The sequence below is a fragment of the Lepidochelys kempii genome, chromosome 1, assembly GCF_965140265.1.
Source record: "Lepidochelys kempii isolate rLepKem1 chromosome 1, rLepKem1.hap2, whole genome shotgun sequence".
NCBI lineage: Eukaryota > Metazoa > Chordata > Testudines > Cheloniidae > Lepidochelys > Lepidochelys kempii.
The window spans coordinates 262,671,361-262,726,502 of NC_133256.1; the positions used below are offsets into that span (position 1 = coordinate 262,671,361).

A 55,142-nucleotide genomic window follows, 5' to 3' on the forward strand; every position below is an offset into this window, starting at 1 on the left:
GTTTCCAGCCTAAAATCTCCCGCTTTGGCTGCAGTAGCCTCTGGGAGATAGAGCCCAATTCCAGGAGATTCCTGGAGAAACCGGGAGGGTTTGCAACCCTAGCACGGAATTAGCTCACAGCTAGGAGAACCTCCTGAGCTGGGTTGGCAAGGCCTCCTCCCAGGCATGCCTTGGGGGTGAGACACCGCTCTTCAGGGAGTGAGGAAAGCCCCTGTACATCTGGTCACAGTGCAAGTATTCCTTCCAGTTGGTTCCCATATCCCATTGTGATGTTTCAGCCAGTTTATACTTGTGGCGTAGAAGTCCCACACTATTATAGCTGATTTCTCTAAGGTCCCATCTGTGAATATGTACCACTCTAACTGTGTGGCTTATTTGGTTGGCAACACTTTCTACCAAGATGGCTACCCATGGGCCTGATCATGCAAGCTAGGGAGCAAAGGATGCTTAGCACCTCAGAAAATCACATCCCAGGTTTGCTGAGGCCAGGAAATGCCATTGGCACTTGAGTTCTGATCTCACGTTCTAGACCTGTCCAGGCATTAAATCATAGAAGCTGAAGGTGGAAAAACGGTTCCAGTCAGTCATCTTGTGCATCTCCCAAATAAAGATGTACACAGTAAATCTTTACGATGCTGATGTTGGAACTGGGTCCTACTCATGCCCAGAGTGAGACTGAGGCACAGACACTATGGGCTCCTGCCTTGGGCCTGAGCTTCTGGAGCCATGGGACTGTATCAGAATCTCAGCTTTGGTACATCTAAGTTTCTAGTTCTCATAGCTGTGAAGAAAGCTTGAAAATGGGAACCAACCATAGCCAATTGCAATGACGTTTGCCCGAGTTGCAGAAAACCTGAAACAATAGCCTGGCTCACACCCAAAGGGAAACCCTATCATCTGCACCAGCAGCCATGTAGCAGTATGGCAGCATCATAGCAGAGTGAACTTTGGTTTGGCGGGAAGAGCAACACCTTCATTCACAGTCTCAAATACTTTTTTTAAAAAAGGCAAAAATGTGTAAAATAAAGGGAATTAAATTGTATTTTGTATCCTTAAAGCTAGAAACATTTGTATCAAAATATTTACAATGACTGTATAGAAATAAACACTCACTCTGTCAAAGAAACAGCAAAGTACAGTACTAGAATATGTCTACCGAATTAACAAAGTCTATATGGAAAGAGACTGTAACAGAGAAAGTATGAGAGAAAATACTGTTCATGCTACCCCTGCACCCATGAATTTTTTGTTGCCACCTAACTTTAGTTTGTGGGCCTAACCACAGTGAGTCCTGACCTCTTACCACCAACAATCTCCACTTGCTATTTAAGCTTTTCAAAGGGACAGAAATGTTTGGATTGGATACTCTGATGCAGACAGTAACTCTATTCCTGCAATTATGACACGACAATGCTATTTTTTTCCATACAGCCTTTCATGTGGGGATTTCATTGTATAGGCATTAACTAACAAAGCCTCTCAGCACCCCTGGGAGGTAGGTATAATGAACATCATTTTACAAATGGAAGAATATAGGCACAAATAGGTTAAGTGACAGAGTTGGGAACAGAATGCTGGATTCCTAACTCTCAGATTTTTTCCACTCTAACTACTAGGCCTTATTTCTTCTGCCATCAAATGTCTTTTTAGTTTGAGGTGACTGACAATGTCACTGTGGGGTCAGTGATTAATGCCCCATCTTGTGCTGTTTTTCCAAGGAGGGGGGAAAATCTATTAAGTACAGGCAGTTATAAAAACCTAATTCAGTGTTTCAACAGTGAGCTCCCACAAGCCTAAGCAGGCTGCCTCAGTGATCAGATTGCAAAGTCCCTTTAGTCCCATGGCTTATAGAGCACATGCATCACAAATCTGCCTGTTTATGGCTTCATAGGGACTTCCTGAGATCTTCATTATGCTGCTGTGTTAGAGAGCTACACAGCCAACTATAGTGGAGAAACACCCCCAGATGACACTCTGGGGTATGTACCACTGAGTTATAACTGCATCCTCTGTTACTAGGATCATTGCCTGCCTCCTTCCTTCCCTGGCTCCTCCCCTCCATTCTTATATGCTTCCTTCTCTCCCTCCACCTCACTCCCCGATTTATTCATGGGAATTAGTCTCTTTCTAAAGTAGGAAACAGGATGGCAATGAATTTGTAGTTATGATATTTTTAAAAACTTGAATTTAGTCTAGTTGGCTGTTTCCAGATCTAATGTCTTTAACGCTTCTAAAAATGTAACAAAAAGCCTGTCCCATTGTTCTCCGGGGCAAAAAAGTCTTATCCCTCACTACCCCGCACACAATGCAGGCTAAAGAGACATAGGGAGGAGAGAGGGGAGGAAGTAGGACGCAGCACTCATTTCCTTGAGGTGCCGCCGAGTCGGTGATGTCGAGTCTGGGGGTTCCTGAAGGCACAGCCTGACTTTGCGAGGAAGGAGAGCAGAGTCCAGTGACGAGGCGGTTCGTCTGTAACTTTAGGGCCCAAGGATCAAGGAGGTGCTGGCTGGATTGGAGGAGCTGTTTCTCACTCTTTGGTGGATTCATTTGTGGTGGGTGTTTTTTTGTGTTATTGGCCAAACGGTTCTTCCAGCTGAATGACTCCTCATCCTCCCCATCCCCAATTTCTAACCCTCCCCCTGACCCTTTTACTCCTTATTTCTTTCTAAGGACAAGGTAGAGGACGCCAATGATGAAGCTGAAGCAAAAGCAGATCCAGGCCAATATGAAGGAGTAGCCATGATGGTCTTGAGGCTCTGTGAAGTAGTGTGGAAATCGGGCTGTGTAGATGGAGACTGCAATCAAAATGAACAGCCCTGTAGGGGGAGGAGAGGGAAGAAAGAATTGGAAGATGTTGGAAAACTTTAATCTTTTCAGGACATCTCAGGTACTGCAGTGATATTGTGGCATGTGCTCTATGAAGCTGATGTCCCATTTATTGCTGTAGGGCTGCTCATGAGCACTGAGCACTTTATGCTAATTTTTTATCAGAGGGTTTCTTGTGAGCAGCGGGTCAGTATGTCCTGGTTTGTTACTGGAAGGAGATAGGCCACGGTTGCATACCGGAGCTACTCGGATTCCAGAGTTGTCGGGAATGGTGCACAAATTTAGATTCTGGTGTGTTAGTGTCGGCTCCCTTACAAGTACTGAAGCTGTACACGCTAGTGTGCATTTGGGCAGATCACTCACGAGTGGGGCTGCACACACTTGTTTGTTGTTTGCTCGTACATTAACACTGGGGTTTGCTGTTGTAGGGTTTTTCATGAGCACTGAGGCTACTGGCACAGGCTTTTCATATATATATATATATATATATATATAATTACAAAACCACATAAACATATTGCATGCACTGAAAACAGATTGAAGTGGGGGGAAGTGGATGGCATTTTTGGGCTTGCCAACCTTGACAGTGATCCTTTATCGACTGACTGTTCTAATCACTCTCAGGTGTAAAACCAATAACAAGTCAAACAACCTGCTTCCTCTAAACACATTTCCTTTCCCCCTTCCTCCCTTCCAGTAAGGACTTCCAATTGAAGACTGTGATCTGTATCGACCCTTGGACCCCAAGAGCAGCGCTTATATTGGGAATCTATTTGTAACCAGTGGGGAGCTCTGGAGAATTAAACACTATTATATTTGACTTGTACTCTCCCCCTTTCATATAGTCAGAGTCTGATCCAAAGGCAATGAAGTCAATGAAGAATCTCTCATTACTTTAATGGGTTTGGGTGAGATCACCTTCTGTTTACGATTCACAAACGGTAGGTGGGCGCTGGTATGGATAACTGCCTGGAGCAAGAAACCAAACTGTAATCTGAAGTGGAGAATTATATTGCCTCATACATCTAACCTTTAGGTAAATGTGTGATGCCCTCCTTCTCAAAAAGGCAATAGTAATTAGGATGGGCAGAGCAGGACAAGAGGACTTGGCTCTAGACTGTTCTCAATGGTAGCAGATGACAGAACGAGGAGTAATGGTCTCAAGTTGCAGTGGGGGAGGTTTAGATTGGATATTAGGAAAAACTTTTTCAGTAAGAGGGTGGTGAAACACTGGAATGCGTTACCTAGGGAGGTGGTAGAATCTCCTTCCTTAGAGGTTTTTAAGGTCAGGCTTGACAAAGCCCTGGCTGGGATGATTTAACTGGGAATTGGTCCTGCTTTGAGCAGGGGGTTGGACTAGATGACCTTCTGGGGTCCCTTCCAACCCTGATATTCTATGATTCTATGACTTCTCCTCTCACTGCCTGATGGTGTTGACAGTTTGAAAACATTATCTGCCATCCCTGTTCTTTCTTTCTTGGAAAGACCCTGTTGTGTTCAAGACCATGCGTTGTGAATAACCAAAGCAGTGACTGCTTTCCTGAAACAGCCATTTTGAATTTTACATCAGAGCCACTGTGGGGTGGAGCAAGATGCTCTGGGACTGTTTGGTTTATGCTGTGGAGAACAACCCGTCCCACGGTGGAGTCAATGATAAAACCTTCAGACACTTTGATAGGGCCCATTGAATCCAGAGGGAGGGATACCAAAGCAGTTTACAGACAATGGACAAAACCATGCCAGCAAGTGTATGCTTGCATCTTCCATTCATTCCAATGGAATTCCACTGGTGCAGCAGTGGGGATGGTTGAACTAATAGATTTGTGAGTGTGTATAAGAGCTAGTTTGAAAATGGTAAGTATTTCCAAAAGACATTTAATCATTTTGATTTTTTTTTCAAAAATATTAATGGAAATTTTCTGTTTATTATTTTTTTTAATGAAAAACAGAAAATGTTTCGGTTCCTTCCCTCATCCCTCAGCCCCCCAAATCAGGTTTTTTTAAATTGAATTTTTTTTTACTAAAAACGTTTTGATTTCCAGTTCTTCGGAATAACACTGGAAAGCTTCAAATGAAAACATTCAACAAAAAATTCCTTTTAGGAAACAGCCATTTTTTGTTGAAAAAATTTTGATGGACACTTTTCAACCAGCTCTATAAGCATGGGCCAACTTTGGGGAAGGTGTGGGGGGGCATTCCCTTTCCCCCCCCCCTCAAAAAAGCTGTATATGTTGATAGTAGGGAGGTGCAATTTAAGGTTCAGATGACCTCAAACAGCTTGAGCCATGGCCTCCCCCTTATCCTCAGTCTCCCCTCCCGAAAAGCAGCGCCCCCTCCCTGCAGGGCCCAGCTATGGCTCCTGCCTCTCCCCGTGGGGTGCAGCGCCCAGCTCGCCTGGCCTCCAAGGTCACTTGACTGGTGGCTCCACTTGCTGCTGCACAGGGGAGGGGGAGGGAAAGGGGTGTGTGTTACACACGCGCGCACACACATGCATGTTTAACCCTTTTAGCACCCTGCTGCAGAGAGACTAGACTTACAGCAAAGCAGCATGCTGGCTCCAGTGATATAGAAGCGTTTCCCTTTCTCCATGGTGAAGAGCTGCACCACAAACATGACCAGTGAGACGAAGGAGAAGATGATAGCCAGGATCATGAAGGCTTGCACTGCTTTGAGGGAAGCTGGCAATACAGAGGCGGTGGGGGGGGGAGGGGAAAAAGTATGTTAAGACACTATCAATATCACAATGTACTGTAATCCTTCAAACTATACAGGTCGTATCAAGACCTAAAAAAAATGTCTCTTACGCATATCCCCTTCAGCAAATGTAATCTGACTGCATTTCCCAGCAATGCAGTTTAGCCAGAGTCCTGTTGAGTTTGCTCCCCTGGGAGAGGTACCTGCCATCCAGACCTGAAATGGAACAAAACAGTCGTGGCAATGTTGTTGCTCTTGACCATTCTGACAATGATTGCTCCAGCCTCTCAGCTGATCTGGGCCTAAGAGGGACAATGATTGCTGGAAGCTTGTGTAGAGATAAAACCTTTACCATGTGCATGGAACTCACAAAGATCTAAAGTTGTCTGGGATAAGAGATTTGAAAGACTTGAGATATTTAGTCTAGATAGAAGAGTTGGTGGTGGTGGGGAACTCAATTACAAAACTATAGTGAAAATTGCTCTTAGGTTCCTTTTTGTCCTGCCCTGTAAAGTGACAATAAGGGGCCACTCAATTACATTAAAGGGCAGTACACTTAGAACAAATAGAAAATTGAAATACTAAACTGGTGAAACTCTCCGTCACACGAGGTCACTGGAGGAATATTGGATGAATTTTGAAAAGGACTGGATAATTTCATAGACACTGGTAAGTATTTTTAGCTAAGGCAGCTAAGATAATAAGAATAAAACACATATGCTTTGGGGGTACAAAAAGATTGTCGGCAGAGGACAAAGAAGGACTCTTTTTACCCCTTTTGTGCACAGCCTTTTCCAGTTGGTCATCTGCACTGTGGGTGCTTAGACATGCTGCTGCTGTGTTGGCTTTGAAAGCATTTGAAAGCAGTTTCAATGTCCTGCAAATGGGGTGTGCAGGACACCACACTCACAAATGGAGGTGTCCTATGTGAATCAGAATGTGTGGACACTCCGTGACTGAAGGTGGCAATTAGCTGGAAGCCATGATGTGGCAGGAGTGTCACAGTAAAGCTGAAGCTTTGAGTTTGTCATTGTTATGGTGACCTCCTTTGGGGGGCTCTACACTCTGAATATGTTTGCACAATTTTTAAAATGTGTGCAATAGCCTCTCATTAGAGCTCCTAGCCCCTCTTTTGGCTGTAGTTCTTTGTCTCGAAAATCTACTAGGCGGGGCAGTCTATTCCCATCTAGGTCTGCTGTGCCAGACTTCTCTAGACCATCAGAGTGCAGGATAAACTGAGAGTTCACTGGGGTTTCTTGAGCATTTTAGTTCTAATTCTTGCCTCCTGTTGTCGGGTTTCAAGGCAGCCCCTTAAATGTGATTTGGAGGCTGTGGAATAATTTTCAGACAGAGGCTGCCACAAGGGGGCAGCATAAACTAAGGCACAGGAACTGCTCCAAATGTTTGCATTGCTGCTTGTGCAGGTGAAGTCTCTGAAAGACAGGAGAGTTCTTCATGTGTATTTCTATGAAGTTTAAAATGGAGCTGGGCTGGCCACTAGAAAGATGTTGGCCTGCCCCTTTGCCTCCCTTCTGCTGTAAAGAGGACTGGGGAGGAGGGATTCATTTTGGAGTATAGTATACAAACAAGACCATTTGTCTAACTAAAAATAGCATCTGTCTTTATAAGCTTTTGGGGCCGGGGGCTGTCATTTTACTATATGTCTGTACAGGGCCTAGCGCAGCAAGGCCCCAACCTTGCTGAGGCCTCTAGGTGTTAACGCTATATAAATAACAATCTGCAGTGGCACTGGAAAGGATACAATTACTAAGAGAGGGGGGCATACGCTTCCTTCAGCATCTAAGCTCTTTAGCTGGCGGTATCAGGAAGAAATTTCTGCTTGTGGCACAAGATTGCACACTGAGTTCCAATATGGAGTTTGTGCTTTCTTTTGAACAATGAAGGAACAATTATTGGAGACAGTATACCCAACAAGATGGAGCAGTAGGCTTTCCCAGTAGGCTGCTTGGCTAGATGAAGAATTGGTTTCTGCTGTTAGGGAAGGATATGGAACATAATGTACCACTGGTTTGCACGGATGTGACAGCATTTGTTCCTTAACAAGCCTTTTATCTTCACGCCGATAAGAATTGTTGGTTTTCCTTTTTGACTTGGTGAGCAAGAGCATGTTGTTGGGAATAAATACCTAGACAGCAGCATCTTGACACCGAGTGGGATTTTTACCAGCTCTTTCCATCTCAAGAAACTCTCCCCTGCAAATCTTTTGGTATTCACACTGCTGTGAGTTACTTGGCCATTGGCCCAACAATTTACAGTCAGGAGTCCCCAGCAACACTTGGCCTTTTTGTGTTGTATGTATGTGCTGTTGGATCACATGCTCTGTGGAATCTGGGGAATTTTCAGTGTATGAACCTTCTGCAGCCAATTCCTTCTAGCCTGGCAGAAGATGAATTGCATGTATTATATAACAAATCTTTTCTCCCAGGTTTTGTGATACTCTCTTAATTTTGACTTATGATTTTAATGTCACAGAAGATCAATGATCTGTGAGCATGTGAGAAAATATGCCCCCTGTGGTATTCACACAGCCCCGCTGACTTCAGTGACATTGCATGAAGGTATCTGAGGGCAGAATTTGACCAACTTACTATACCTATTCCTTGGACTTGGGTGGCACTAATGTGTCCGGAAGAATCTAAAACTGATTCAGCCAATCAGATAACATATTATCCAAACGCTCTTTGATTTTTCTTTTAAATGAGATGCCATTTAATGAGACTGTCTGGCAGATGGGATGATAAATTTCAGCTCAAAACTATCCTCCATTAATCTTACTTGCTCAACTAGTTCTTGAATGGGGCGTGTACCGGTGGTTCCTACTACAAAGTTATGGGAGTGGAAACATCACTGTGAGGCTGCCTGTGTTTGTTTGAGTTCAGGACGAGGAACTTTTCTGTTTTTAGGGTGGCATTTAAATTAAAGAGGCTTGATTTTTTTTTCAGAGATCCATTTATTTCAAGGGAGTTACCTCAGCTTAAAATTGGAGTCACAGAGCAGTGCATCAGGCTCGTTATGTTTTCTGAACAGCGCCTTTGCACATTATTGTTCACTGAAAGAGGGTGCCCTACTCCCAAACTCTATAGGCTGGCATTCCTACAGCGGAACCTTTCAAAGGTATGTGGGGTTATAACTGTGGAAGGGTTGAGCGTTCAGTGTCTGCTGCCTGTCTTGTTTAGAGAGACAAAATGGGTGAGGTAATATCTTCAGCGTCCATTAGTGAGAGAGACAAGCTTTCACGCTTACACAGAGATCGACATGGCTACAACAACACAGTCTTGTTCAGAAGCAGAATTACTTACGTTGGCAATGGTGGATACAAACAGCATGACCACGGTGGCAATGTGGACCACAAAAATACCAGCCAATAGCACCAACATCTTGGCTTCTTAGTCTGTGTGTGTGCGGTGCGGGGGAAGGTCTCAAATGCAGATGATTCTGAGGGAAAAAAGTAGTGGAGAAGAAAATAAAGGTGGGTACTGGAACCAAGAACTTTGTTACAATAAACCAGTATTTACATGCAAGAAAGTAACCAGGTTTGTTCAAAACCCACCCCAGAAACATTGGCCTAGTGCTGAAAAATTACATCTAAAAATACCGGCAACACCCCCCACATCCCAGCAAATCACTCAGAGTAATTAGAGAGAAGCTGTAGCCACTGTAGCCAGTCTTACAGGAAATGCAATGCAGGGTTTTGAAGATACTGTGGGTAGTTTTTAAAAATAGGCTGAATATATGTCTGACCATGAATAAGGTTAGGTGCTGTGAAGGGTAAAGTGATATACTCCAGTCCCACATGCCAGGAAATTGAACTACTTGCCCACTGGGGCCGTGGACGTCAGGAAGGATTTCCTTTTCCTCATCCCCCACACCTGACAATACAGTGTTATCCAGTTGGTCTGGTGTATCATGAGTCGGCTGGGGTGGAGATTTGTCTTCCTCTGACATGTCAGGTATTGGGCACTGGTGGAGTGGACTACAGGACGAAGCAGGCCGGTGGTGTGATCCATTATGTTAATTGAAAATACCAGCATAGATGAATCACTGGGCTGTTCTAGAGGGGGAGAAAATAGACTACTGTACTTAGTGGCTCAATGGTTGGATCGGGTATGGTGGAAGATGGGATAACTGGAGTCATTGCGGGGCATGGATCAGCATTCATGTTGCGGTCGCTGTGAGTACCTGGCCCAGGCTGGGGAAGCTAATGATCCAACCAGTGGACCAAATTCAATGATGAATCCTGGTCATGTGCCACCTGAGGCACATTGCACATACACTAAGAAGAAGAACTGGAGTCAATGCTTTGCTCAGATCCTTTATTCCTAAAATGGAAATTGTTGCAGTTTCCATAAAAAAAATCCCAAGCATTGGTTTGTAGTGAGGACTACTCTTGATTTCCTTGTAAATTGAAGGAAATCTGCTCAGCATATTACTGCATTAAGACACCCTTCACGAGTAACGCATCTGATTCCTTTGCATTATTCCCCTACGTGCAGCAGGACTTGAATTCATGTGGTGTTCCTTGTCACTGATGAATATTTAATTTAAAGAGAAGTGAGATTTTAGGAACTAGCCTTGGTGGGTTCTGATGGTGCCATTTAACCAAGGGTACTGTTTTCTTTTCTGCGATTATGAAATCTCAGGAGCCAGAGGCCTGATATTGACAACAGATTCACGCCCCCTGCACAGAACTGGCAAGTGGAAAGCATTAGGTTTTCAAATCTCACCTATTGGCAGGATGCTTATCAGTATTTTGTAATTAGAGTCACAGAAATTAGAAAAAAGGAGTACTTGTGGCACCTTAGAGACTAACCAATTTATTTGAGCATAAGCTTTCGTGAGCTACAGCTCACTTCATCGGATGCATCCAATGAAGTGAGCTGTAGCTCACGAAAGCTTATGCTCAAATAAATTGATTAGTCTCTAAGGTGCCACAAGTACTCCTTTTCTTTTTGCGAATACAGACTAACATGGCTGCTACTCTGAAACAGAAATTAGAGACAGCAAAGGCCTGTTGGGTCCTTTAGTCTATCTTCTCTGTCCAGGAGAAGACTGCACCTGAAAATGTAGGGGGTTAAACAAAGGGGCTAAATTAATTTCCTGCCCTCCCTCTCATTGCTAGGTGACAGCAGTGTCAAACACCTGCTTTATATTTGCAGCTGTTCTGGGCCAGGTGAGTCAGGCAAGGAATCCAGCTGTAGCTTTCTGGATGTGGAGCAGTGACAATGCAATATAATACTGCAGTTATCATTTGTACTAACGTCTGTCATACAGAAAGGCTTTGTAGAGTCACCCAAATGGCATATGTTACTCATTGACTCCACCTTTCCCCTCCTTCCCTTTTGCCTAATTGAAGCCTTGTGTGTGTCAGAGCTGATTTTAGAGATTACTGGGTTGTATCATCACAGTTCAAATACTATTTTCCCACACCTTGTGGGGCTGCCAAGCTTTCCCACTTGCTTACCATTTGTCCAAAACCAGCACTAATTAATAACCAACAGGAATTCCCAGAATTACAGAAAGTGGAGAAAGAAGTGACTTCTGTGCCATGCAGGATTGTTCTTCACTGTAAATATCTGTGTTTTGTCCTGTCCAGTTTGCAAGGTCTCAACCAATGAGGCTTCCACCTCTTCTCTTGGGAAGTTCTTCCACGGCCTAACAGATCTGACTAGTAGAAAATGGTTCCTGATATTCTGCGTCTCTTTGTCCTGGCTTGCTTTTATCCCTTGGATTACCCTAGAAAACTCCTTATACTTCAGGATTTTCAGAGGTGAGGAACACTCACACCTCTCACTGAATGCTGTGGCTGCTGTTGGGTGTTCAGCACTTCTGTTGCTGAAACCAGGCTCCAACTGGATTCCTCCAGCACCTTTAATAATCTGTCATCTGAATCCCCTGTGCTTTGGTTCTGAAACTGAGTTGACTAAAGAGAACATGGACTCACCCGTGCATATAGGCTGTGAGAAATCATAGCTTCCCTGCTCCCTGAGGAGAGGTATCTGTGTACGGTCAGCCAAACCACACTGGCTTTCTTAACCACCATATCACATAGGAAGCTCATAACTCGAGGTCTTCACATTTTTTTCAAACAGAAAACATTTTGCATTGGAAAATGCCATGTTAAAAAATTAAAATATTTGGGGGAAAATGTTTTTTAAATTTATAATTGTTAATGGACATTTTTTAAAAAAAAACAGAAATGATTTTTAAAAATCCTCGCCTGACCAAGCTGACCAGAACATTCATTTTTAAATGTTTCTTTATTTATGAAAATGGAAAATAACTGAAATGTACCTTTCTGCTATAAAAATGGTCCACCCAAAATTTTTAAAAAAACAACCAACCAAACCAAACCAAACCAACCCCCAAAAACCACCACCAACAAAACAACCAAACATAAATTGATTTTGGAATTTTTGTTTTTTGTTTGCTGTGCATTTTCTTTTTCTGACCAGTTCTACTCACATCTAGCATGCTGCTCAAGATCAGCCCTAGATAGGTCACTTTTGGCATTACTAATTCCCATGGCCACTTTCACTATGCATGCTACCTAACGTGAGCTCCTCAGGGGATATCCATTCGTAGCTTTGAGTCTTTCTGAGGAAAAGCATGACCACCCTCTCCGTTCATTGACGCTTTTGCCCATTGAATACACAGTAGATAATAATCCCATGTAAACTCAGGGATAGGAGAGAGCAAGATAATTGGCCTTTTCTATTTCTGACTGGGCTACATGTGCTTTTCTTCTCATTAAGGCACAATAGAAAGTGCCTTGGTGGTTCTGCAGGAGTGAGGCCTGTGTTCTCATTAGCCGGGTGGGGTCACATTGCTGGAGCAGCAGCACATGTCAGGTGCATATCCTTTCTCCTCCTTTCCTCAATCTAATTGTAGCTGGAATTGGAGTCTATCAGGCTTTTATTGGACTGTAGTTCAATCCCAACCATCCTGGAGTTGCCAGTTTTTCCATTGACTCACTCCAAAGAATGCAAACCTGCAGTTACTTAACCCTGCAATTGCTCAGTGTAGCCTGTCCTTTCCAGGTCTGCATCTCGCAAGCCAGGTAGGTGTCATGTCCAGGAACCAGGGCCTGTGGAATGCTCAGTAAGCCCTGTGGCTGCCTCCTGCAGACCTTTATGATGGGAAATCAGTCCCTGGGCCAAGGTGAATGGGTAGAACAGTTACTGAAAGATGCCAGACTTGAGGAGAGGAGAGGACGTGAGCTCATCTGCCTGGTATTCACCTTGGATGGCTTGAAATGGAAGAGAGACTTAGTACTGGTGATGGTAGCTTGAGATTCTCCCCTCTTCCCTGGTCCCCCCCGAGATCATGGTTGGAGAGAATGCTATCAAGGCACAGAAGTGCTAATAATGAAGAACAACAGCTTACATTCCTATAGCACTTGTCATCATGAAGGATCCTACATTGCTTTTACAAACACTGTCCATCCATCTGCTGGAATGCAGCTTCTTCTGGGGAGAGCACAGTGGTTGGTTCATGGCATGCAGCACTGCTACACTACAGTTGAAGGCAGGAAGACCACCATATTTGATTCCCCCCCCCAATATCCCCACCCGCAAAAAGTCATCTACAGAGAGCATATACTTTTCAGGGGGAAAAAATCATTTAGTTCAAACCCAACTTTCTGGCAAAATAGTTCGGATGGAAAATTTTCAACCTGTGCTAGTTGCCACCTTAGAATTAGTGCAGACCAGCAGGACAGATAACAGAGCCAATGGCCCTAATTAGGGCCAGGATCATAGAATCATAGAATACCAGGGTTGGAAGGGACCTCAGGAGGTCATCTAGTCCAACCCCCTGTTCAAAGCAGGGCCAATCCCCAATTTTTGCCCCAGATCCCAAATGGCCCCCTCAAGGATAGAACTCACAACCCTGGGTTTAGCAGGCCAGTGCTCAAACCACTGAGCTTGAAAGTGAAGAGTATGAAGGCTACAACAGAAGAGAAAAATACTGGATGTGCCACCCTACAGCTGGTACAAACTAACAGCTCTGGCACCAGCAAATCACCAGGGCAATAAAGCAAACCTGCAATGGGCAATGCTACTTATGGTATCACCACGACCAAGTGGCTCAGGACAATGCATCACCTATCACAAATTCGTAGAACCGTTCCACAGGCTTGCCTTCCATAGATACATTCTCTGAGCACGCCAGGGGCCATCGCAGTTTTGTCAGGCCCTGTGATGCGAGCCTGCTGTCTCACAATGGATGGACTCAATTGTCATAATACAAAGATGCAAAGATCATCCTGCCATTGTGACTTTATTGTTTTTCCCACAGAACCAATACCAGAGAGTTGGTGGCCCTACAGATTACAAAGGTGAAACATTCCATTTTCCCCTATGGACTGCTTCTCGTTTCAGACCCAAGTGAGGCCAGAGGCCGTGCTGACACAGGGTCTGTGTGTTATTATGCGCAGGCAGCATGGTACAAAGCCTTGGTAGCTTCTGCTCTTGATTCACCAGCCTGACTCAGTTTGAAAAGCAGGTGCCTTTTATAAAGCTGGGGGGAATTTGTCAGATCTCCCTGCACAGAGAGCTCTTGGGAGTCTGTGCGTGTGTACATGTGCTTTTGGAGTCTTTGATTTAAGGGGTGGGATTAAAAGGCCTTACTAGGTGCACAGCTTGGTCTTTACAATAACTAGCGGGGATATGCCAACCACCGCCAAGTATCTGATGGGTGTAAACGTAAAGGAAAGAGAGGAATTGCACAGGGTAGCCCCAGGGGCTATAGCTGAGAGTAATGGGCTGAAATTCAGCAAACAGAATGTTTTGGCTAGGGATTGGAAAACATTTTCTAGTAGTGAGTGAGGACTGTTATGCTGTGGAGTAGTCTCACAAGGGAAGTGGTAGAAGACTCATCGCTTGAGTCACTTGTAACTGGACTGGACAAAGCCCTGGAGAACAACTGTAGGGAACAGTCCTGCACTAGGAAGACTGGAAAAGATGATCTGACAGGGTTTTTCCTCTGTGATGTCTATGATTCATTTAAGAGTGAGTGAACCTCTCAGCACTGAAGGGAAGCACTGAGAAATTGGCATTTTCTCAGGAAGAAAAGCCCTGGAGCGCCAACTCATGTGACAGCCTCAATAGAAACACCGAAGCTCTCTTGGTAGGAGGGAGGGGAAGAGAGAGCTGCCTGAGGTCTAACAAGCTGCCAACAGCCTCCCCTGGAGAAAACTACTGTAGGGAGAAAGGGAGGGGCTGAGTGCCTAAAAAGGGAAGGAGAGAGGCCAGGGAGAGGGTAAGGGGAAACTAGAGTAAACGGGAGCCACAGAAATGTTTCAGTGGCTTAGTGAATAGTAATTATAAGACCCTCCATGCTGGTACTTCGGGGGAGTTCAGGAAGTGAGGGAGGGAGCATACACATCTCGCCATGTTAAGAGTCTCAGGATTTCTATTCCTAAAACTGGTTAATTAAAAATGTACAATGTTTGGGAGGGCCTGGAACGCGCAGTGAATTAATAAAAAGGAACAGGGAGAGAAAAGAGCATGCTTAGACGTGTCTGGTCGATGGGCTGGAGGCTGCAGGTGTGTGGGTGTGATTTGTGTGTGTGTGTATGCATGTTTATTTCTGTGCATGTGTCTCTGTGAGTCTGCTTGTGTTTGCATGTGCGTGTATCTTCTCTGTGGGTATGTCTGTGAGCTTACCTGCTCGCGTTTGTGTTTGTTTTATTTTTGTGTGCACATATTTATCTGTTTGTGTGTATCTGAGTTTGGCTGCATGTGCATGTGTGTGTTAGTGCACATATTGTAAAAACTGGTTTACAATCATGATCCCATTAAACTGTCCTTTAAAGTTATAATACAGTACACTGCTATCAAAAGCCTGAACATGAAACCTGCCTGAACACTATTCTGACTCCATGTGGCCTTTAACTGAAGGGGGATGGTTAGCAAAGCACCCTGCTGCTGTGCCTTTCCCGCCAATTGTTGTTCCGAAAGAAAGAAAGAAAGAAAGAGCTGACATAGGAGGGAATATATTTGTGAAACTTTTCTTTAGAGAAACTGAATTGAGAGAGTGAGCAAGAGAGAATCCTGGTTCATGGTCAGACGACCTCTCCTTTTCCCCTACAGCAGTGGTTTTCAACCAATGATCTGTAAACCCCTGGGGGTCCACAGACTTAGTGGCGGATTAACACATGTGCCCCAGGCAATTTGGGGGCCCCTGCAGGAGCACTGGAACCTGGGTAGAAGTGGACAGCCCCTGCCACCCCCGCTCCATGCCTGCCCATGCTACTATGCCCATGTTAAAAAGTGGGCGGGCATGGCCCTCCGACTTTTAAAAGTGCGGGGGCATGGGCCCCCTGTTCCCTGCAGTTCTGGTGCCCCTGGGCCTCTAGGGCATAGGGGGGCCTAAATGTCCTTTGTGCCAAGAGCCTCAGTAAATCTTAATCTTCTTCTGCACAGAATATGTCTAAGGGGTCTGCGAAAGGTTGTTGGTATCATAGAACCACGGTTTTCAATGTGTGAACGGCTGACCCCGGGCGGGTGCGCAGATTCTGTCTGAGATTTCCAAAGGGGGTCCCGCACCTCCATTTGAAACGTTTGAGGGGTCTGCAGATGAAAAAAGGGTGAAAGCCACTGACCTACTGTGTCAACAATAAACCTGCCCCCTATGTGCCGGCATAGACATGGTGCTCCCAAAGAGCTGTTGAGTCTGAAAACCAGCTAAGAAAAGATTGACCTGGCTAAAGTGCAAACTGTTCAATAGCCCTCTTTCTTGTAATGTCATCCCATAATATGAGATGAAGGGGGACATGGTGAAATGAATGGCTAGTTAGTTTAGAGCAAATTAAAGTGCATTACTTCTTTTTGCAAAGTGCACTTAGCCTGGGCTCTTCACTGCGGCAAGAGGTCATAAATCCTATTGGACTGTAAGAGGGTTGGGAGTTACAAACAATAATAGCGCGCACCGTTATTTATCACAAGGGTAATTAGATCTCCTATTACAGGGTGTAAACTGATTTCCACAAGGCTCGGGAAAGAATTCCTGACATCTGATGAGGCATGGCAACTGCTCTGCTCCTAGGTCTTTGGTGCAAAATCCTAACAGTAAAATGGCTTACTTCAGCAACATGTGTGATTTCCAAAGAGGGCGGCCACACCTTAGCAAACTCTTGGTCTGCTTGTGTTTTTTTTATCCCTCACCCATGAGTGTTCTGCACTTCAGTCCCCTTGTCCTGATTGCTCACTCTCCCTTCCACGAGGCGTAGTCTATCTCTTAAGAGGGACACAGCTCAGACATTACTCAGTGATGACAAGTGCTCGGATGTTGGACTCCAAAGTTAATAACGTCCAAGCAGACTTTGGCCTGAGCGAGCAATTTGGGGAAGGAAAGGCACTTGCCTTGTGCACCCTCTAATCAGAAGGTGTGTCCACACAGCACCAAAATAATCACCAGGATGGCTTCCCAGGAGCTATAACCATGGCTTGAAAGGAAAACAAGGGGTGGCCAGCTGGATGATGGAAACCTCCCGACTGATTTGGCGGCAAAATGAAGCAACGTGTTTCAGCAAGCATGGTCCACTGATTTTTGCATGTAGCCCAGGAATGTCATGGTTCATGCCCTTAGACTGAGTTATTAGACTCTCACTGTGGAACTCTTACCTCCCCTGCTGCAGACACTGTGTTTCCTATTTGGTGGGTAAATCCTATACCCCAAACTTCATCTTGACAAGCAGGATCCCTCCTTCAAGGGGGGATTGGTTCAGGGCAGGTGGGGAGCGGAGGAGATTGAATCCTCTTCGCCTGGCCTTAAGGCCTTCTCTATCATGAAAATGAAACAGAATAGAGCAGGCCACACTTGGCATTAGTGGGAAAGCTGCTCTCAGAATGCCCTCTGCTCCGCTGTGATGCTGCAACCTGTTCAAGAGGGGCAGTGTAGATGAGGCTGCAGCTTTGGGGAGGATTTTTCAAGTGCATCATGGAGGTTAGCATTTTGCATGTTGGCTGCTATAGCAGTTGCGTTTATGTCTTATGTTTCTAAAGCTCATGCTTCAGGGTTTCAGCCGGTCTCCAGCATGGGTCAGGAAGGGATTTTCCTACCACCCCCACCCTCCTGCCCCAGTGTATTCTGGGAGGGTTATGGATTTGGGGTGTTTTTTTTTTTTTTTGCCTCCTTCCTCTCAAGCATCAGGGATAGCCCAGGCTGGAGATGGGACACTGGGCAGGGTGGCCCAGGCCTCTGAGGTGGCACCAAGCATTCTCTCTCTCTCAGGCACTTGGTTGGTTGCTCACATGCTCAGGGTATAACTGATCTCCACATGCAGTGTTGGGAAGGGATTTTTCCCCAAGTCAGATTGGTAGTGACCTGTGGCATTTTTCGCATTCCTCTGTGGCATGTGAGTGTGGGTCACTTGCCAGGAGTAGATCTCACTTAATCATTTCAGGGGCCTTGAGGATTGATGCACCTGGGTCTCTCCTATTCCCTGCCTGTGGCACACAATAGTCTAGTCTCTTGTGGACTGTAATATTTTGGTCTAATTTTGTTTTTAGGTTTAGTGAGCAGGTGATATACAGGGGGGTCAGGCTAAATCCAGTGCTGCCTTCTGGCCTTAAACATCATGACTCTATGAGGCACTTTTCAAAACAACCCTCTAAGATTTATAGAAATCCTGCCAGCAACTGCAGTCCCATCCAGCTGCTCCTTCTGAAGGTTAGGGTGACCAGACAGCAAATGTGAAAAATCGGGATGGGGCTGAGGGGTAATAGGAGCCTATATAAGAAAAAGACCCAAAAATCGGGACTGTCCCTATAAAATTGGGACATCTGGTCATCCTACCGAAGGTAGTCTCGGAGCAGCAAGCATTATGAGAAAAGAGGTGTCTTGGAATGCTCTGTGCTCTGCAGGGAACTTCACATGAGCAGGCAGGGTAGTGATATGTTGGAAGAAGACGCCTCCAAACCCATTCCGTGCCCCCTTGTTTGTCTCTGTGAGCACTTGGCTTGCAGGAAAGATCCTTGAAAAATTAGGACGCCCATCTTCAAATGTTGGGATGGGAAGTGAACCCCCCACTTGGGCTGGAGAAGGCAAAGTATCTCCGCCCTTCATCCCTCCTGCTCTCAGGCCGCTGCTATGCTGGGAAAGTAGGAAGACGAGTTCCTGTGATCCGCCTTACGTTAATTAGCCTTTTTGCCGGAGAAGAGAAGCAAGAAGGGAAGTAGGAATGAAATTCTCTGAGCACGGAGCTGCCCTTTCTTCTGCTGCTGTTCAGGTGGCAGGTGACACTGACATAAAAGCGAATGTGTCTACTGTTGAGAAAGTGTTAGTGCTGCCCAATCTGGCGGGAGGAGGACCACCTACGTGGACGCCCATTCCGGTTCCTCAGCGCATTGCGTGCCAGGTACAGTGCTCGGTGTGATGACAGCTTCTGCCCAGCAGGCAGAGGGAATTCAGGGCAGGATTGGAAATCTGCCATTGTACAGGGGACGTGTGACACATGGCCTCAAGCCGACATGGCATCCTCTGGCAGAGGAGGGGAAGCAGTGTTAGTGCAGAGATCACCTGCCTTCAGTGTGGGGAAATTCAGGCACACATATTGAGGAAGGTTCTGGCTGTCTGCCATGCCGTGCTGCCCGGGGGTCATACAGCAGGCTTATGGACAAAGTAAAGGACACCTTTAGGTCTGAATTCCCCTATGCTGAGTCAGTTTAGCCAAATGTATGTTACACGGCAGCTGGAGGCGGCTTCCCAGCATGGGTAGGCAGACGCACTAGCTGTGTTCAAGCCAGCGCGCTAAAAATAACCGCGTTGCAGAAGCAACACAGGTGGCAGCTCGACCTAGCCCCCTGAGTACAATCCTGCCGGACCCCCGCATGGCTGGCCCAAGCTACTGCTGCGGCCACACTGCTATTTGTACCACGCTAGCTTGAGCAGAGCTCATCTGTCTACCTGTGCAGGGAAGCATCCTCCCAGCTGCTGTCCCGGCATACCCCCAAGTTCCCTGCCTCGGGGGCCTCTCTCGAAATACCAAAGCAGCCAATCCGCTACTTTTCATTTCCTGGAATTGGGTCTGTTTTCAAGCTTTCTAGACAGAGCCCACGCTCCATTGCAAGGCTGCAGATGGCTACCGTACTTTATTGTCATGCCCTTGTATCACTTAAGAATGGAATGAGTTGAAGGCCCCGAAGATGCACCCTGTGGGTGCTACACAAGCAGAGAGGGCCTTTCGTGCACAGCTTTCGCTGCCCAGAGAGGGAGAGAGGAGGTGTCAGCCACCCCTGTGGCACTGTGCCCCACTCCCCCAGAGCCAGAGGATTCTCTGTGGGGCCCACAATCCCTGGCCCACTTCCCTCAGGTTTTTCCATGGGAGGGGCTCAATCCCCCTCCTTATGAGTTTTGAAATTGGATGAACAAAAGGTACAGGCTGTTCCCCAGTCAGACACACCTAATGTGCTGCTGTCATATAGAAACTGCACAAAATGCCTGCAGGACAATCAAGGCCGAGATGTCTCCAACAGGACTGCCTGCACAAGTAAAACAAGCAGGATTTGTTCCTCCCTCACTTTAAATGGTCTCCTATAAGAAGCACTGTTGTTCAAAGGGTGCACAGCCAGGCTGGCACTTAGGAGACCTGGGTTCTAGTCCTAGCTCTGCCTGTGACCATGGGCAATATCCCTTTTGTTTTCCTGCCTCCCTTGGTCTGTTTAGACTGCAAGCTCTTTGGGGCAGGCACTGAGTGTGTCTGGTGCTTAGCACACAGGGACCCCCAATATTGGTTAAGGTTTCCAGGCATTACAGTAGTAGAAGTAATAATAATGACCCAAGACACGACAGCATGAAGTGGCATTACTACACTATTTTTGGGCCATCACTCCAGCGGTGCGTAGTTGTGTATCTTTGAGCGGGGCTGCTCTGCATTGTCATGTTCTAGGGAAATCATTTGTGTTTAAGCACAGGAAAAACCTCTTTGCAGTCTCAGTGCTTACCTGCCCCACTTCCCAGGTATTTGTGCAAAGAGTTTGGGTGGAAGGAGGAGGGTGAGTCTGGCAGATTGGAAACCCTTTTTGGCAAACATCTCAGATTGCTGAGGGTGACGCCTAATGGGCCAGTGGCACTATCCCAAGGATGAACCTGGCCCCATCTCCTCAGGCACATCACGTCCCGTGCCCTTCGCTGTGTGTATTCAGAAAAAGAAACTCTCTCCTCATGACAGAGATGTTGCAACAGGGCACGCCTGGACAAAGCCAGTCTCACAAGTGCCTTAATAGAGAGTACCAGTGCCTTCCAGCAAAAGGCTGCTCAGCCATTGTTTTCTTCCCCCAGCTCTTCTAAATGTATTTTAGTATTAACCGTACCAAAAAAACTGCTTTCACTCCCAAAAGTGCCTTTCACCCAGAAGGCTCTGTAAGAGCTCTAGAGCCTCTCTCTGTCTTGGTCACTTCTCCCACCACTGAAATGCAGTTGCCCCTTGGCTGGAAGGCAACAGCTGCAAGTGTGCACAGCAACAGGCTAAACTCCTACTACCTGCAGACAGGCTGAGAATTAAATGGGAGCAGGGCTGATCTGAAATATATTTAGGGGAAACGAAAGAATTGCTGGGGAAAGGCATTTCGTGTGGGAGGAGGGTTGAGTGAGAAATTTGCCAGTTTCTGCAATGCTCTACTTCCCACCAATAGGCTCCCACCACTCATTTATCCCCTCCACTTTTCTCATGTAGCTCTCCTATTGCTTTCAGCACTTCTCTCGTCTGCCTTCCTTTTATTCTCATCACTCCCAACCCCAGGGATTTGGCTGCCAAGAAGGCGTAACATGCAATCGCATTGTTCATATGTCTTTGGTTAGACCTTCTGGTCAGCTTCAGTCTCACTAGCTTGGATTCTGAGAAGCACCCTCCCAGCTCTGATTTGAGCTGTGCCAACTCTTTTGCCATCAAAGACTTAAGTTTTAATTATTTTGTTAAACCAGTGACTTGCAAACCACTAATAAAATGGGAGAGCTTTGACACACGCACAAAAGCATGAGGGACATCTGAAAAAACCAAAGGCCAGCTTCTGATCTGAGTTGAGCTGGTGTAAATCTGAATTAGCAGGACTGATTTCAAAGAGACCTGCACTGAACTTCGAAGTTTGCAAATGTGTCATTGCAAAAAAAAAGAAAAAAAAAGTGGCATCTCCCTTACTCCACACTGCAGACAGTTCCGCTGTGTGTCTCTCACACCCTCAAGTCAAGAATAGAGTTACCTTAGCAAGCAGTGTGCAGTTGCAGTCAGACCTTGTAGTGCCTTCTGTTGGTGCCTCAGCCCTATCTGTGGCTGGATTTCAAAGCACAATATAAAGGCATAAATGTCTGCCATTAGTGAGTCTCACTCAGAGATATAGAGAACCATGGAAATAAGGGAAAAGGGAAAGACAGCTTTAGACCAAAGGAATGGGAGATACTGAATGGAGAAAGCAGTTGCAGAGGATTTTGTGAAGAGATCTTACCCTGGAGTGGGGCTGGTTCTGGCACCTTTAGAAGAAGGAGCTTGCTTTGCCTTAGTCCTGTCTTCTTGATGTGCAGAGCTGTAGTGGAGGGAGTGCCCTGCCTGCCGGAGTTGTAAGTTTCCTCTGCTGCTGTGTCAGGAGGTGCGATGGGGTGGTGTCTTTTCCCTGTGTTTTAAAGGAGTTTCTATTAATCAGTCTCGCTTTAAAGAAAAAAAATGTATAAACTACGCCCTGCTTGGCAGCAAGTCAAGAGTCACTGGGAGGAAACCAGCAACTCAAAGAAATCTCTTGTGGAGTTCTGACTGACTCAGAGCACAGTACAGAGACCACAGCCTGGAAAAGGAATGACACGAATCCAGATGAGTAATAGGAGGCACCCAAACAACATCTGTTTACAAAAACGGACTTCTGGTTACCATTTTTTTTTTTAAAATCTATAGTTACAAATGTGGTCAAAGATACAATGCACTCAAACAAACAAATAAATGACCCTGCGTAGGGTGTGGTGATGTCTGAGTGAGTCACTGAGCACCACATCTCTCTACCACTTTCAGGAAAAGGGGCCTTTCCGAAGGGAGCAGGGGAAGGGGATATTGATCATTCTTGCAGAATGGGACTGGGTGAGCCCTTTGGAAATACACTATGGAGCCGAGATCCCTGAACGGCAGTCCCTGAAGCAGTGGAGTACCTGTTCGCCTGATGGGTATGGCTTGCCTCCTTGTGTCCAGGTGAGAGCAGGCCGGAAGGAGAGCTGAAATGAGGAGACAGTGTGAGGAACTGTTTTCAGAGGATAATACACTCATCACACTAGAGACATCCAAAAATACAAGAACACTTTCCCCATGGCTGAGGTGCCTTGGGGCCGTTAGATAGTTGTGACTGGGAAGGAGAGGGGTCTGGGTGATGGTGAATGGCAAGGAGATGGCATCCATAGCAAGCTCTCTTGTTAAAAATGTGGCCCTACTAGGAAAGAGTTTGAGATCCTCTGCTTTAGGGAATAAGCCTGCATTTGCAGAGCAGAGCAGTAACAGACAAAATAACTCGGTAAGGCTTTTCCATCTCTAATGACGAGGACACTGGAGTGTTCTCATAAAAAGGAAGCAGATGCTTTTCGAGGTCTGAGCTGGTGAAAAGACATACTGGCTCTTTTTCAGACTACTCCCTCTGTCCGGCACTGCTGCCTTTTCTGTGTCCCCTGTCTAGTTTTAGTACAAAGCGTAAACTGGGCTCTAGTTGGCAGGAGTGAGAACTGCTCACATGCACCGAGTGCAGTCTCAGCTCCATTGAAGTCAATGGGAATACTGCCATTGGTTTCAGTGGAGTCAGGGTTTTGTCCTCCAGCTACAGCATAAGGCTAAATGGGCCCTAGCTCACCGGGCTGTTTTGGTGACATCCTCTAGAATAGTCACGGAAAGCGGAGGTGAAAAGTACATTTTCTTCCCCGCCCCAGAGAGGCTGTTGGCAGAGACACTGCCCCATTACCCCTTTCCTGTTCTCCCAATGCTGTTTACTAGAGTGAGTGATGCTCATCTCAGCATGGGGTTTTCATTTTCTCTTCGGGCACTTGGCGAGATGTTTGTATGATGGCATCTCTGAGACACAATGCTGAGCCAACTTGCCTAGAACACACTGCGACTGCGAAGAAATGGGCGCTGGTGCGAAGTGGTGTGCAGAGAGATCTGTGGTATGTACAGCACTCTTTGTATGGATAAAGGGAATTGTAGTCACACGAATTGCCATACCAGATCAGTCTGTCTGTTCATCCAGTCCAGCACCAGCTGCTTCAGGGGGAAGTTCAAGAATCCCTGAGTAGGCAGGTATGGAATAACCTGCCCACAGGGAGAAGTTTCTTCTTTACTCCCCCATCTGGAAATCTTGACACCTAGTTAGTACAGAAACTTTACCAGCCAGGCCACATAGACAGTGACCTGTGCCCCAAAGGATGGTCATGGGAGGGATCATAGAATCATAGACTTTAAGGTCAGAAGGGACCATTATGATCATCTAGTCTGACCTCCTGCACAATGCAGGCCACAGAATCTCACCCACCCACTCCTGTAACAAACCCCTAACCTATGATTGAGCTACTGAAGTCCTCAAATCATGGTTTAAAGACTTCAAGGTGCAAAGAATCCTCCAGCAAGTGACCCGTGCCCCACGTTGCAAAGGAAGGCGACAAACCCCCAGGGCCTCTGCCAATCTGCCCCGGAGGAAAATTCCTTCCCGACCCCAAATATGGCGATCAGTTAAACCCTGAGCATGTGGGCAAGACTCACCAGCCAGACACCCAGGAAAGAATTCTCTGTAGTAATTCAGATCCCACCCCATCTAACATCCCATCACAGGCCATTGGGCATATTTACCGCTAATAGTCAAACATAAATTAATTGCCAAAATCAGGCTATCCCATCATACCATCCCCTCCATAAACTTATTAAGCTTAGTCTTGAAGCCAGGTATGTCTTTTGCCCCCACTGCTTGCCCTGGAAGACTGTTCCAGAACTTCACTCCTCTGATGGTTAGAAACCTTCATCTAATTTCAAGTCTAAACTTCCTAATGGCCAGTTTATATCCATTTGTTCTTGTGTCCACATTGGTACTGAGCTTAAATAATTCTTCTCCCTCTGTGGTATTTATCCCTCTGATATAGTTATAGAGAGCAATCATATCTCCTCTCAGCCTTCTTTTGGTTAGGCTAAACAAGTTACGCTCTTTGAATTTCCTTTCATAAGACAGGTTTTCCATTCCTCGGATCATCCTACTAGTCCTTCTCTGTACCTGTTCCAGTTTGAATTCATCTTTCTTACACATGGGAGACCAGAACTGCACACAATATTCCGGCTGAGGTCTCACCAGTGCCTTGTATAAAGGTACTAACACCTCCTTATCTCTACTGGAAATACATCGCTTGATGCATCCCAAGACAGCATTAGCTTTTTTCACAGCCATATCACATTGGCGGCTCATAGTCATCCTGTGATCAACCAATACTCTGAGGTCCTTCTCCTCCTCTGTTACTTCCAAGTGATGTGTCCCCAGTTTATAACAAAAATTCTTGTTATTAATCCCTAAATGCATGACCTTGCATTTTTCACGATTAAATTTCATCCTATTACTATTACTCCAGTTTACAAGGTCATCCAGATCCTCCTGTATGATATCCTGGTCCTTCTCTGTATTGGCAATACCTCCCAGCTTTGTGTCATCCGCAAACTTTATTAGCACATTCCCACTTTTTCTGCCAAGGTTAGTAATAAAAAGATTAAATAAGATTGGTCCCAAAACTGATCCCTGAGGGTGTTTGTACCATTGGAGTTGTTGTGTCTGTGACTGTCATCTTCACTGGCACTGCACCCATGGAGTTAGACACAATAGTGGGTAGCATGTTGGTTAGCCTTGCTCACAGCAAGCGTAACCCAAACAGTGGTGCAAACCCCAGCCTGCTGTTGGGGACAGTCTTGTGTGTGGACACATGGTGATGTTATGGGCAAGCTAGGGAGTCCACATTGTGCTTAGTACCCCAGATCTCTTGAGTGCAGGCAGGAACTTTGAATTTCCAATGAGAGAAATGGCAGCTTCTCTCCAGGTATACATGCCCATGGATCTGTCTGTGTTTCTAGTCTGGTGGAAAGGGTGGAAGTGAGAAAATAAATTATCTCTTCCTAACTGTGTTAAAAGGTAGCATATCATTTTAAATGAAAATATCTTTAAACTCATAAATAACTGGAGGAACTCACTGCTTCAGGATATTAGTTTAATATAGGTATATATTAAGTAGTTGTTTATACAACAAGAATAGCATTTCTAGTGACATTAACTAGGATAAAAATGAGGGTTTGTCAAGCCTCATTTAAAAATGGAAATTGATTATCAGGAGACGAACTGGATAATTATCCTGCCATATTTTATATTGCCCAGTGAAGAGCATTACTGGGGCTGGAGGGGAAAAGTATGCTCAACTTCCCTTTGAAGCATCCAGAATTGGTCACTTTTGGAGGGTGGGATACCAGACTACAGAAACCAATGGGCTATGTTGTTACTGTATGAGGATTTATCTTAAAGCAAAGGTTTGTTTGAACTATGTATATCCAAAGAGCATGCTAGATTTATCAGAACTCCTCAGCATACAGATTAAACAGGAGCAATTGTAGCACTTGGGTGTATTCTTTTTTTAATTCTTTCAGACAAAAATACACCTAATGTATACATTAAACCCCAGTCCAATTTCCGTCACTTACTGTCCTAATGTATTTGATCTCTCCACTGCACACATGCACAAATCAGTTTGTCACACCATGGAAGACTGCTGTGGGAAACGTCAGAGGTCATCAAAACAGGAGATGAACTCCATGTAATTCACTGCACCTCTACTTGTCATTGCTTGAAGTGGGTAGAGTCGGGAGCAACTTTAAGGTTCAAAATGTAAATTAGTATAGCAGCAGTTCTAGAAATGCCAGAAACAGGTGCAGTAGGTCATTTGTAATAGGCTTTGAAAGGCTTTTGTGGCAGGGCTGGTTCTTTAATATTGCACACACTGTTTTCAGGTTTTACAATTGATGCATACGCACATTCTGGGGATCGCCATGTGATATGATAATTTGCAGCAGCATATGATACATTTCAGAACCATGTGATAAATTGTGTTTGTCATGCATGACCCTTCAGGGCTAGAAATGGGAACTTTCATTTATGCCACTTGAAAGGAAACAATTCCAGTTTTCTAGCGGGCGTTACACGAGACTTGCTTAAAGCTCTGATAGGTTTTCAGGTAACAGGCATTTGATATCACAGGAGCATTATGTTTTTGTAAGTATTCACAGATGTATTTGTTGTAATTTTCCTCTCTCTCTCTCTGTCTGAGGCCTGTGCAGTTAGACTCATGGTACTAAGGGAGCCTGGCTTTACAGGCTGAGGGATATGAAAAGACGTAGTAGCAGTCAACATTAAACTCATTGTCTTTCTCCAACAGTGTTCTGGCTTTTTTTATGGTAGTACCAATGATGTACTAGGTGTTTTCTAGACATTCAAAAAGGGATGATCCCTGGCTCAACAAGCTCAAGTATTTCTGCAAACCATAGGAAAGGTAACATTTTCAAAACCGCCTAAGTCCCATTTTCAAAAGTAATTTAGCACTGAAGTCCCATTGACCTTTTGAAAATGGGGCTTAGGTGCTGTGGAGAATTGTACCTAATGTCTGTAGAATTCAGGCTGGCGTGGTGTGATATGAAGCATTTATTGACAGGACCTTCAATGACTCACTCTTGACTCCACTACGCGAGAGTAATATGATATGGCCTGCCCAGAGTCATGGCAAAAATCTTTTACCCACATGTGTTCTTTCTAAACAACATGAAACCATTTACCAGATGAGAAACTAACTTCCCCAGTCACTTTCAGAGTCACTAGAACAACTTTTCTTCCCAGAATGTGAAAATGATACATCCATTCTTCTGGTGTTGGTGTCTGGGGAATTTTGACCTCTCAACTTGTCTTGGAGAACTGTGACTTTTTCACTTGAGACTGGACAGTTTATGACATCGACCTTGGCTAGAATGGACTGTGATCTTTGCATCAGGTAGGAGAACAGCAGACTGAGGAAATTATGGCTTCTCTGAGTGCAGGGATTAGACTAGCTCTCGCATAATATTGGGTAATTATGAATCGCTAACATGGGACCTGGGGATTATGGCCCTGCCCATCAGATTGGGAAATTGTTGGACTGGGAGATTATGAGTTGCATCAGATTGAGATTTTGACTCCCAGGGAGTGGCAGATCGAGGCTTCTTGTGGTAGTGAAGATATAGCAGTGATGTCTGAACTGGGGGGATTACAGCTCTCCTCCATGCACTGGTTAAAGTAGATTGAAACTAGAAGGGGAGCTCTCACTGCATCAGCTAAAGAGGAACGGGAGCTAGGGGCGAACTCAGCCCTCCTGAGGGATGGAGAGGAGGAAGGGCTCTCCCGCTCTGCCATAGTAGAGGTGAGGGAACTATGCTCCCATCCACTCCCCCTTATTTTAACCTCAGCCCCAGTGTCTTCCTTTTGACACTGAAAACTTTCCTGTTGAAGAAGCTCACTAGCTATACTCCAAATGGTGCATTTGCACTGGCTTTCCCATGTGGGCTGGCCAAGTGTCCCTCCCAGAGCCTCAGGCCTCCATTGTCAAAGCGATGATGGATGGAGGTTGTCCCAGTTCCCTTGCTGGAACTCCTTGCTCTCCCACGATGGCAGTGGAGATGATTCTCTTTATTGCCCCCTTGCGCCCCCTGGAATGTCTCTACACATGCAGGTTTATGCCCTCTGGGATGCTGCATTGTGTAGTGTCTTCTTATGAATGCGATGAAGATAACTAGGTGACACCACTTGCGTTTTAAGAAATGCCTAGAAACCTGTCTCCACATCAGTCCATTCCAGCACTTGTTGTCATAGATGGTTCTTTGACAATGGAGGCCCTACCCAGGGTGTGGTGCTGGGCTGCTTCTATCAAAGCATTGTCCTCCCCTATTTTCTTTACAAAGATAACATCACTCCCATGCAAGGAAAACAAAGACAAGAGCTACTGTCTGGTGAGCCCTGGTCAATTGACAACATAGCAATAGTGTGAGCCGGTACGACATCGTGCATCAACTATGGGAAAGGGACTGAGAGACTTTTTCCATTGGACCATATGAACTGGAACCATAAACTCACTGAACATTAAATCCCACCAAATGAGGGTAAATCCATCCTCATCATTGTATCCACTCATTATACTCCACACCTGAACATAGCCATTATATGAACAACATACCCCCATAGCTCAATGTCTGTACTTTGACCCGTTAAACTTTTACCCCCAATTGGGGAGATTGCAGATTATGTATTCTTTACGCCACCCGTTCCTAAACCGAATTTTGAACCCCTTGATAATCTGTACCTTATTCCCTGATAACCAGAAACTTCTATGCTTAAACTCTGTACTGTTTTCTTTTTACTTCAACATCATCTTAACAAAATTATTAAATCTGACTGTATGTTCCTATGTTAGCCTAGTCTAAACTGTCAACAGCCAGGAATTTCAGGGTTAATAGTGCCACATTATTCTCCTTACATTCAACAAAATGGCTCAAAGGATTTGTAGCAACATTGTCTTCAACTGTGATCTTCTCTTCTACAAGCTAAACATGTCCAGACCTTGCCTCTACTTCGCTGGGAGACCCACAAAAACCCAGGCACTACTTGAGCTGATGCTGATGGCTTAGTAGGTGGCATTCTTCCCCTCTGAGTTGGTGCTGCTCCACAGGAGTGTTAGCAGTGCCTTTCTCCAGGGCTAATTACAGTTCCTGTGGCCTTTCTTCCCAGAACAGGGATGTTATCCTGGTATCCTGAGCAGTCTGTAAGGTTACAATCTAGCTCTGTGTTTGGTAGGTAGGATTCAGGGGTGGTGCATGAAAATAAACTGCCCTCACTGCTCCCTTTCTGAACCGCTTCCCTTTATCTGCAGATTCATTTATACTGAAGAGCAGCAAAAATGTGCCAGGTGCTTTGCAAACATGCAGGAAGACACGGTCGCAGCCTCGAGAGGCAAGAAGAGCTCTGTGTCACTTGAAAGCGTATCTCTTTCACCAAGAGAAGTTGGTCCAATAAAAGATATTATCTCACCCACCATGTCTCTCTAAAGAGACAAGAATCAGAGGAAGGGTGGGGAAAAGGGATATGACATACAAGCAAAGTGACCAGGATGATGCTAGAGATAGGCCCAAGTAGTTCTATGCTTTATTGATTTATTAATATTATGAACATAGAGATGGGTTTCTTTTCTATGGGGCGGGGGAGTCACTTGCTGGGATTGAAGTGGAGGGAAAGGAATATTCGGTGGGAAAGGAAGGGAATGTGGGAGTAAGCCAGGGCAGGGGTAAAGGAAGAGGGTAACTGCATGGGAGGTGAGGGAAGGATGAAAGGCACAGCAGGCAGGGAGATTGGATTGGGCAGCTGAAGGGCTCCAGTGGCAGAGGAGAGACCAAATGATGGGGATTGAACAAGCAATGGCAATAGAGCAAATGAGGAGAAAAAAACCAGAGCTGAGTGAAAAGTGATTGCAGGAGACAGGGAAGGGTCCTCCCAGATGCTGCTGTTCACATGGCAGAAGGGAGGGGGGAGAACTCTGTTTCCATGTGTCTTTAAAAAAAACCAGCCTCCCCACCCCACACACACACACAACAAACCACACACTCAGCAACAAGGGGAGGGACACAGAAATCACTTTTCCAAATATAGAGACGTTTGTCCCTTTGTAAAGAAGAAAACATACAATGTACAGTGGACCAGTTTCCATGTAAATCTGGAAAAACTCCACTGAGGCCAGTGAAGTAGCTCTGGTTTGACACCAATATAGGTGGGCTCAGAATTTCAACCAGTGCCTCTTTTTCAGGAAACTAAAGGTAGTTAAAGGGTTCGGGGGGAGACTCTCAAGAGAATGTGAACATGGGTGGGCAGGTCAATATCTCTCTCCTGTGTAGTCCCTCTTTTTTGCCTCTTGCTCTCTGTCTCTCCATCCTGTCCTCTCTCCCTTGCTAGGAAACACTCTCAATGTTCATGTTTTAAGTATTTCTCCTTTGTAAGATACTGTCACCACATTTGTGGCTCCCTTGTTGTTGAGGCAGGATATGGGCAGGAAATATTAACATGAGAGTCAGTTTGGAAAAATGCAACTATATTATCTGGGGGAAAATAAAGTGAAACACGGCTATTCACTGAGAGATACTGGAACTTGAAAAACAGTAAGCTGAAAGCAACTTGTGGGGACAACAGACAAACATTTGGCTACGAACTTGCAATGTGACATCCAAATCTGGGGTGGGTGCAAAGAAAGCTAATGCAATTCTAAGCTGTTCATACAGTGGCTCTTCCTACATCAGCAAACTTCACAGACGTATTTCACCACCAGCCCTGTTTTTCATAGCAACTATGTACCAAAGGCTCTAGTTGCTCATCTTTGGGGAGTTGTGCTTCAAAATAAGTGGCGTGGGATGGCCTTGAGTGGAGTCTCACCAGTGCCACAAGAGGGACTATTGTCTTCCTGGCCTGTGAGATCTGGAGCTGCGATCACACTAGCAAACTTCATAGCCATCATTCACCACCCTTGCAGCTCCATTTATGGTAGCAATGGCAGAAGCTGGAGTGTTAGACTGGGCTCAGGAAGGTTTTGCCACCATGTTGTCTAGCTCTGCTCTCAGACAGGGTAGATGAACTGGTGGGTAAATGTCTGAACCTTGCTTGCGCTGTAGGCTCTACTGTGGCGATCAATGATGGAGCTTCACTGGCCGTGAATTGAAGTCAATGGCAAGTCTTGTCTAAATATCAATGGCTCATGCCAGCCCCTAGAATACCGTGTGCAATGCCAGTTACCTCAGTGCCCTAGAGACATTGGCAAATGTGAGGCAATTCAGAAAAGAGCAATCAAATGCTTATGAGCCTGAAGGGACTAACGTATGAAGGTGAACAGATACATAACTTGGCAAAATGAAAACACCAAGGGGGAGAGGAAGGGCTAATTAGGGTAGCCCAAAGAAATTTTCTGGGATAAATGGATAAGCAATGAGATTTTAAAAACATACGTTTTGTTTTTAGTAATCAGCAGGCTGCAACTTAAATAGCCCTGACGTCGTTGGTGCTTCTTGCTCAGAACAAGCACTCCCTCCTTTGTTACATGCAGTGATGATTTGGGTTTTTAGTCAAGGCGCCGGCCCAAAGGGAGTAAGAGGATGAATGTGAGCAAAGGGAAGCACAGCCTGAATATCAGGAAATGTTTCCTAATGGTGAGGTCTGATACGTCCCCTGGCCGACAATTACACCGTGTGCCGGAAGCCTTGTTGTTGGGGTCATTTCAAAACGGACTGGGCAAAGGACAATAGACTGTAGGGAACAATCCTGCAGAGCAAGAGAGAGAGTGTTTTAGGGAGTGGCTTGTGGAGGGATAATGGCAAAATTATCTAAGAAGTTGCTTTAACATCCTACCTGAAGTGGACATGGATTGTCACAGTCCTCTTTATAACAGGCCTAAACAGATCTGAAGGCTCTTATCAGGTCCATTTTCAGTCTTCTTTTCTCAAGACCAAGTATGCCCAGTTCTTTTAACCTTTCCTCCTAGAACAGGTTTTCTCAACCTTTGACCACTTGTGTTGCTCCCCTCTGGACTCCGTCCAGTTTATCCACATCTTTCCTAAAGTGCCCAAAACTGGACGCAGAACTCCAGCTGAGGCCTCACCAGTGGCAAGTACAGCGGGACAATTACCTCCTGTGTCTTACATACATACAACACTCCTGTTAATACACCCCAGCATAGGCGTCGACTTCCTCTCTACCTGGAGGGTGCTTGACTCCATCCCTCCTCCACCATTGGCTGACCCCAATTCCACCCCTTCCTTCAAGCCCCCACCCCTACCCTGCCTCTTCCCACCCCCACTCCACCCCTTCCCCAAAGGCCCTACCCCTTCCTGCCTCCGCTCCATCCCCGCCCTGCCTCTTCCCTACCTCACCCCACCCCCTCCCCCGACCACGCCCCATCTCTGCTCCTCCCCCTTCCTCCCAGCACTGGCTGCATGCCACTGAACAGGTGTTCTGCAGCATGCAGGAGGCATTGGGAGGGACGGGGAGGAGTTGATCGGTGGGGCCGCTAGCGGGCAGGAGGCACTGGGGGGAGGGGAGGATCTTGGCTGCCGGTGGGTGCTAAGCACCCACTAATTTTTGTCGGTGGTTGCTCCAGCCACAGCTCCAGCTGTTGTTTCTTGACTTATTTTTAGACTGTAAGCTCTTCAGGGCAGGGAACACCTCTTTGTCATGGGCTTGTACTGAGGCCCTAGATGCCTGCAATACCAATAAACAATATTGATACTAATAATGAAAGCAGGTCCGAGAGAGCTGGGCTCAGAAAATAAACATCTGGTTTCCAGGTTAGAGGGCCGGGTACGCGTGTCTCAAGTGGGCTTCCTTCGAATGCCTGTGTGGGGTTCTGCTGCTGTCTTTTGCCATCTTCATTCAGGGAAAATGGGATCTGTGGGTATATTTTGTGAACAAAAATAGATGGGGCAAAGCACCTGAAGGTTGTGTCTCAAGAGTCTCCCTTAGTGGCACTGGAGCCACTTCATTCGCCTCCTGCCCCGGGGCAGTGCTCTGGTCCCCTTAGTCCCAGGCCAGTGTCCCTCTCAGACTGCGCAGCGGCCACTGACGAGCACGTGTCTCTGGGAGGAGTCCCGCAAAGTACACACTGTACCCAGATCATGCATGGGAAACAGTGATGGGAGAGTCATAAAAGCAAGGAAACAAACACTAGCTCTCTGGGAACTCCTCATAACTGTGTGGAAGAATTTGAGCACAGTTTGAGGGCAGGCTGCTGATCAGCCCATCCCTGCCTCGGGGCCGTATGTAATTGGTGCAGTGGGGCCCTTAATTCAGGACTAACTGATTCCAATTGTAATTGGAACTCTCCGTTGCATTGTGGGGATGGGCAAACGCCAACATGCAGTAACAGATAAAGGGAGTGTTAGCCGCGCAGACAGAGGTGCTCTTGTGTGCCAGTCCGGCCTAGTGACCAGTGCACAATCTCAGTGGCAGAGAAAACGGTCTCTGGAATTCCACCCCTTGCACAAATGCAGGAGGCATGTGAGGTGAAATGGCCATACCTGAATAGCCACCTGCCTAGCTGTCATGTGAGCAAATGGGATGTTGAAACACAGTGGGGAGGAGCTGGCAACGGGCCCGAGGGAAGGTAGGTAAACTCCTCTGGTGTGGCTGACATTTTTAGACTCTTTGGTTTCCACCTGACTGTACAATCAATACTCCAGCAGCTAGGTGACAAACTCTTCTGTTGTTGAGATTAGCTCCGCAGAGACTGGGGCGGAAAGAAGAGAGGAGGAAATGGGTGTGGGAGAAGGGCTGAGGTGTCTGCAGGTTTGGGATACATTCCTATTTGCTGTATCCTGGAATGGCTGCTTCTCACCTTGAAGGAGGCATTTCTCCTGAAATTCCAGGTCACGCGACTTAACTCTTTCTGTCCTCTGCAGCTGCAGAGTTCAAGAGGACACGCATGCCCCTTCCCCTTCCTCCTGGTCAGCATTCCAGCCATAGGGATGGATCATGGAGAAGAGATGTTTTGGAACAGAAAGTGAGTGACAATGATCCGTGTGTGAGTTCTGCTGAAACATGGAGCCTAAGATTTGGCAATGGAAGCTAGCATGTGCTCTGCATTCTTTTTGGGCTTCCTGTCCACTTCTGCGTTGACCTTACAGACCTAGAGCTGGATTTTTCCAGCAGGCTAAAACCACTTTGCGCTAGGTAAACCATGCAAAGTGGCCTTATGATATCCCGAGATGGCCGGTGGAGCAATTCCCTGTGCCAGGGAGCTCTCCACTGGTGTAAATCTGGCAAAGGCAGTTCCCTTGCCTCTTACACCAGCCATCCCCTGCCTCATTGCCAGTTTCAAGATCATGTCAGGGAGGTTCCAGGGCAGGGCGCAGGCAGAACAGGGACAGGGAGATGGTATGGCAGAGTGGAGTGGAAGTACTCTCAACCCTCCACTGGTGTGAGGCCCTGCCAGTGACAGGTTGCCTCTGTGCGGCCCTAACTTCCACAAAGCTGAGTGGCTCTGAATGAGGGATCCATATCCAATGCCCTGCAGCTACCCTTCTCTGCCAGGTCTGAATGTCCTAGTCTTCATGTCCAAGAACCTCAATGGATTAGGATCTGGATAACTATCAGACCTTCTTACCCCACAGGAAGCACAAAGACCACTGAAGCTGGAGAAGCACAGCATCAGGCTTGCGGGGACTAGGAAGTTCTTGGCGATAGGACTTGGGCTGTGGGATGCTTTGCCAAAGGAGATCAGACTGAGCCACGGCCAGCTGTGATGAGATCAAACAGAAAAGAACGCACCTTTTTGCTGCAGGCTTCCCTCAGCGAAAACATCTTTCTCTTGGCCAGCATTTCATAAAGCCTGCCAGGGTCAGGGGAGAGTGAAACAATGAGCAGGAGGAGAGTATGGCAGCTGAGATCTCTTATGGACCTTTTCAGAGGTACCTAAGTGGTTGTGTGCTACCACAAGGCATCCAAATCCTTCCCACATCATCAGATGTCACTTAGGGCTTGACAAACCATGGTGAGAGGTACCTTAATGATGCATGGATGGAGACACATGGGGGAAGGTGAGCAAATGCCATGCCACACAGTTTTAAAACTGGAGAAAACCCGCTGTTTTTCTTATTTACATCTACAGTGCAATAGATGCCCGCTGGTGCTTTACAAAACAAACAGGGCTGGATTCTGCTCTCAGGAAACATGAACAATTTTTTCTGGAAGCCTGACTCTGAGCTACACCATCCAGAACTCTCACAGCAAATTGCAGACTAGGAGACTATTCACAGCAACAATTTGGAGTGATATTCCCCTCGGGGAATTTAACAAGCCTTGTGCTGGCCCTCTGCCCTGGGAGGAATTTCACCTTGGGCAAATAATTTAAAGTAGTGAATACTGTAAATCTGAGAGACGGGTACACTGTTTACAGGCGAGTTTTGCAGAGAAAAAGAAGATTGTCTATAAAATATGCATGGAGCTGGACTAGCAACGAGCCTACATAACCACGGCTGAACCATAATGCGGTCATGGTCTGAGTGCTGGCTCGAAAGGATCTTAGGGAGTTTTAGAATGTAGGATTCAACCAGTAGCGCCCCTTAGGGAAAGAGTGAACTTCCTGTAGGCAAAATTCCTTCCTGTTTCTCCCTTCACTCACTGGGCCCATCCCATTTTAAATTGTTTGCAGTTGGATTTCTGGTGTCTGATGTACCATATGAACTACTAATATACACACAGGGAATATTATTTGTAACACAACATACGTCCTGAATCATTTAGCTGTAGCTCAGTCCTTCTCTTTCTTCAACTCTCCTTTTCTGTTCCTATTCTTCTCCTCCCACCCTCCCCTTCTTGGTGGAGAATGTTTTTCCATTTCACTTGAGAGACTCTCACAAAGCAGTTTCCTCCCCCTCCTGTGTGGAGGAGAAACAGCCACATCTGGAGGCCATTTACATCTGGAAGATCTCATTTGACATTCCTCCCTTTGAAATCCAATCCATGGATGAAACCTTCCATCCAAATGGGCCTCCTGAATTATGTGCGTAGCTGGAAAAAGGCTAGGTGAAGGGGTCCAGGAAAGAAGCCCCTGCCTGCGTGTTTGATTAGCAGGAATCAAACACAAGAATGATATGCACTGTGACATTTATTTCCTGAATGTAGTAGTTATATGGGGATTGGGTTTCATAGTTCTAAGTGCACACAACACCTGTTCTAAAAGTAATATGATAAATAACCTAAACACAGTGAACCTAGTATGCCACAGGCAGGTTACATAGGTGCATGTTAAATCAAATCCTCTCAAGCATTGTGTAAATTACACCAGGAAAAATTAATTAGATGGTAAACTCTTCAGAGTGTGGACTTTCTTTTTGTTCGGTGTTTACACAGAGTCAGCCCAGTGGGGCCCAGGTTTATGATTGGGGCCCGTAGGTGCTATTGCAATACAAATATTAATAAAAATGCTCCCATCCCAAGCACTAGCACTGGAATATTTTGGCCTTGTTGTAGAGAAAGTCAGCATGTCCAAACACGAAGTGTGGTCAAGGAAAGCTAATCCCTTTGGCCTTGATCCTGCATCACGGCCCACGAGCACTGCACCCCTGCACCGGGGGGAATCCCACGGCTTCAACATTCTGATGTCCTCAGTGGCTCTCTGCTATAAAGACCATCACTAACAGCAACCTTTCATGCCGGAGGCTTGTCTGCGCTGGTGCTGTACAGCGCCGCAACTTTCTCACTCAGGGGTGTGAAAAAACACCCCCCCCGAGCGCAGCAAGTTCCACCGCTGTACAGCGCCGGTGTAGACAGTGCCCCAGCGCTGGGAGCCGCGCCCCTTGTGGAGGGGGTTTTTTAGAGTGCTGGGGAGAGCTCCCTCCCAGCGCTCTGCCGCGACCACACAAGCCACGTTAAAGTGCATTACCGGTGCCAGTGTAGATGTCGCCCTGAGTGAACAGCTTTGGCTACGTGTAAATCGCTGCAGGCTGGATCCCTGGCCCCCTGCCAACCAGGGTGTGTAACAGTATCACGGTTAGGTAAACAGTGCCTCTCATACTGCGCTTCTGCCTGTCTGAAACCACAACCTCTGGCTGCTGCTCACATTGCCAATGTGTGTGGATTTTGTGGTTGATGCTCCTCTGTGTTGGTATAATTTCCCCTTTGATTTGTTTACATAACGTTGCTCCAAGTGTAATTGAGCTTCATTGCGTGGAAAGAAATCCCCTATAGGCCGAATCCTATATACAAGAAGTGAGCGTTGCACAGCTACAAGCCCTTGCTAGAGAGAGGCCATGTCTCCTATTTTCTCCAGGTTGTACCATGAGAGAGTCTGCAGATCTAGCCTTCTGTGACCATAGGTAAGGCACCTGGTCCCGCAGATGGACGGTCCCAGGATTCCTAAGGCTTTATATGCCAAAAGTAAGAACTTCTATGGCACTTAGGGTGACATTTACTCTTGTGCAGGGGCCAGCATGACACTTATGCCCTGCTTAATCCCTCTTCTGTCAGGCTGAGCCATCAAGTCAGCATTATTACTACTTGCCAGCAACGCCCCTCTGCCATGTACATTGCCCAAACCGGACAGTCTCTACGCTAAAGAATAAATGGACACAAATCTGGCATCAGGAATCATAACATTCAAAAACCAGTAGGAGAGCACTTCAGTCTGCCTGGTCACTCAATAACAGACCTAAAAGTGGCATTCTTCAACAAAAAAACGTCAAAGACAGACTCCAACGTGAAACTGCAGAACTGGAATTAATTTGCAAGCTGGACACCATCAAATTAGGCCTGAATAAAGACTGGGAGTGGATGGGTCCAGTGGTGAGCTGGAGCCGGTTCCCACCGGTTCACTAGAACCGGTTGTTAAATTGAGAAGCCTTTTTAGAACCGGTTGTTCCGCGAGAGAACAACTGGTTCTAAAAGGGCTTCTAAATTTAACCGGCCAAAAGTGGCACCTTTGGCGCCGACTCCATGGGTGCTCCAGAGCTGGAGCACCCATGGGGAAAATTTGGTGGGTGCAGAGCACCCACCGGCAGCTCCCCGTCCCCCCGCCAGCCCCAGCTCACCTCACCTCCACTCCACCTCCTCCCCTGAACGCTCCGCCCCGCTCTGCTTCTCCGCCCCCACCCCCCCCCCAGGCTTCCCGTGAATCAGCTGTTTGTGTGGGAACCAGGGCAGGCTGAGAAGCAGGTGGCGGCTTTGCACTCAGGCCCAGGGAGGTGGAGGTGAGCTGGGGCGGGGGCGTGCAAGGAGGGCTGCCCGCGCCGCAGCAGGTAACCCCGGGGGGGGGAGGGCAGGGGAACTGCTCCCCACCTCAGCTCACCTCCGCCACCATTGGCCTGAGCAGGAAGCCACTACCTGTGTCTCAGCCCTCCCCGGCTTCCCACCGAACAGCTGATTTGTGGGAAGCCCAGGGAGTGCGGAGAAGCAGAGTGGGGCGGTGCATTCAGGGGAGGAGGTGGAGTGGAGGGGAGGTGAGCTGGGGCTGGGCACAGGGCGTGGAGCTGCTGGTGGCTGCTCTGCACTCACCAAATTTTCCCTGTGGGTACTCCAGCCCTGGAACACCCATGGAGTTGGCGCCTAAGGAGCCACTTTTGATGTGATCAGTGGGGGGAACAGCCGCTCCCCCTGCTCCCCCCCAGCTATGCTCCCCCACCCCTAGGAGCCAGAGGGACCTGCCGGATGCTTCCTGGGAGCTGCCCCAGGTAAGCACTGCTGGGACTCCCCACCTCGCCACCCCAGCAGGTTCCTCTGGCTCTTAGGGGTGCGGTAGGCACCCACTATGGTGGCCCACGAGACCATCCTTCCCAGTTCTGGGGGCAGTCAGGGGACAGGGGAGGAGGGTGGATGGGGCAGGTGTCCTGGGCGGGGCATCAAGGAATGCTGGGGGTTGGATGGGCAGGAGTCCCGGGGGCTAGGGGTGGGCAACGACCCCCTCGTGGGGTGAGGAGGGAACCGGTTGTTAAGATTTTGGCAGCTCATCACTGGTTGGGTCATTACAAAACCTAAACCTAATTTCCCCCATACTAATTTCGCCCTACTGTTACTCACACCTTCTTTTCAACTCTTTGAAATGGGCTGCCCTCATTACCACTACAAAAGTTATTTTTCATCCCTTGGTATCCTGCTGTTAATTGATTTGTCTTGTTAGACTGACCTCACACTTGGTAAGGCAACTCTCATCCTCTCATGTATTTATACCTGCTCCCGTATTTTCTACTCCATGCATCTGATGAAGTGGGTTTTAGCCCACGAAAGCTTATGCCCAAATAAATTTGTTAGTCTCTAAGGTGCCACAAGGCCTCCTTGTTGTCTTTACTTGTATAATGGTAGCACCAGAAGCCAAGGACCTTTGTGCTAGGCACCATGCAACCATATACAAAGAGACAGCCCTGGCCCCAAAGAGTGTACAGTCTAATGGTGCATCTCTCTGCACTGGCAGTGGGAGGGGCAACCCCTTGGAGAATGTATGGCAGTCCTCTAGCGTGGTAGTTATAGAAGTCCAGGGAAAATGTGAACACAAGAGCCTAAATGGTGAAAACTCATTTAGATTTTCTATATTCTTCACTCTGAATAATTTGGGCTTTATTACAGGCATGTGATGTTGACCGTGACATCAAGGCCCTCATTATCCTATCAGTTGTGACGTTTGTTGGACTCGCCTTTAAATCAGTGCTGCATGTGTCTGCAATTGCAATGATCGCCTCCACCCTGCACCGCCCTGGGCTGTGACACTTCACCTTTCGCTGACACTTGTGGCCTGCCTTCCAGAGGTGCTGAGCACCTGCTGCGCCCGTTGACTGCAGCTGGAATTCTGGATGCCCCGCAACTCTGCCAATCAGGCTCTTGGAACTTCAAGCTTCCCTTTGATTGAGCTGTTTAATTTCCGATTGACGAAGAAGGGCGTCTTCTGAAAACCTGGGTTCTTTCTCAAGGGGAAGAAAGTGAAACTTGGAGGGGTAAAAGCACATGCGATGCACTGAACATTTTAGGTGGTCCAAGAAAATGTGGCTAGCAGTAATGGAATGAATTTGAGCAAAAGGAAACTTTAATTTGGCTATCCAGAAACATTTCCTACCAGTGAACACTGTCAGTGTGCGGAATAGACTCCCAAGGGGAGCACTGTCATGTCAGCCCAGTCACTTCAGTAATTTCAAACTGGACAGGCAAGAGGACAAAATACTGGAAACTAGGCTGAGGGAAAGACTATGAGTGTGATCTTGCTCCATCAAAGCCAATGGGAACTTTGCCATTGCTTTCAATGGTCAATGTACAATGATTATGCCCTATATGATCTAATGGTACTTCTTCTTACAGATCTCTTTCTTACACTCCAAAGTGTGGAGATGGCTTGGGGGTAGTCCAAATAAAGCCCAAACTCTCAAGTTCAGCTCTATTTCCCTTTCCTCAGGGCCAGTTTTATGAATAAACAGAAGATGCAAAAGGCTCAGTGTCATGCAAAATGCTGGGAAACAGAGGCCTATCCTGCTTTCCACAAGCAGGGAAGGGAGAGGACATGCCCTTCCCCCTAGGTAGCCCTTCCTAGCTATCTCCTAGGCCCCAAGAGCTACAAATTCAATTCACTAAAACACACTCCTCTCCCTCTCCTCCCCCTGCTCTGTCTGGTAGATTCTTGTGGATTTCCTCTCCATCAAGCCACATTCCAAAATGCCTGGTCCTGCCCACCTATGAATAATGCCTGCAAACATTTCCTCTCCGTGGACTTCTCTGAACACTTCTCCGTAAAAAATCTCTACTGCCATTCCTTCTAAACTTTCCTGGTATTCCCCAGGCACACCTGCTGCACTAGAGTATATTTGTGTTTGGAGTAGACAGCAGGAGGGAAAAGGTGAAGGCAAATACTGTGATTTCATTAATAAGGAATTTATTTGAGCAATAACCTCTATGGTGCTCTCCACCCAGATAATCACTCTGAACAAACATTCCATATGTCAAAGTGCTCTTGCAGATAAGAGCTAACTCACTGACCCCCATCCTCTCTCAGCTTGAGCTGAACTTTCAGCACTTAATACCACTGAGCACCCTAGCGCTACACTTGCAGAATGGAAGGAATGCTCTGTTCAACTAGCTGGCATAGTGCCACACATTAGACGTTGCATGTTCCCATCATCATTTTCAAGAGAGGCCTTATTTTGAAGGATAGTCCACACAACAGTGGGGGGGGGGTCTAAATTTTCAAAGCAGCTTTGGGTTAATGTCTAAAACTTTGCTTGCAGTTTAGAGTGCACAATAATTCACATGCAAGGTTTTGACAATCTGGAAACTCAGATTTGTGTATGAAGACTGTAGTTGTGCAGACAAATCACAGCTAGACTTCTGTTTGAGCAACGTGTGCAAATGCTGCCTGCTGGAGTAAATCCACACCCGAGGTATACATATGGATAACCGCAAAGGTATAATTTTAAAAAGTGCTTCTGAAAATTTGACCTCAAAACTGTCCTGAAATATACTTGGGGCGGACACAGCATCATCATCTTGTGATGGTTGCCGAGCAACATTGTGATTGCTGTGCTGAGACTTCCTGATATCATTGCGGGGTAATTGTGTTGGACCCAGTAATAGTTGCATTGCAACATAGTGATGCTTGCATGAGTATGTGGATCCATCGTGAGATGCTGGTGTAATAATATGGTGACATTTACATTCTGCCTTAGTGCTTACGAAGCCCTCGACACCTTATCATCTGAGTTCCTCAGAATCCTTATTTGGCTTTATCCTGTCAACATTGCTATGAGGTCGAGAAATATTCTCTGCATTCTACAGATGAGGAACTGAGGGTAAATTCAGTAAAAAGGACACGCAGAAAGTGGGTGACTGAGCCTGGAATTGTACCTAGATTTCCTGCGTGCCATTTCAGTGCTTTAACCACAAGGACATCCCTCCCCTTGTAATGTGGTTATTTTTGCTTTATTACATCATAATATAACAGTCAGAACATTGAAATGTAACTTCTCCCTGTCACAAAACATAAACTTTTCCCCAGAGGTCAAGGTTTAGAACATGGAAACTATCAACTATACAAAATCAGTGTAGCTCATATTATATGGATTAAAATCTGGTTAACTGCTAGATCTCAAAAAGTAATTGTAAATGTGGACTCATCAGCCTGTGGGCTTGTTTCTAGTGAGTTTCTGAAGAGATCTGTTTTTGGCTCAGTGCTGTTCAAAATGTTTATCAGTCATCTGGAAGAAAATATAAAATCATTGCTGGTAAAATTTGCAGATGTCACAAAAAATAGTGGAGTGGTAAATAATGTTGGGGATGGTTCAGTTATACAGGCTGACCTGAACTGCTTGGTACAGTGGGCTCATTTTAACAAAATGTATTTTAAGACAGGCAAATGCAAGGTCATACATCTCGGAACAGATAATGTCCATGACATTTACAAGATGGGAGACAGCATCCTTGAATGCACTGACCTTGAAAAGGTCTTAGGGCTTATTGTTGATAACCACCTGAACATGAGCTTCTAGTGCAATGGAGCTAAGTGAGGGAGAGCACACTTTTGGATGTATACGGAGACTATTAAGTAAGGTAGGGAGATGGTATTACCTCTGTTAACTTCGTTAGCGGGACCATTCCTGGAATACCATGTCCATTTCTGGAGTCATGTTTCGAAAAGGATATTGAACAAATGGAAAGGATTCAGAAAAGAACTACAAGAATGATTCATAGAAATGAGGCATACATTTTTAACAATGAGACTAATTAACCTTTGGAACAATTTATGAAGGGATGTTTAAAATCAAGTTTGGATGCGTTTTTCCCCCTAAAAGGTATGCTCCAGGAATTACTTTTGGCAAAGTTCTTTGGCTGTGTGGTGTGATAGAGGAGGTCAAACTAAATGATCACAATGGTCCCTTCTGGCCTTGGAATCTATAAATCTATGGGCTGATCTACATTACATGGTTATGTTGACCTAATTATGTCAGTGTACACACTACAGCCTTGCTCCTGCTGATGTAACTGCCCTACTACACCGATATAATAACTCCACCTCTGCGAGAGGCACAGGGCTTATGCCAGTGTATTTAAGGCGAGGCTGTGTCTGTGTAGACACTGCATTACTTACACCTGCTGTTGGCTGTCTTGTTAATTTCACTGCAGGAGCCATGAAAATGACAAGAAAATAAGGCAGCTAGATCCCAGCTGTCCCTGCTCCCCTGGAGAGCTGGGTGGCTAGACCCTGCTCCCTGCTGGGAGCCGGGGTGAGAAGCCCACGTGGCTGGCCCCACTCCCAGTGGGGGAACGGGGAAGCAAGAAGCTCTAAGTGGCTTCTCGCTCCCAGAGGGGAACGGGGAGTGGGGGGCAGCCATTGGGAGCCTGTGTGGCAGCCAGTCTCCCAACAGAGAGCTGCCAGTGGAGCTGAGAGACCAGGCTCTCAGCTCCCCACACTGCTCTTCTTTATTCAGTGGAAGCGCTCCTGGTGAGGACATACACCATCAACCCAAGGAGGGTACTGTGGACATGCACCGTAAATCAACATAATATAGGTTGACTTACATTTCTAGTGTAGACACACCCTATGTCTGGTGTAACCGTGCCTCAGTGGGGCACAACTGAGAATGCCAAATTCAGGACGAAATGCTGAGAAATAGGGCAGATACACCCCAAGACTGGTAGCTAATCCCTCATAGGATATAGCAAACCAGCAACAAAAGTAAATTTCTGTTTCGCCACGCTGGCTAACAAGAAACCAAAAAAAGCAGGTCCTTGGGCATCCCAGTCCTTGTATTACTACTGAAAACACTGGATTTTAAGGTGAGTGGTTCTTTACAACCAGTCTCATCAACTTCTGATTCTGGGTTCTTCTGATCCCAAAGGAACAGCCATACACCCAGGTCAATACAGAACTTAGATCTTACCCCAAAATCATGCTGATGCCAGTCCTTTAGTATCTAAAATCTAAAGGTTTATTCATAAAAGAAAGAAAGAAAGAAAGAAAGAAAGAAAGAAAGAAAGAAAGAAAGAAAGAAAGAAAGAAAGAAAGAAAGAAAGAAAGAAAGAAAGAAAGAAAGGTGAGAGTTAAAATTGGTTAAAAGAATCAAATACATACAGTAATTACAAAGTTCTTGGTTCAACTGCTGGCTTAATACATCTCTGGTTGCTTCCAAATTATTGGAAGGACCTCAATCCCTTGGTTAGAATGCTCCCATTAGTATAGTCCAGAGGTCTGGGCAAGAAAGAGTCCAAATGGAGGTGTTTTCAGGGCCTTTTATAATTTCTGCCATGTGGAGGGAATCCCATTGTTCTTACTGTGGAAAATTACAGCAACAAGATGGAGTTTGGAGTCACGTGGGCTCCATGCATTTCGCCTAGTCACAGCAGGAAATTCCATTAAGTGTAGATGGGCATCTACCATGGTCCATTGTCAGTTAAGTGTCCTTTCCATGGGCCACTCCATTTGAATAGTCCCTACAAGATGTGCTGGCTAGCTACCTTGTGGGCGGTACCCCAGGAGCAAACATTTGAAATCCAGGTATAGAGCCAATACTTATAACTTCAAATACAAAGATGATACATGCATACAGGTAGCATAATCATAATCAGCAAATCATCACCTTTTCATAAACACTTCACTTGACAACCTTTGTACAAGATTTGCTGCAAATATATAACAGTGATCTATATGGTCAAATATGCAACAATGATCCATATGGTTATATTTTAATCAGATAACCTTACAAGGTAGTGTGGACATGCACACACTGTGGTGACTGAAAATCAACCTAATATAGGTTGACTTACATTCTAGTGTAGACACACCCATAGTGAGAGACTTAAGAAGCTGAATCTATTAGGCTTATTCAAGAGAAAGTTAAGAGGTGATCATGGTCTGCAAATACCTACATGGGGAAGAGATTTCTGATAGAATATGGCTCTTTAATGGAGCAGTAAGAGACATTAACAAGATCCAGTAGTTGAAAGCTCAGTCAGACAAGTTCAGTCTACAAATAAGGCACATATTTTTGACTGGTGAGGGTAATAAACCATTTGAACAACTTACCTAGGTACATGGTGTATTCTCCATCACCTGAAGTTTCTAAATCAAGATGTGGTCTCTTTCTAAATGGTACACTTGAGCTCAGACAAGCAGTGAGCTTCATGCAGGAATTACTGGGTGGTGAGGATCTATGGTCTATGCTATGCAGGAGGTCCGACTTGATTATCACAACGGTCTCTTTAAAATCTATGAACTCCCACAGTACATCAAGTTTATTACAAAGGGAGGAGTGATTATTGGGACAGAGTCCTCAAGAAATCCCTGGGAAATGGAAACAGAATAATTAATTCTCAACAGTAATTAAACAGAGCTCTCAGCTTTAGTGAAAGTGCTCTGATAAAATCTCTTGACAAACCTGCTCCAGTGTGCAGAAGGTGGAAGCCACGCTTGCCTGCAGGTCCATCCTCTGGGGAGTGTGCAGCCCCGGCGTACTCTGGAAGTAAAAAGGAGCCACAGAGCCCTCTAAAACGGGAGACAAAACTTTCTTGATGTGGATTTGGACATTTCAAGCCGTGATCAAATAGCTGGCCAAGAGTCTGAAGAAGAGAAATCATTTTCTCTGGATGTAAATGTAAGTTGTTGGCCAGCAGTGAAGCATCTGAGCCACGGGCTTGAGGGATGGGCATGGGTGGAGAATGTTACAGTAATCACCCTCCCCCCTCCCCCGCCCGATGTAATATAGTAAGTGAAGCCAAAGGTCAGGTACGAGAATTGGCTTTCCCAGGGTCCCTCCCCTTTGCCCAAAATGAGGGCACCCCTGAGGCAACAAGCAAATGTAAAGGTGCTAGCTAAAAATTGTGCTGTGCTAGCTGCCGCCCATTAGTGATGGGGAAACAATCTCTTTCCCAATAACAACACGTAATAGGGTTCTCTAGCACTGGCCATCTGAAAGAGTCCCAAAGCACCCTGCAGACGCCATATGGGCTTTCAGAAGAAAGGCCTCCAGTTCTCCTGACCTTATGTAAAGCTGATGAAACAGCTGCGAATGGGGCTTGTGGGGAACTTTACTCTCTCTAGATTTTCATTTTCATTCAAATCTTTAGAAGGTGGCTTTTCCCCTCCGGATGGAAACCAGATCACGGAGTAGGCACAGACACTCCAATCCAGCAAAACACTTATGCATGTGCTTGATGGACTGGAGACAGGAAAAAACCCACCAGTACTTTCTGGCACAGTTTTGTTGTGACTCTAATGCTGTAATATTCTGTAAGAATCACTCAAGCCTGAGCTAGCACTATTGTTAGAGGGAACGACAGGGCATTGGTCTAGAATCCCATGTTAACTCTAAAGAGGAGGCAGGCCAAGGGAGGGAATGGGAGGGGATGCTGCACAGTAGGACTGAAGTGCTGCAGGTCAGATTTCTAAATGCATGTTGGCAGAGCCATGGGACATCCTTAGGATTGAAATAGGTTTTCCAATGTCACGACTGAGGTTATTTATTTGGCGTACGCAATCCGGTCAAGCCAAGCCACAGCATTCTTTATCAACGATGTTCAAGGCATGAAGACCTCCAGGAAGTTGAGTCATTTTGCAGTCCTCAACAATGTGTGTCATAGTTTGTGGCTGCCTACACGGACATAGTGGACTGTCTTGAGCATGCCACTGAAATTCCGTTGCAGCACAAATTCCATGTCCAGTACGAAACCGGTTCAGAAGGGTCCATTGCCTTCGCGGAAAATCAAACCTGGGTTGAAGCTGAGTGAGGTCCGAGACAAGATAATTATTTGTCACTTTCTCTGTGGACCATGAAGCCTGCCACACATCCTCAACATGTAAACTTATCCACAATGGGCGACTTGAGGGCAGACGACCATGTGATGGATTAAACCAGTCTTTAATTAACAGTAGATGTGGCATATCACTCAGTTTTGTCACAAGCTTTGCTATGCTTTTCCTCTCTGCAATCACTGGGCGGAGCAATATTGCAGAGAACCAGTGACCATGGTAGAGGAGTAGATTTAAGGGTGCCTGAAATAATACGCATGGTGGAGTTAAGTTGTACGTCCATCATCTTTGTGTGAGACAAACGAGCCCATACTGCAGCGCAATTCTTCGCTGCTAAATAACAGAGTGCCAAGGCTGAAGTGTGTAACGACTGGGTGTTGGCGCCCACTACTGAGGTGCATTGGCCTAGCTGAGAGCCAAGTCCCAGGCCTGGAACAACAAAGGACTGGAGAACACTGGCAGAGCTGTTTGGTGTGCCCACACTGGGTTAGCAAAGGGGTGAGACATCAAACTGTGCATTCTGGATTTTAATCTATTCTCGTAATCCCTGATTTAAAAACCCTTTTACTTTGAGAAAATGGGGGAAATCATTAAAAATTCAGTTACTAAAATAAAAATCCTCTTGTGAAAAACGACGGATGAGATCCAGGCTGAAATTGTGCCTTCCCCACATCTCTACAGCTCTCCCTGGAAGTGGGTCTGAGTCAGGCCGAGCAAGGCCGGAGATCACAGCACCTGATTACGGGTAGGCTTGTTCCCTGTCATAGTTATTGTAACATTCTTGTGACATGTAATCCTCACTGCAAGTCACATTTGTCTTGCTGTCCACGTTTCACCCAACTGGGAGCAGCCCCTCAGAGCGGCAGCCACAGATGTTGCTGCCCCTGACCTCTCTCGGGACTTCTTGTTCCTTTCAGGTAGGCTGTCTGGCTCCGCAGCAACTGCAGGGCTGCAGGCTTCTTCTGACTGTATCCTAGCCACGCTCTCCTCTCTCTCTCTGTCACCTGTCTGCCTATTCATAGATCTATTTTCTCTTCCCCTCTGAGATTCTGTAGCTCATGCAGAAAAGTCTCAAACCATGCTAACTGCATTGTATAAAAACAGCATATCATAGAAATTAGAGATGGGGAAGTCCTGTTAGAGCATCTTGACGATCTCCCTACATTCAACCTGCAGGACTGTTCCCTTACAGTACCATTTCCAGAGCTCTGTCCAGTCTGTTTTTATATGGCTTATGCAATGGGGCATCCATCACTTTCCTCAGGAGACTTTCACACTCTAATAGCTTTCACTGTTTGGAAAGATTTCCTAGCTACACTCTAGATTTTCGTTTTCATTTAAATCCTTCAAGAGTGGATTTTCACATTTGGATTTTCACATTTTCACATTTCACATCTTAGGGCTTTGCTGGATTGGCGGTAGAAAGAACATTGCTTTCCACTCAGTATTATCCATTTTCTCCTAGTTATACCTTCGTAATGCACTAACCAGTTTCTGTCGTTCATTGTATTTACACCTTGCAGATGGCCGTAAATATTGCTCATGTCTCCCATATAGTCTTTATTTAGTCAAGCTATTTAGTGTTTGGCTATGAAGTCTGGCAATTATAAGTCTTGCCTGTCTTATGGGAATTGTTGTTAGGATTAATTAGTTAGTGTTTGTACAGAACTTTATAGGCAGGGTTGGTAGCATCGCCTATTATTAAGGTTGCCCAATAATTCCCATTAGGAGACACTGTTTTCAGTTGCATATTACTTTGCCAGGTTTCAGAGTAGCAGCCGTGTTAGTCTGTACCTGCAAAAAAAAAAAAAAGCTCATGAAAGCTTATGCTCAAATAAATTTGTTAGTCTCTAAGGTGCCACAAGTACTCCTGTTCTTTTTGCATATTACTTTGCCAAACTTTAACACTTTGGACTGAAATTTTCTCTATGCATTGACTGCCTGAGGCGGAATTGTTTTGGAAAATATCTGCCACAACAGTTCAGCCATTTCTGAGAATGAGGCTAAGGGGGAAACACATTGTTTTACTTATGTTAGAATATTCTTTGCAGCCTTCTGTTTTAATAGCTCTAGTGCCACCTTGCTTTAAAACAGGGCCTTGAATTCTGACAGGGGAGTTGCCTTTGCATGAGGGATGCTTAAGTTGGTACCATCCCCATGGAAATCTGCCCAGGTTTGGTCAAGGTACACACCTTTGTAAAATCACAATTCGCACATGCTCAGGAGATATCTTCGATTTTAACAGCTAACATCTTGGAAGAGTCTCTCCTCACTGAGCCTCTCTTAGCTCCTCCCTTTGAGTGGATTGCTTCTGTGTCATCCCCACAGAATAACTGAGTTGGACTGAGGGTAGGAGAATGAGTAGACTGGGACAAAGAGTCTGGTGATACTGGGAATGGAGGACAAAGAGAAACTCTGACTGGGAATTGGAGAGCGGGAGGCTGGAACTGGTTGAGAATGGAGACTGTGATGAGTAACAATGCGGGAGAGGTGGAGATTGTGTTTGGGAGCTGGTGAGGGAAAGGGGATAGGACAATTTGGCTTGGGATGGGAACACTGAGAGCAGATGAGGATCTGAAAGAGGGGATACTGGGACTGGCTGGACAAGGCGATTGAGAGTAGGAACCACTGGGAGGAGAATGGGGCCATGTGCAGGAAGGAGAGACAGATCTAACAAAGAGTTAGGGTGCAGGGGGAGAACTGGGATGGGATGGGCAGAGACTGGGCCAAAGAGATATGGAGAGACTGAGATTGGATGAGGATCCTAGTGTGGGGAGACTAGGACTGGGAACCATTGTGGGGAGGGGAGAGGCAGGTCAGATGATCTGGGAGGGGGAACTCGAATTGACTGGGCAAGGATACTGGGACTGAGTGTGTGAAGGGAAAGAGGCTGGGAGTTGGGGGAAGACAGGGACTCAGACAGCAAGCCCAGAAAGGGAGAGTAGGATTGGCTGGGCAAGTAGACTGTAATGAGAAGTCTGAGGAGTGGAGACTGGGTAGGTGTGACATTCCCCAGGGTACAATCTGGACTGTTGAACAGCTGTGTCCCCTTAACTCTCCTATTGGGGTACCTTTTACACTGCTTTGCTTTGAGAACAACCACTCTACTGAGGTGATTTGTGTGCGCCGGTCTTCCTTCTTATAACATTTCTCTTATTTGAGAATCATCCCCAGCTGGAGTTCAGGTGACAGCAAGTCTGTCTGCTGAGACATAAATTTCTTGCTCACACCCTTCTTCTTGCCAAAGAATAGCTGCTCAACCCAGTAATACTCCACTTGATTATGTTGACACCTGACTGAGGTGCTGGCTAACCTTTTACCTCTGAGAAATTGGTTTGGGCTGCTTTTTCTAAACTTGGATCATGTCTCAGCAATCTCATAGAGTGGACTCTTTACATACAATGTTGCTACACACATTTTACCAGGACAATAATGTTCAGTAGGTTATAAGTTTTTAAATGATACCTCACAAGGGATACTTTGAACAAAATTTATCATTGTCTTGTAAAAGTGGTGAACAGCGGTCTGTCACAGTAGACTAGTAGGATGAGACTGGGACAAGAACCTATAGATAGGAAAGGGACAGGTCTGGAACAGGGATAGGCTGATGGGGATGAGCTAGAAGGGGGAAAAAAGCCAAATAGTCTGTGGCTTCTAAACCATTTGCCTCTCCAGAGGCTGGGGTGGAACCCAAGTTTCCTGAGTCTCACTATTCCTCTGCTGTCAGAAAATATCTATGAAACCCACTGGCAAAGTGTGTGTCGTCCCCCTCTCATGCTTGTCCATATAAAAGATGACAACCTGCTATTGCTATTGGTTACTCTGTTAGCTGAAATGGCAGAGGTCTCTATGGTTGATCTAAAAGTTCCAACCCTGGTGATTAATCATGTGGGGGTCAATATGGTGCCACATGATAGAATTTCTGTTTTTTCAGTTTGCTTTTTTTATAAACCTAGGAAATTACTTGCAACAAACTATATTAGAAGCAGATTAGGGATGCTAAGTCAAGCAGCCAAGCATTAGCAAATGCCATAATTAAGGTTACCTGTGCAACCGTAATTCAGCCCCCTTGTGTGTGTACATTGTGATACAGACTTTATTTACATGAAGACTTGCTATTTTTTTTCTATCGGACTCCTGTCACATTCAGTGCACAGACTGGACAAGGCTCTGGGGATGAATCAGGGTTGTGTTGTGGAGGAGGCTGTTGTCTGTAGGAACCCTGTGTTATTTATTGCAGAAGGTGGAAGGCACAGGTACCGGCTTCCTCCTTTCTCCGGGGGTGCAAACACCCATTCAGTCCCAGGCCCCACCCGCCCCTCCATCCCTTCCCCCAAGGCACCACCCCTGCCCCACCTCTTCTCACCACCGCTCCACCCCAACCCACCTCTTCCCACCCCCAAACGTGCCCCATCCCTGCTCCTCCCTCTCCCCCCAGTGCCTCCTGCATGCCTCGGACCAGCTGATCGCGGTGCGTGGGAGACATTGGGAGGGACGGGGAGGAGTTGATTGGTGGGGCTGCTGGCAGGCGGGAGGTGCGAGGTGCTGGGGAAGGGAGGAGGGGAGCTGGCTGCCAGTGGGTGCTAATCACCCACTAATTTTTTTCTGTAGGTGGTCCAGGTCTGGAGCACCCACGGAGTCAGTGTTTATATTGGAAAGTCTGTAGTGAATGAGACAGGGATTGCAGGAAGAAAAAGGATGGCTTCATGGTTAAAACAATTGAATGCTGCCCTGGAGAACTGTATTCTATCCCTGACTGTGCCACAGAGTTCCCATCTGATGCTGGGCAAGTCACTTAAACCAAGCTTTTCACAAGTGAACACTAACTGTGTATTCCTCATTTTCTGGGTGCCTGGCTTGAGGACTTAGGTTTTACAGAAGTGTTGAGGACTCACAGCTGCAAATTAAGTCAGTGGGAGCTGTAGGCACGGGAACTAGGGGTGTGGGAGGTGCTGTAGCACCCCCAGGTTTTACCCGGGGCTCTACTCCTGGGCCTTCATGTGGGGTCCTGGCTGCTGGCCCCAGCCTCAGCCCCCTTACCCCTGTCCAGATCCCCCCCGCCCTTGGAGACATGGCCCTGCTCCCGGCCCCAGCTCGGGGGTGGGGGGGCACAGACAGAGGTAAGGGGGCTGGCTTTCAGCTCCCCGACTATTAAAAATGTTCCAGCGGCACTGATAGGAGCTGTGCTTTGAATGTATAAAATGACATATTGCTAAGTACTCTGAAAAATAAGGCTCTAGGTGTCTCAAATCAGGCACCTAAAATTTGTAGATACTTTTGACCTTAATTTCCGTATGCCTCAGTTCCCCATCTGTAAATGGGGATAGCAGCACCCCCTCATCTCTCAGGCGTGTTGTGAAAATAAAAATCATTAATGTCTGTGGAGCACTCACATGGTACAGTGGTGAGCACCATAGAAAAGCTCATGAGGAAACTTATAATTCTGTCTGCAGAGCAAGGTTTGGATAGTGCGCAGGAAAAAAGGCCTAGGGCCACACCCTGACAATGAAGAGAAAACAAAAGATTGAATAGATGCTTGTTAACTGAGTATCGTCCATCCTGTGCAATGAATGAGGCAGGGATCTGTGGCAAAACCAGGACATAATCATGTAATTATTGACTATATCATCATGCATTTGCACAAGGGGGCTGAATGATGGCTGCACAGGCAAGCTTCATTCAGGCATTTCCTAACTTTTGACGGCTTGACCTTGCAACCTTAACAATGCTTTTAATAATGTTTTTGGTGTGTACCTTAAAATCTAGAGCTTGATCCTAAGCTGGGTTAAAATGGTCCGGCACCATTGAAGTCATTGGGGTTTTTCATAGACTTTTGCAATCCTGTCCTGTGAACTCGGCCCCTCAGTTAATGAGCTCCAGACAAGCCCTCTAAGGGTATGTCTACACTGCAATGTAAGCCCATGCTTGAGTTTGGACTCAAGCCTAGCCCCTCCCCCATCCCCCTTGTGTCTACACTGCACTTGTGTTAACCCAGGGCTCGGACCCAGAGTCCCAGGACCCTGCAGGGCTGGAAGGTCCAAATTCAAGTCAAGCTGGGATCCAGGGTCTGAGCCCTATTGCTTTAAAATGTAGATGAAAACCCGCTTGACTCAGGTCCTGGGAGTCAGCTGGAAGTAACCCACAATTCCATGGGACAACTTCCTTAGTCCTCTCTATCCCTACTAGCCGCAATCCCCTCTAGTGAAAACGGAAGCCACCCCCCTGCAGGGCAGGCACAGTTTACCTGTTTACCCACAGTACACCACAATCTTTGGGCTAAGCGGCCACATTTTGGAGAGTGGGTGGTGCTAGGGACTCTGGGATATGGTTATTTTGACTAGGGTCTGCGCATCCCAGTGTGGATGCCAGAGCCCTAGGTTTTAGTACGGGTTAGAAAAGTTTTAACATGGAGTTTAAATACAATGTAGATGATCATGCCCAAGGTTCCCTAACATGGGTCAGCTGACTCAAGTCTCACTAACCCTGGGCTTACATTGCAGGGTAGACATACCCAAAAAGAACCAGGGGGCTTGTGCTCCTAGGCTGTGTGAGCCCCAGAGCAGGTCAGTGACACATTATGCATGCATCACATGCACATGTGGTGCTGCATAAAGAAATAATAATACCCATGACTCTCGCTCGGTTAAACACATACACACAGCTGGAAGTGGAGGGAGTGAATGAGAGGAAGGGGGGTTACACAACAGAGACCATTACTATAGCAACCCTCCCCCTCTTCCCCTTGGCACAGTGTGAGGAACGATCAGCTGGGTGTTCCCCTTCAGTTCTCACACCCAGCCATTCCCAAAGCAATAACAGCAGCAGCAGCAGCCGTAGAAAGCCCCTTTTGCCTTGATCTCTGTTTCCCAGCCTACCCACTGATAGGGTAACCAGATGTCCCAGTTTTATAGGAATGGTCCCGATATCTGGGGCTTTGTCGTTTATAGATGGCAATTACACTCCACCCCCGTCCTGATTTTTCACCCTTGCTATCTGGTCACCCTAGCCACTATCGCCTCCTGGCCTTTCTTGTACATGTCACCTTCATAGCCTGATCGAACGCTCTTCCCTCCACTTTTGTCCAGCTACACTTGAGCTCTACTCTTTTGGGGTATTTCTGTCCAGTCTCCTTTCCCTACCCCCCTCTGGACGCTGTCTGCCTTGAGAGTGTTCCAGGAAAGCTGTTATTACCGGCCGCAGGAAATGGAGAGGAGGAAACATCCCCCGCCACACCCATTTCAGCCCCCTTCTGCTGCCCGACTAGTCGGGAGATCTAAGGCCTGTTCTCTGCCTCCAGAATTCACAACATGTTCGGTGTGGTCCTGGGGTTGCCCTGGCAACGGAATGGCTGGCTTTGAGGCAACTCCACGGTAAACAGCGAGAGAGAGGAACAGAGAGAGGGAGGGAGACGCCCAGCCCTGTGACTGTTCCTTGTTCTCACTCTGAGTGGGCCGCTCCCTTTCCATGGGGCCTCGGGAAGGCCGCCAGCTCCCTCCCCCCTGCACAAGCTTCTGTCCATTTCAGTCATCAGCCCGCGTGAGGGGAGCGCACCACAGGCCATGCAGAGGCAGGCTCTGCCATTCTCCCAGCTGGCTGGGAAATGGACAGGAAGCCATTCCTGCTCATCGCACCACACCCCAATCCTGTTACTGGGGGACTCCAAAGCAGGGAGCGGAGGCTTCATAGCTGTGTCTCTTCCCTCAGAAGACAAGGCTGGGGGAAGTTTCCCCAAGCCTCTTTTGGTTAACAGAATTTCCCCTTCACATTAATGGAGATGAGGGTGGGGGCTCAAAAAACCCTGTGTTACTGCAGCACTGAGCTGGACAGTTCCCAACACACACAATTTATGGGATTCAAACGCTGAGGTTACCCTGCCCTCTCATGTTATCCTGGCCCCATTGCACTCACAGAGGCAGTGTTCTGGGTTACACTTTGATGCTGTTAAAGGTGCAATTTAATGCCGTGACCCAGCACATGGTATTTACCAGCCCTGCAGACCATCAATGAGCAGATGATTTCCGAGAACCTCGAAAGAATTACAGGGGATTTAAAATCCTCATTTAAAACAAAACACCCAAAAGCTATAATCCCAGATAATTAACAGATTACGTGAGTTAAAATGTGCCATAATAATATTCAGCACCTTTTGGTAATCATAGAATATCAGGGTTGGAAGGGACCTCAGGAGGTCATCTAGTCCAAGCCCCCTGCTCAAAGCAGGACCAATCCCCAATTTTTTCCCCAGATCCCTAAACAGCCCCCTCAAGGATTGAGCTCACACCCCTGGGTTTAGCAGGCCAATGCTC

The 55,142-nt window shown here is 46.5% G+C and overlaps 1 protein-coding gene across 1 annotated transcript; it reads right to left on the minus strand.

Annotated features, from left to right (window-relative positions):
- Positions 1–1,018: 1,018 nt before the first annotated feature.
- EMP1 (epithelial membrane protein 1) lies at positions 1,019–22,164 on the minus strand. The gene is made up of 5 exons (XM_073327321.1): positions 21,984–22,164; positions 8,841–8,976; positions 5,631–5,736; positions 5,364–5,504; positions 1,019–2,816 (listed from the first exon to the last, which is right to left on the minus strand). The coding sequence occupies exons 2-5, from the start codon at positions 8,916–8,918 to the stop codon at positions 2,656–2,658; spliced, it is 486 nt and encodes a 161-aa protein (XP_073183422.1). The 5' UTR covers positions 8,919–8,976; positions 21,984–22,164; the 3' UTR covers positions 1,019–2,655.
- Between the last annotated feature and the right edge of the window lie 32,978 nt (positions 22,165–55,142).

What these genes read in the sequence shown, in the direction of transcription:
- EMP1 (XM_073327321.1), bottom strand. Translation starts at nt 8,918, where the DNA reads ATGTTGGTGCTATTGGCTGGTATTTTTGTGGTCCACATTGCCACCGTG. An exon ending in TTGTATCCACCATTGCCAAC is followed by an intron (nt 5,737 to 8,840) that starts GTAAGTAATTCT and finishes GTTCCATTTCAG; the next exon opens with GTCTGGATGGCAGGTACCTC. An exon ending in ATTTGCTGAAGGGGATATGC is followed by an intron (nt 5,505 to 5,630) that starts GTAAGAGACATT and finishes CTGTATTGCCAG; the next exon opens with CTTCCCTCAAAGCAGTGCAA.